Genomic DNA, 72,089 nt, shown 5'->3' on the forward strand with positions numbered 1-72,089 from the left:
TGACACTTAGGGCTTGATCCAATCTTTGCTTACTAGGATTTCTCTGCAGTTGATACAGTGACATAACACTAGGAAATTTCTTAAGGTCTGGTAAAGCACAAAGCAGTGGCTCTCCTGAAAACATGCACTCATCATTACACTGATTTACCCACACTGAAACTCTGGGTGTTGCTGGCTAGGGATGTTCCAGCAACAGAGATCCAGGAGAGATGTCCGTTGTCCTGTGATTTGTGTAATCACTTGCCCCAGTCAGTGCAGACATAAAACAAGAACAGATCCAAGTGGAACAGGGCTCTTCGTGTGCGCTTGGGCCCAGGTCAGAGAGGAGCAAATTGTGACTCACCTGTCAGCCAACACCACCAAGGTGAGCGTGCCTGCCCAAGCCCAGCAGGGACCTCCTGGGTTGTCACAGGAAAAGGAACTCCATGAGATCAGCAAGTGCTGGAAATTGCCACTCCTCCAGCACCATTCTGGCACAGATTCTGCAGACACAGACATGAAATGGTGAGCCCACATGGAATTCACTGACCTTCCAGAGCAGAGAGGAGTCTGGTTATGAGTTACTATTTATTAAGTAATTATTAGCTATTTTTAAGCCTTGACTATTCCAAAGCTGATCCATAGGTGCAAGTCCAGCTCTTACTAGGAGCACTCCAAGGTAAATCCCTGCCTGAATAAATGGAACCTTATTTTAGCCTGACACCAACCGTTTTCCAGTAGGGGAAAAGAATTCTTTTTCAGCAGATCCTTCCTTGGTTTCCTTGGTTTAAGAGAATATTTATTCACAATACTTCTTCCTTTAATTTTTTTTTTTAAGAGGTAATTTTCTCAGTATGAAAGTATGAAGCTTTTCTGTATTCTTTGTCCTTTGGGAGACAAAATAATTGCAAAGACTTGGCAGAATTAGTAATATTCTACAACTTGTAATTGTCTAACATCTTAGTGTTCGAGATGGAAAATCAATACATTATGATGTGCCCCAAGCCAAATTAATATAATGTTAACATGGTGGTTTGAAATGCCTGTTTGAAATGCCTGTTTGATATCCTGCATATCTACATCTAGTGATACAGAAGCTCATAGCAGAGGGTGGTTTGGTGCTCTGTCTTCCTGGATAAATCTGTCTCTTCCTGGCTCTTTGCTGTTTTCACTCTGTCAGGCAGGCAAAAACTTCTGCTGTGACTCATTTTCCCTCAGTGGCCCAGAGCTTTTCAAAGAATTCTGAAGGAGACAAGAAAACACCATGCATTGATTAACAGACCACATTCACAACACCTTTTAAAAATTATATTTAGCAGTTTCTCCTGTAATATAAACTTCTTTCAAAAATAGCACTCAGTACAGGATGGGGCATTGGGCCAGACAGTTCAGGCACAATTTTATTACCATAACAATTCCCTGCATCTGACATACTCTCCATGACACCATCCACGTTATCCACCATACATCAGTTTTGCACAACAGAATTTAAACCCTAGACCATAACTTTGAATTGGACTGTATTGAACTATAAATAAAACACTGTCACATTTTTTTAAAATTTAAAATATGAAGTGCAGCATAGCAGGGGACTTTCAAATGCAATTAGCACTAATGCAGGTCTCTTTGAAATCAAGAAATCTGTTTTCCAATGGTTCTCTTTCATCCCTGGTTGTGTTCTTAGATTCTCATAGAATGCAGCAAATGAAGCCCATGTCATGCTTTATATCATTTTCCTACTGCCATCAGGAAGTACACTTTTCGTATAGGCTTGTGGACCATCTGTTAGATATGAAATGCACTGAGGGCTAAAAAAATCACTGTTTTTCTTGGCTTCTGTGCTGCTTTCCTTGTAGATAGCAGGCACTGTTTTGTTTTGTGCACTATGCTATAGTATCTTGCAGTAAGAAGAATTAATTTCCTCAGAAATCATGGCCACGCACCCAAAGTGAAGACTTTTGACATTCCATAATAGGTGTTATGTATAGTGGGTGTCAAGAGTTGCCTAGATATGCTGATAATGAGCCACACTTTTGAGAAGTCATAATCAATCATTCTTCATTTAGAAAGTCAGATCCATCAGCCTGTCATCAAAATGTCATAACCCATTGATCTCACATTGCAATCAAGGAATCTTGATTCTTATTAATGGCAGTCAGTTATGCCAGGAACATCAGCAATCTTATCTTTTATGATAATTTTATCATTTTAATAGTATCATTTAAAACACTGAAGTTAGTGACTTAATCCATTCATCCTTTTCTTAATCCCCATTAATACCAACTCTAACAACTCTAACATAGCTGTTTTAAAACTTCAAATTATTTTAGATCTAATACGATCTGCGTATGGAAATAAATAAGAAAAAACACCTGTGAATCAGAAAGACCTGAGCAGATTGGATTCCCTTCTGGGGGTCATTCTACCTCTGCTCTCATAGTTGGTGATGTCAACACAATCTTTTAAAGAAGTTACTTCCTGTTATCTCAGTGCTGCCCATCTGTTATTCCCGTATCTCCCGATGACATGTCACCAGTGGTAGTGACAATTTCTTATCCACTGCTGTCAGAAAAAGAATAGCTTAGGAGCTTGGAAACAAATTTCAAACTAAAAGTTGCTTTGAAGTTTGATCTGCTATTCAGTGAAGCACAGTGTAGAAGAAATAGTAAACATGTCAAGATAAAGGAAGGAAAAAAGGGAGTGAGAACAGTGGAGCAGGATAGAGATGAGCTGCATTTGCATACATTTCCAATGTGCCTTTCAGGCACAGATACTTAAGAGATGCATAGCCCTGTTGCCATGTGGGATTTTAATCTGTGGTTTAGGAGCAGGGAACATACATTGTCTGGTTGAAGTAATTGTTGAAGACAGAGACTAATCTTTTTATTAGTGAGAAGTTTTCTGTGATACAGGATTTTACTCTTCCAGAGCAATACTCTTCCAATATGTGGGAATAGTCAGGACTCTTAATGCTAAAAGGATTTGTTTCCATTTTCACTTTAAATTTTAAATTTTACAAATCTATAATTACTATATGATTCAGAGGAAAAAATGGTAACAGCAGAACACTATACAGCATGTGATTATTTTCAAACACATTATTTTTAATAAAATCAAACAACTCCATGGAAAGTTTCATGCTTGATAAGCAGTTATTTCCTAGTAGGAAAGTATCCAAATGGGAATTTTTACCTGGTTTAATAATTGCAAATTAACTGGGATCAGGTTTGCAAAGTCCTAGGAGCCCACTCCTGGCAGCCAGCTCCCTGCAAGTCTCTCCCTCACAGCAACAAGTTTGTGGAATCAAGCCCTTTGTTTGGATCAGTGCTCATCCCTTCAGGCAGAGCTAATTGGCTAATTCAATCACACTGGCTATTTAATTAATAAGGAAGCCCAAAATTCCACACGAGATGAAAGGATGAAGAGCCCAGGAACGACCCTTGATAATAATAAAAGATAATTACAACCAAGAATTGCATTATTCAGACTTTGTTATTGACATGATAAGCACTGCCATATGCCACGCAAGCTGTGATATGCACCCTACTGCTCGGAGGTGCAGCAAAGCTCTGAGGTGCCACTGCTCGCTGCATTTCCATGAAAATGTGCCTTCAGGTGAGGAACTGAACACTGTGAAACCAGAAAAAACAAAACTTCCCAGAAGTAACGAGGGGAAAGCAGCCTGGCCACTTGGTTACCTGTGTTCAGATAGAGCAGTAGCACTTGTAAGATTCATTTTTCTATTAAGAAAAAACAGGGATCTGAAATAACAGATACATCTTGAGGGCATCAGGGTGCTGCATGGGGAAAAAAATCCAATCTGTTGTATTATTTGTGTTATTATGTTTATTAGGAAAACTAGGTTCCTTATAGAAAAATGACAGGTGTTTTTGCAGGACCTACTGGGAAAGGGATGGGGGAACTACACTGAAGATCAGATTCCCAAAATATACAACAGCACGTTTTCATTTCTGCCAGAATGAAAAATTTCCACAGAAATTAGGTCCTATTTTCTTTACACAATGCAAAGTGCCTGCTGATCCCAGTAAAGCAAAATGTATTGGGTGCCTGAAAGACACTGGGCAGAAAGGAAAATAACAAGACTACATAACCTGCAGCACCACTTTCCTCCCAAATCATTATTTTGTGTGCTAGTTCCTAAAGACAACCAAGTTCTTGGGAACTAGAATCAGAAAATGTAGATAAGACATGGGCTTGTTTTCTGGCTCCACCTTTCAATTCTTGTGGACCTGGGGCACACAGAATGTTGCAGTGGGTCCTGTTCTGTCTCCTGTGATTTATCTCTTCAGACTGTGCATTTCTAACATAGAGACCACGTCCTCATCTGGGTACAGCATAAAAAGTCCCCAGTATGACTAGGCTTTTTCAGTTAAAATTAAAAGTTTTATAAAATCTTCCTCTATTCTTAAAGAGTTCCGGAATTTTATTGCTCGTTAAAAGTCCATATCTGAGAAGCAAAACGTATTTGATTTGTAATGAATGTAACCCTTCAGTAAGATCACAGCTGTAATGTTACAGAATCAGTCATGTAAAGAACAGTCACTGGAAGAAAACCTGCCTTCTTTTTTTTTCTCTTTAACCTCAATAGAGCAGTTCTTTTGTTAATTACAGTTACTGCACACTGTGATATTGAAGTGCTCTGTTCTCAAACATATTCTTATTTATTTTAGTCCTTTTTTTCCCAGGTAATGAAATGTCAGAACCCTACTTTTTCTGGTTTTGTAGTATGTTGATCAAAGTGACCTTTGCTTTGCGGCAGACACAAATCAATATAGCGCTCTGCGGTATTTGACAGATAAAGGTGCAACATATAATAAATGGCAATCACTGACGAGGAGAGCAAGAAAATACCTGCCAACTTCAGTTCATACCGGCAATTTTCAGACAATGCCACATGTTATGTTCAAAGTAAAATTCATTCGTCCATCTAATAACAGAGGTGGGGGATATTAAAGGACTCAGTTTTGTTAAAGAAATGTTTCAACTCACAGTAATAATTCAGAGTCCAGTCTAGGTCTGTAGTGGTTGGTTGCAAGTAAAGTTATTACATTTTGAAGACAGGTTAGAAGAGCAATTTTCCTTGCCATAAAGGAAAAGACACACACAGACACAGAGCTTTTGCCCAAGAAATGAAATAGTAATTATATACACCCATACAAACACAGTCTCTTATTCTTTCTCACACAAACACACACACACACAGACACACACACACACATTGTCTTAATATCCTAAAGCAGCTCTCCAGTGCAGTTTCACAGCTATTTGATTTTTCTCGTATTCTTTGTAACCTGCTGATAATTTATACACAAATGGAAAATATTTCTATTTAAATGCTTAATTACAAGTAGTGTCAGCAAAGTATCTGCCAGAGATTTGAAGTTAAGAAATCCTCTGTATTTTCTTCTCCTCACAGGAAACTATTTTTATATTGTAAATGAAAGACCCTTTTATTTATCTGTTGTTCATAATATATATAACTTTACAACTTGCATTTAATATTTATTTTCACAAGTGCTTTGCCTGAAGCTGCTGATACACTTAAGGCAGAAAAAGGCCGATTCACAACATACTTGAGGCTGTTCAGAGCCATTCGATGGGGTTCAGTGAAGACACAGCTAATTTATGAAGCCCAAGTGTCGATCGTGTCCGTGCAAGTGCTGTGTGTGTGTCTGCCAGTGCATCACACCTGTGCAAAAACTACGATTGAGATGCTGTGCTAACTTTTGATTAATATTGTCAGGATTTGACCATTTATTAGTACTAATGGTCAAATTCAGTGTTGAAGCTTACAGCTGAGCCTGAACTGTAAAGCCAGCTGATGTTCCAAAAGCAGAGCAGCCCGCAGGAAGGGGATTGCAGACACAGGGGCACTTCAGGGGGTGACCAGAACACAGCATCTTGTACCCAGGCAACATGGAAAGGCCAGTTCCAGGGAATAAGTAAAGCAGACCAAAACATTGTAGGAATCTTTTTGATCTGCTCCAGATTCTTTTCAATTTAGCGAACCTTTCATCACTTATCCTGGTCTTTTTCAATAGAAATATTATATTAATTACTTATATTCTTCTGTGATAAAAATGAGAATTTCCCTCCTTCTGGTTACTACTGTGTCATTTTTTTTACTATTTTCTCACCCTTTCTTTATGAAAATTGAGTTTATCTTTGCTCTTTTTTTTTTTTTTGACAAGATACTGAACAGGAAGCAGATGTTTTTTGTCATTTGTCTGCAATAATGCCAGACCTTTTCCTAAGCTGCTGAATGCATGATTAACTTTAAACTGATCCTGCTTCTGTGTATAATTTTTCCTATATCCTGTTGTGTCAAACAGTACCCATCATTACCTGCATCTTGTACCCCAGTTCATGTTAACCCATTCTGAATTTCTCACACTCTCAAACTTGTGCAAAACAGATATTTCTATTATCATTATACATTTTGCCACACAATATATTTTCTGAAATCAGTCACTTAGTGCTGGTCTGTAAGGAACTATTAATAGCTGACCTTTCCAGCCTGGAAAATGTAGTTATATAGTGCAGCAAAACTTTTTCCTCATAGAATATCCTTGTTATTTCAAATGATGATTCCATACTAAATTATCACAGTCTGGCAAGTTGTCAGGTAATTTACAGCTATGAAAAGACCACATTCATTCCCCCCGAAGTTGCATGCAGTTGTTGTGCTGCTGTAAAGTGTGGGTTTAGTAAGGAGAGAGTCTCTAAACATCATAACTTTGCTGAGGGGGTTGTTACCCCAACTAGCAAATGCTCAACTGTGAGCAACAGATTTATTACCTGACATAATTAATGGCCTAGATAGTGACATTTCCCATATTATAGACAATCATGAATTATGAGCCCAGCTGCTAGCCTTCTCATTCACTGAAATCGGTTGATAAATATGTTTATTCGAGGTCAGCTTGGCCTCATCCATTAGAAATATTGTTTTTCTAAACATTACATTGATTTAATTTAACTCTAATCAATTTAAAATGGTTCTGACAATTAACAAAAGCTTCAAATATGACCTTAAAGTAATAGGATTCATTAGCTATGTTTAGGATTAAACTTATCCTAATAGGGCTATTTTTCTTCTGAGGGCATGTAGTAGGCCGACTGGTGGTCAGTCAAAATGAAATCAATTATTATAAATTATACAGTTTGGGTTGATTATGTCATGCCTGCTAATTTGTATAAATAAGGACCTCAAACAATAGAAGCCATTTATTAATAACTATCTGTGTCCCAACCTGTATCACGCTTTATGCTACAGCTGCAGGATCATCTGTTACCCATGAAGTATTATATTCTCTACTGCTAGGCATATATGCTAATTAAACCCATAATTAATTGTAACAGTTATAGTTAAAGTCAAAATGCTGACAGCCTTTTTGGCCTCTTATTCATGGTAATCAACTGATTCAAAAGGCAACGTAATCAACGATTCCTGCACTAGCCAGGGGATCATGACACAATGGCAGCACCAGCGACAGCTGGCACCCACGGGTCTTCAGCTACAATAGGAAATATAAACCTCTAGAGCTGAAATGCCTCGCATGAACAGTGTCCATTGTTTTTCTGAGGGAAAATAGGAGTGTAAGTCATATTCAAGCATTGCCTCCCCAGTGCAGTGGTGAACAGAAGGGCACCAGAGCCCCAGAGAGCTCACCCAGCCTTCCTGGGGCACCAGCAGCACTCGGAGCTTGGCACCATCCCTCAGGGTCCTCTGGTTGTACCCCCCACCAAACCCTTCCCCTGCAGCAGGGATGCTTAGATTAAGGATGGTAATTCTGGAGAATGTTTTGGAATATCAAGAAAAGATTTTACTGGCTCTGTTCTCATTGAACTTGTGCCTGCTGGACAGTGGGCAGTGCCCGAAAGGTGTGTGCTGTCCCTGGGTGTGTTACCTGCAGAGAGAACGTTCTCTCAGCCTGAGCAGAGAACATCTCCTTTCCCACTAACATCTGCCTGTGTAGCAGCCTTTGAACCTGTGGGAAATGCCTTTTCCTTTGTTCCCAGGCATAGTGGTGGATTCCAGCAGCCCTGAGAGGACAGGGTGGAGAGAGAAAGACAAGGGGACAGTCTGTCAGCAGAGATCCACAAACTCTTCTAAGACTTTCTCTGGAGCAAGTGTTCTGTGTGTGCACAACTTGGGGTGCCTCCAGAGTGACCTGAGCTCTTCAGGAGGCCACCAAGGAAAGAAGAGGGAGTAAAGGCCAAATTAGTGGCCACTTTCAGCAGTGACACTTTGCAGCCCAGACGAGGGGCAGTGCCAGATGGGCCACCTGAACCTGTTGCACCCACAAGGTACCTGTCTCTGTGTGGGTCTTGTCTCACTTTCCTCCTCAATTTAATTTTTAGTCTGGTATCTATCCCTCATGGGGCCTCAGATCATAATCTCTTCCTGAGCTGTTCCTTCCATGGTCAGGCCTGCTCATGGTCCATAGCACTGCCAGGCCAGCAAGTTTATACATACACATCTTGAGATGTGCTGCTGCTTAAACAAGGTTAGCCAGAGCCTCATTACTAAGATTTACACTCTCACTTACAGAGATGCCCATCCAATCCTATAACACATAAATTTATGGGCATCACAGCGAATTTTTTATTGTTAGAGCTCATATACAATGTGTGCCCTTAGTGACACATTTTTAAATAAAATATATTGTACTAGTGATTTCTAATGCTTAAAATAAAATAAAATAATAATCAACTTTTAGCTACAGTTTCCCCCTGGTTATTGAACTGAACTTAATGACTGGCTGAAAAGTATTTGTCAACACAACAGCTGGAGAGCAACACTTTCTTGTGGCTTTATGTCACAGCATATGCCAGCCACTCAGAACATGTGATAATTCAACTGGAGCTGGTACTACAATAGCAGATGGGTTGAAGCATTGTTATTCTCACTCTAGCTCCCAGCCCTTGAGGGATCACTAAATAAAATCAAAGCAGATGGACCATTACAAGCTCATTTGTGTTCACTACAAGCACCTCAACCTCCAGTTGTGATATACTGCACCTCTGTATAAAATGACATGTATGGTAACATGGCCTAATGAAAATAGCATCAGACTTGGCAAGTGAGGAATGAGAGTGGGAAATATTCACAGATCTATTTATCACTGAGTTCTTACCTTGCAGAAAGGGTTCATTCCTGTTCCTCTCTCCCTGGTGTCCCTCCCCCCCCCCCCCCCCCCCCACCCCCGTGCAATGTTTATCATAGTATTTTTCTCCATGTTTATAATTTAATTTCCTGGCACTTGTCACAAGAACTAAGAGGTGGCTGCTGGTTCTGGCTGTAGGAGCCAAGCAGGGCTCCCAGCCCGTGCAAAGACAGGATGAGTGCTACTAACCTGGACTGTAAAACTCATTCCTACACACCCTTGATGAATGTGCTAATCCAGGTGGCCCACAGCATCAAGGCTTTAGCACCTACTGGCACCAATCCCTGCAGGGACCAGGACACCGTGTCCGTTTCTCAGCCTGCTCTTGCCATGAGGTGTTCCACAACTCTGCACGTTTGAGCTTATGGGGACTTGGTGCACAGAATCAACTGCTCCACTAAATTCCAGCACTTTTGTCTGTGAGGTCCCACTCAGCATATCGGAGTCTTCCATGGTATGGAAGACTCCTGCTTCCCAAGGATGAAACACACTAAAATTGTCAGTTTCTAGAGGAGGATCCTTTGGGGTCTGCTGACAAAGTCAGAGTTTGAACTGAAAAATTCTTCTTGCTATCTTCAGCAGCCCAAAATAAAATCAAAGGCACATCCAGTGCCTGCTTTAAAAAGTATCTTCTGAGCACCTCGCACAGCAATGCACCAACAATGTCACCTGAAGGCTCTGTCCTACAGTTCCCACCCTGACCATCCTGCTCCAGGGAGCTCCAGCAAGACGAAATATGGCAGTAAAGGTCTTACTTCCCTTTATGACAACTGCTTCTCAACCACCCAGACACAAAAACACACACACAACATATGTGTGTGCAGTTAGTGACAATTCCCAAACTGAACTCCTCTCAAATGTGAGCTCTTTATATCTGTATGTATCCTTTTTTTTTTTTTCTGCTGGGTTTTATACAGCTTCTGCCCTACTGCAGACACAGCTGCATTCAGTGCTAAATAGAATACACTGTGAACTTATTCAAGGCTTTGAGGGTTCTGTTTTTTCTTGTATAAACAGGAAAAGTGGGAGTAGACAGTGTTTGGGGAGAGTTAAATGCATTCTGTCTGCATGAAAGACCAATATAAGACTATCAAATTTTAGCAAAAGCTCTGTAGGCCACCTGACTGCCATAGGTCCCCTCAACCAGCTGCTGCTGGGCTTTAAAGAGCCAGAGAGATGCAGCAGTGGAAAGCCAAAGAAATCACCTCATTTGGGTTGATAAATACAGTTGAACTTCAGTGACTGCAGTATGCAGTTGAAAGACTTGTCCAGCTTTTTCTGTGAAACAGCCTCTTCCTGAATGTCTGAATTGTATAAAATGATGAATGGAGTAGATAATATTTCTCACCTGACCCAGAAAGTTCAAAGCAGCTGGGCAGTGGCTCCAGGGAGCATACTGCATGCAGCTTGTGCCACATCCTGCTTTGTTTGTTCTTCCTGAGCACTTTCTGCTCAGTGCAGTGACTCATCCTGAACTGAATTGGTGAAACTCTGTTAGAGGTATGTGCAGGTCAGGTCAGGCATCAGCATTGCCCCTTATCTGCTGGCCAGCTTTCCTATCAGCCAAACTAATTTGCTAAGATAATTCTGCTTCCTGCCATCTATTACAATAAATCAACCACTGTAACTTCATTGAATTCTCTGCCAACTGCTGCCCTTGAAATTCTCAAACTGTGTGGGGGGCTGGGAGGGAAACCTGTACTCATCTAAATATAAGAAAGTTTTAGAAGAACAACTTGGAATTCTGGGCAATGCTGTATCTCCTCAGCCCCATATTAATGGTGTGCCAGAGCCAGCTCAGACTGAGGCAAACCCCAATGCATCAATCCTTCCTTTGAAAACAAGTTTTTGGAATGATGTGATCTCGGGTGGTAAAGCACATGTGGGTAAACACAAACAAGTGGCACAGAGAGACAGAGAACATGAGCACATGCTCAGGAAAGAGCCAGACAAAAATGACAAGGGATTCACTGTGGTGGCTGTTGAAGAAAGAAATAAAGGTGTTTCAATGAAATGGTAATTCTCTGACAATTAATTTTGAAGAGGAAAAGGATATTGAGGATGGATGTGAACTGAAGAAACATAAAGCATCCCCAAGCATGCATACTACAGGAACAAGACTTCAGGGGGGAAACTGTATTCTAGTTTTCCTTACAGCATATCAAATACTGAGAGTAGCATGATATTACAATTCACGGCCATATTTAAAATTGGAAGATCCACTAGTTTATACCCTACTTGTATAGTTTTGTTTAGATTAGATATTTAATAATGACAATTTGTTGGGGACTTTTTTTAAGGGATCTCTATCCCTCATGAAATATCAGCATTTTCTTTTGAACTATCCAGAAGACAAACACTGGTTTTGTAGCAGCTCTGCTGGGATAAAACTCAGCTTGTACCAGTTAGGCTGCTGAAGGGAACCAACTCCTTCCTGGGTTCATTCAGTCAGTCGCTCGGCAGAAGCATGTTTAAGCATAATTGCATATCCCCTCCCTGTCTTTAAATATTCAGAGGAAAAGTCACAGAAGAACTGATAATGTAACAATAATAATGGGGCTGAAGAACAGTATTATAGTGTGAACTCATCTATCCCTTGGTTTCATTTACATGTTTAACAGCTGCTTGTTTCTCCATTATAGAAAGATCATTACCTGACTTGTAAGAAGAGAGGGGGAGTCTGTTCACCTTTGGGCAACTAGCTCTGCATTTATTAATAATCTCATTATACATTTAATTGCTACATTATAATTTATTTATTCATTGATTTATTGTAATAGATGAGTAGAAACAAAATTACCTTTGCAAATTACTTTGATAGGTGGAAGTTTGCATGGTTAAAAATACCCCAACATGCAGTGTGGAATGTGAGATGTTACCCAGTGAATAAACATCTTCACACATAAGCACTAGCAGAGTCAAACTGGTCTCATTACAAAGTGAAGGTAAATGCAGCTAACTTACATACTGTTAAAAAAAATTATATCGCAACTTCTGTACAATTATCCTTAACTTCCCAGATGTCTCTGCTTTGTGGAACAGGAAATCAGCTGAAAATGAAGGACAAGGAGGATGGAAAGCAAAGACTCATCAAAAATTATAAAGCTGAAGGTGTAGGAAGGTTGCAGAGCACGTGGTGAAGCCAGGCCAGGCGTGCTGTCAGCGCGGGTGGGCAGCTCAGCCCCACAGCCCCTGCACAGCACCAGCAACCACATGGGGCCGTGGGAGTCAGGCACAGCCAGAGACAGAAAATACACACAATTATTTCCATTTTCAGTTATTAATACATATAGGGAAGAGTTAGACCCAGAAAAACTCCAATTTTTTGTCAATTAATTAAAAATAACGATTTCATATAAGTGATTGGTAAATAACAATATCCACAATCGAATTTCTGCATACACAGATCGACCAGCTGCAATACTGCCAGTTAGGGGCACAAAACGCAGGTTGGTTTTGGTGGGGGTGGTGGGGTTTTTTGCCTTTAACACCTGGAGGCTGCAGCAGCTGCAGGGGCGGTGGGACTCGCGCAGGGCCCGGTTCCTGAGCCGGCGGGGAGCAGGAGGAGCCTGGAGCCGAGGCAGGGCTGGGGCGGCCGAGCCGGGCTCGGCTCCGCGGCTGCACCGTCCCCGGGGGGCGCCTGGCTCTCCTCTGTGGCAGCTTTGGTGTGAAAAATTATTACTACTTTCGTGTTCTTGATACCGTTTTTCATCAGCTTTCATCACAGTGCTGCAATTACCCTACGATTTCCTTGGCATTTTTAATCTGCCAGCAGTGCCTGCTTCCCTCACTCACGGGCACTATCCGGATCCAGTTTTTCCTGCCGGGCCCACAAGCGGTGCAGTGAGGCTGGCCAGCCTGGCCGGGGGCTGTGGGGCACACTGCCCGCCAGGCCGGGCAGCTCCGGCTCCAGAACAAAGCCTGGGGACAGAGCGGGGACAGAGCGGGCACAGACGGGCACAGACGGGCACAGAGCGGGACACGGCAGCGCGGCCGCGGGCTCAGGCCGGGCGGGCGCAGGCGGGGCGGGCAGTGCCCCCGTGTGGCCGCAGAGGGGAGCGGCCCGAGCGCCGGCCCCGCCCAGGCACAGTCACACCGAGCATCACCTTCCTGCTCGTGGGAAGCTCAGCTCGAACAACAAACTCACCCTCCACAGCAGCTGGTCCCTAAAAATAGCCTTTGCACCTTTTTTTTTTTTTTTTTTTTTCAGGTGTTTAAGGATTTTCAGTAAGATAAATATTTTAAAATTACTTAAATTGACATAATTCCTTTTGCATGCTCAGGTAAGATGCTCAGGTAGAATTTCATTCACTATACTTATCAGTTTTTATTTACTTATTATTGCTAAAATACTCAGGAAAAATAAATAGAAAGGTAAACCTAACCCTACTGGATAGGAATTAGTGTTTTTCTAGACATAAAATGCATAGAAAGTGGCAGCTGTGGATTCAACAGCAAAGCTACAGCATTATTTCAGGAGTTGCTCACTAGGGTTAGTAAAGTGGTGTACTAAGAATTAAAAAATAAAATCCCCCCAGGAAATCTCAAGGAGCTATAGCTGCTTTTCAGTGGTTTTCCCTTACAGCATTAGGTGTTAATTGGTAAGACACAAGTAGTAATCTTAGACTTGATTTTATACTGTATAACAATTCCTAAATTTCCTGGAAATGTTGAAGGACTAAAAGAAATGTATAAACATAAAACTGCCTGTAAGTACACAAAACACCCTAGTTAATTCACCTTGTCTCCATGCTTTTTCATGACACTCCCACATTTCCAAGCCCCAAAGAAATGAATAGAGCCATAAGAATAATATTTTTAATTAATATTAATACAGAAAGAGCACATAGTACATTCCTTTCCAGCAGCAGCTCATTCAGCCCTACCATTGGAAAAAAAAATAAATTAAGGCTAGTTGAGGGCAACCTGATCCAATGGTTTGTTTCCCTTATGCCTTCTTGGAGACAGCCTTGTAAGCTTAAGAGACTATTTGTGCACAAAACATGGGATGTTTATTTAGCAAAACATCAAGAACAGATAAAAGCATGCTTTGTTACAGTGGTAAAAATACACAGAGCTTTCAAGCTGCTTTTTACACCAGCTCAGTTGGGAAACTACACCAGTCTGGTATGCAGCACGGTGGTGCCTTGGTATTGTATGGAACTGGCAATTGTCAGGGATCATGGTGACCACGCTCAGCTACTCAGTGGAGTATAAAGTGCACGAGAAAAATAAGTGCATTGAAATGAACCATTTATGATCAAGAGCAATTCTTGTTACACACAGTACTTGCTTAAAATGGGAATCTCACAGGCTGTTCAGTACAACACAGTACTACAATTTTCAAGAGCACAGAATCAGTATCACATATTAGAAAGATCTTTACTGAACACAGATATTTTTGTAATTTTTTCCTCCAATTATCTCCCCCACCCAACAACAAGCCTTCTGATGTAACTTACAGTGGGTTTGGTTGGGGCTTTCTTGAAGGATTTTGTTTGCTTGAGTAAATCTGTAAGGCATCACCTTTAGCTAATACCTCCTCTTTCCCCTCTATGTTCAAACTAAGCAAGGATCTAGTGGCACAGTGATTTGTTCCATTTTTAAACCCCTAGTTCTAAAAATGTTTAGCAGAGCAGGCAAGTTTTGTGGGATGAAGTCTTTTCCCCCAGTTACAAAAGTTTGTCCTATGAAACTTTACATTTTTACAGGCTGTCAGGAACCATGTTGTCAATGTATTTTCCTACTCACAGGTTAAGGCCATTGTTAGCAGTGCTTATGAGCCAAACCATAAGAATGATCAAAGTGCTATTAATTTGGGGGGACATTCACCATATTAAAAAAAAAAAAAAAAAAAAAAGAGGGAAAATAATTGATTGGGAGGTTTCCAAATGCATTAAACAACATAAATGTTGGGTGCTTAGTCACTGGACTCTTTGGGCATTACAGCAGTAGATGCTTAGAATGCAAGCTTCAAAATAGCTTATTCAAATCCCCTACAAATATACGCTGAAGGCTAAAAAACACTCAGAAAACCCCACCTTTTTTACCCTTGCATATAAGTTATTTTACAAGTTTCCTTTCACAGTGAAATCACTTTTCCTGTTTGTATACTCATTTCTGAGAAAGGAAATAAAATTGGGGTTATTTCTGTAACATTTCATTTACATTGCTAGATCACCTCCAATGCAGTGCAGTACAGAACACAGCAATACATTTTAGATTAAAAGAAGACTCCTTGATTGCCAAAACTAATTTTTTTTTGCATGCTGTAGAATATATCTCTGCCCTCTTAAGTGGGCAACAAACTAACCATGTAATCATACAGTGCTTGCAAAACTATTTATCATTTTGCAATAATCTATAGTACAAAAGGCAGGCTGCAAAGCACTGCCTGCCTTTCCAAACAGTATTTGTCACCAAGAAGTGTGCACAGTACAGAATATTCCCTGTGTGTCCCACAGCAAGAGGCCACACTTCTTTTCCTTTTCCATTGAAAGGCCAGGAGTTTGGAGGCAAGAAGTCAAGTTCATTTACCCATGTGCATTAGTTCACTTCTGCTAATCAAGTATATCTCCTGAAAAGCTGGAACCTTTCCAGCTGTATGAAAGAGTGGATATTTTGCTACAAGATTATTCACCTAGGAAACTTTAATAGGGCCAATTCCAATTCTCTCCTCTGGCCATAGCAGGTCCAAGGCTGTTCTCCAAGCTCAGGCAGGAAGAGGTAACTGTACATAATGAGTTGGGGGGGGGAGGTGTTGGAAAGATGACACCAGTGGAAGACATATGAAATTAATGCACTAGGAAAGTCAAAAATAAATCTAGGGCTAGGGAAGAGAAAGAACCCAGACATTCAGACTGGTCTCCTGGGTGCAGGTTTGTGCTTGGCCTGTGTTTGCTCCTTGTTCAAAGGGGTCACTGCTTGGACCTCCTTCCAGGTTGGGACACAAGGGGCCTGGTTATAGAATCCATCACCTAAAATCTCACCAAATTTTTTCAGGAGAGAAAGAGGTCAAGAGCTCTCTATTGAAACAAAAGAGTTTTGCCAAGGAGCACAGACTGGTTAAATAAGGCAAGGGAACATGAAAGCCAGGAGACTCTTCCAGGCCAAAGCACGGGTGACAACTTCTAATAACCTTGTTGCTCTTGAAAGGTTAGAGCACAGTCCATGCAAAGGCTAACAGAACAGACCAACCCCTTCAGCAGCCCCTGCTTCTCACAGATTAGTCCTTTAAGCAGTTTTCAAACCTCTCTCTACTACCCTCTATGGTTAAGGGTGTCCCAAAGAAAGATGCTAGGTTTTACAAGAAAAACAAAGTAACCACACTTTCTACAATAAGGGATCAGCCTCCATTGACGTTAAAACAGTGGCTTCTTCAATGTAGCTTTTCCACTGTTACATTTTGTTATCTCTTCCCTTCTATAGACTTGATCCCAAAAAGGAAGTTTCCATATAAAACAGGTTAAGAGTTGAAAATGTACAGTTCATATAGATGCAATTTGTACGACCAGATGTTACTGTATATTTATAGCTGCATGTTTGCTAGTAGTGTAGACAGAAGTAGCTAAAAGGCAACTAAAACAACAGTATGTCATTGCAAACAGGAACCTACAGACTTTGAAGTATAGTACTTTACATAAACATAGGTTTTGCAGCTTTTCAAGTTAGTTTTCGTCAGATACTTGGTATACAGTAAAACTCTGATCTACCTTTATGTATAGCTTCATCTTTCCAGGCAGAGATTTTTAATATTCTCTTTTTAATCTTACTAATCCTGAAATGAAGAGTCAGATGTGTAACATTCCCAGGCAGTAGCTTAATGTACTGTAGAAAATTCAGTTTTATTTACCAAGGTCGAGAATTCACTTCAGTAACATTCCCTGAGGCAATCCATGATTTTATTGTTTTGTCCTGGAATCATTTGTGTACAGTTACTGTTCTGTTCCAGACTGCTTTGTTTCTTTAAAAATAGACACTTAGAAAAAGACATCTGTTAACTTTCATTGCTAATTTTATATTTTAGCAATTATGCTTCCCCTTAATATCCTCTTCTTTTCCTCTCTTTCCCCTCCAAAAGTTGCAAGTTAACAACACAGCAAGCCTGTGTGCTTGATTTTTGCAAGACAGGGATTCAGATCTTTAAATGAATGTTAATTTGTGGAACTGAACAGAATGTAGTAGATGAGAGAACACAATACGCAATGAGCAGTCCAAAATTTATCTTACTCAAAATGAAGTTATTCTCTCTTTGAGAGAGAATCTATGGTGCTAAAAAGATCAAGGATGAGGAGACAGGGTGGGGGTAGAGAAACACGTAAGAATCATCATCCCTGTCCACAGAAATGCACTGAGCTAGAATACTGTATCCTTACATTCCCAATGGACTAAGGAGATTTCTCCTGATATAATTCCACCTTTAACATTTTAAAAAAGCCTGTGTATCATCAATTCACTTAAAGCTTTTAAGTTTTAGTAACTTAACTTTGTTTATAAAACAAACACACACAAGCACACTTCCTAGAGTGCAAAATGCTTAAATACTTCAGTGACAGAACTCCATATGTAGTTTTTGGAACAGTAAATCCTCTTGATGTCATAATCAACTTCTTCCATTGCCAGCAACGGTTGCATTGAACTACCCAAAACTGCAGCAAACCCAAGAGTGGGTGCCTCTGTACTGTCTCCTCAGTTCTGCAGAGGTTCATTTGTATAAACTCATTGTTGGACTCTGATACATGCACATGTAAGCATCACAAAGCAGTCTTCGTGCACAGCCTTGGATTTTCCTGGAATCCAGTGAGTGCAATTCTTCTAGAGACATCTTCAGGTATTCACCAACTTCTGGACACGGGGTAACTTGTGGAATGTTAAAGCCATTCTGACCTCCTTTTAAACCATTAGGAAAGAAGGAGAAACAGATTAGGAGAACATCTACATATATTTGCTCTTCATAATGTACTTTTATTATGACAGCATCACCAGTTCTTGAAAACACCTTCTAAAAAACTTAAATGTGCCACACTGGACTTCTGCAGGGTAAACACCTATGAGAAGTGTATTGTTCAAGAAATCACTGTTAGAATCAGAATATCCTGTAGTGTTTACCCACAAACCACACCCACACAAACACCACACAAAACCAGGGAGAACTCCAGGTTTTCATTAACACTAAAAATTCTGCATGACTTTAGGAAGGTGACCTGAATACATAAACCACCTCAATCTACTGAATTTGTTAATAACATGACAACTGGTAACAGCTGATGAATTTACAAACCATGTCTGTACCTGACTTGCAAGACTAAGGCACAGTTTGCTCCTGGCCATTTTCATAAAACTGAGCAATTTCAAACAACACAAGTATGGACATCCTGCTGTTCTCAGCAGAGATTTTTAGCTTATGAAGAAAAGGTGGAGAAAAATATTTGCAATACTTAAACCCCCCCTCTAAGATCAGCAGGAGATATTTCCAGAATCTCATGTATCTAAATTCCTGAAATAAAGTGGTTCTTTACAAACATCAGTCACACATATTTCAAGCACTCTGAAACGAAGCTTGATTGTCTTCTGGATGTTGTAAGAAAGTGACTTCACTTCTGCAGCAGTATCATTTTCAACAGGAGGCAAGACTCTTCTCTCCCTGCCAACTCACACTGTAAGAGGGGTTCAAGAATACTTCATGCAAAAACTGTTACTATGTGTCTGACACTTCATCTATTACTGTTTTCCTTAGGCACCAGAATTACAGAGTCCATATTTAAATGGGATTTGTTTAAAAAGCAGCATCTAAGAAAACAGTTGTTTTACTGACATTTGTATTATTACAGGGTAACAATTTTCCACTGATAACTCTAAAGGGATTCAAAGGAATAGCATAGATGTTGTAATGTGTGACTACTTCCTTTATTCTAAAGACAGCTACCATAAGTCATTTAAGAAAAAGTAATAAAAATATTTGTAAGCTAACTGATAATCACGTACATCAACTTAAATATAAATGGAAAGTACATTCCTGTAGTTGATTATTTAAAGTGAATTGTCTCTGCCTAATTTGCAAAGCACAGAAAAATGTATAGGGAGTCCTACTCGGAAACTTCTGCAGTTACTTCTGTACCATCTTATTACTGAGGTATCCAACTGAGGAGGAACTCAGAATACACAAATCAGCAACTGCCATGAAATTAACGTGCTAAGGTAAGGCTGAGCCAAGATCAGTATCCCAGCATCAAGTACATCAAGTTAAACTACACTAATATCCCCAACACTTTAGAAAATAGCCACTGAAATCTAAACTACAGATACAAAACTGTAAGAGAAAGCGAAGAGAGTAAAGGAGAGGTTACCATCCCGATCTGCCATGCTGTCGAAGAAGAGCCAGGCGGAGTCGTCCCTGCCGTACTTGACAAAGGCCACGTAGTGGCTGGTCTCGATGCACAGCACTGCAAACAGCTCCATCTTCTGCGACGGGATGCAGCCGTGCCGCCAGTCCCAGTCGGGCAGATCCTTCGGAAGTGACAATGGATTGAATTTATGACTCTGTCTCTTGGGATGAAGATGAACCTACAATTGAAGTGATATTTCAGGAAAGAAAAGTAAGATTATTTGTTTTGGTGGCAGACAAAGCTAAAAAGGACATTACTGATGAACAGAAGATTAATGGTGTTAGAGAAGGAACTGCAATAACAGCAGCTGACTAAACGTTTCTTCTATTTTTTCTCCACCAATGTAGTTCAATATTGCCCAGAAAATTCATATCTAAGGTTAGAAGGGAGATCAGATTTAATATAAGTTTTCTACTATGCTCAGATTTGAAAACAAGCCATGACTGACATCTTCATGCAACTGCCAAACAACAAAACATAGCATTTCTGTAATGAATTTATCAACCCTAAAAAGGTAGCATGAATATAAAATTAGATTTAAAACACATGGTTACTACTTCTCCAGTGTCCAGTCTGGGATTTGGCAGTTGCCATGCTGATAAACACATTGCAGGAGCTCCTGATCTGTCACCAAAAGAGACACTTTACTTGGTGGGTGGCAGCTACACTGGTGCTGGTGAAGAAGTCTCACTATCTCTTCTGCCTCTCTTTCGATTACCACAGCATTAACCATTTGGGTAAAACCCACGTAAATACCAAAGACAAGCACTGACCTGTGTATTGCATGTTTTGCAGAACTGCTTGATTTTGCCAGCAGAAATATCAGTGTCTTCATAACACTCCCTGCACTCGTACATAGCGAGCCCTCTGCAGATGCGGCACTGCCTGGGAGCTGCAGTGGCAACAAAGGTATTAGTCTCCAGGCTGGGGAGGCTTTGTTTTTTAACAAAAGGAATATGAAAATGAAGAACTATTACTTTAAATGCAGAATGACACTACATTAAAAAAAAAGTTAAAATGAGATTGCTAATCAAAGAGAAATGAACCACTCTATTTAACTTCTCTTTGGTGCAATGTGGATTAAGAGAAAAACATTTACACTGGTAAGTGGCAAAACAAGATGATAAAAATCAAGTGCATGAACAAGCAAAAACAAGCTTTTAAATCATGTTAGCTCTCTCTCATCATAGTGGTCTTAGCTCCTACAGCTGTCAACACCACAAAAAAAAAAAAGCATAAACTGATGGCCAATACAGTGAGAGAAAAGGCCATGGCAACTTCAGAGGTTATTATTCTAAGGAATTTTGGCAGTTTTATTAATTCTTAACTCAAATTTAAAACCAGGTGTCCTTCCTTAGGATAACGCAATTAAAAATTCAGTGGATGACCAATGTCAGAAACTTAAGTCACAAAAAGAAGTGACATAATTATGGCTAAAAAATGCACAGCCACATATACCACAGGTGCATATCTTCATCTCAGGCTCCCTTCTCGTCTAATGAACTAATGAACAGCCATATTAATGAACTGCTTTGCTGCTAATAACTCAATTTTAAAAACAGTCCTGAAGTAAGTTCAGTTGTACAGCTACTCAAGACTTAAATAAACAAAAAAAGAAGTTGTATTCTACACATTCTTCTGAATTAGAGCTTCTAATTTACATGAATGGAAAAAGCCTTCTATCCAGTAAAATTTCATTTCTCCTCAGCCTGAGCATCTGACACTATCTTGGTAAATATCTAACAGAAAAAAAAAAAAACCCAACAAACCACCAGAAGTATCAGGAATACTTTAACTGTCTTAGTCACCCTCAGCAACTCTCTTTCATTATACAATGCAATGTTATATACTTACTGTCTTCAAGTAAATCTGTTATATTTAGTTCCAAGGATGGAAAAATTTTATTGAACATTTTGAAGTCTTTTCCAAACCGGGGCATCTGGATTATCAGGCAAGAGGGTGCCTAGGTAAAATGCCAGAAAATAATGTAATGAAGTTGAGATAAATAATTATCTTACTTTGTAGACATTCTTTTAATGCTATAAACACATTCATGTTTTTTAAACTCACAGCACACTGACAGAGGTATCTCAAAGTATTAGTCCTTAAAACAACTCAATGGCAGCAGCTAAGAAGTTTTCTTTTAGTAACTCTTTACCTAAATCACTTTGATCTGTTCAACCAAAGAATATATCTCATTAAGTTAACCTTAAAATGCTTTTGCTATGTAGGCATCCTGGATCACTGACACAATATTCCCATTTCCAATATATCTGCATGTTTTTGCACCAAATCCTACTTTTCTCCCATTGCTGAATAGACAGATATTTAGGTATGACTACTTCTAACAAGAGAACTGCTGTCACCAACCTCTGCAAACTTCAAGTTGCTGTTGATGAATGACCACTCCAGTAACTGCTGAATTGTTGGGACTCCAACTTTCTCATTTTTGTCCATAAAAATTTGATAGAAGTAACAGTCTTGTACTTTCTGACCTGCTGATCTAAAAACAGTTTTAAAGAAAAAAAAAAAAAAAAAACAAACAAAACAAAACAAAAAACAGATTCTGAAGCTCTACTGCAATAAAATGTATATTCTAGGAAAATAACATCTACATGAAAATAGTTGACAAGACATTCTCTCTGCATTGAAATATATTGTGCTTTAAAAAAACCCAAACAAACAACAAAGCCTGGCAAAGCCCAGCCCCCTGCCCCCAAAAACAAAGTGCCAGGCAGTCAAGTATTAACTTTGAATTGATTATGGAAAAATTTAAAGAAACAAAATCAATGTGAGTTTCAGAGCATGTTTTAAGAACATATGCCTGTGAATGGCTGAACTACCAACTAAGCATCTGCATCAAAAACTCCAAGACAATAAAGCAGCTTTCATTGGAGAGACAATTAGGAGTTTCAGTAATAAAATATCCAATGAAATAACACTAATTATCTTCAGTATGATGGGTTTAATGAAACATTTCCTCTAAATCAGGGCGATATTTACACTGCTTCCTGCAGTGGAAGTCTCACACAGATGGCTAGTGTTGCTAGACTTGCTCTAGTTAGCAGAGAACTCTCCAAAAGGATAATCCAAATTCAAGGCTGTCCAGCTGTAACTGTTAAGACTCCTTCCACACCTAGGCCAAATCTGAGGCAGATTACCACACAAACTTCCAATGCAAGCTATAGGAAGTAGTCTGGAGAAACTTCTTTAACCTTACCAAAATAAAAAGGGAAAAAACCCTTTCCATTAAATACACAGAATCCTACCACAAACCAATTATCCTCCTCAAAAAACAAAAACCACAAAACCACAACACATCTTGTATAGCTAGGGAGAGGGACACAGGATTAAGCTACCAATTTAAGTGTGTTTTGAGGTCAGATGTTCAAAACATATTGAAGTATCAAGTATCAATGTTTTTATATCGTGTTTCTGTCAAATAAACATAACTCAGATATATCTGGGAGGAGATCTTCAGATAAACAATTCAAATCTTCTGGAAGTACAAAAGAAAGGATATAAAAGATGATGTTCAGGTTGAAGAAATGATTTCTGCTACTACAGAGAAAAAACATGCAGGACTGACTAGCCTCTAACAGCAAAATAAAACCATTAGGGTGGAGCTGTTTCATCTCAGTATCGAAAGTTCCGGAGAACTTTCACCAAATTTGCTATAAACTGTAACCTCCTCCAATCCCAGGCAGCATTTAAGCCAATGCTGCTTTTAGAATCCTCTTGACACCTGAATACTCTAAAAAGCATGATGCTCAGTGTTACCACTACTAAGAAGAAAGGAGACTTCTGCACTGCCCTTGAGGAGTTCAGGTATGTGCACAATACACACAAACTCTGCTGCTAAAGCTGAAAGGTGGAACAGAAGTTTTGTTCTGTGTATGGCAGAGACACAACAAATCCCTTGAAGGCCAAAGAAATAAGATTCACCTTATTTTCAACAGTGGCTCAACTCTCAGAATATGGTGAAATAAAATGTTCAAAAATTCTTCCGGATCTGGAGGCAGGAGAGAAAGAGTTTTGTCAGCATGCAAAACCAGATACATTACTCAAGACTCATTGAAAGTAAAGGTTTTCAAAATTTTCATAGAAAAAAAGTAACAGTTAATTTTTACAGCTTTATTACCCCAATAAGACTAGGACAAACTAGGAATATTTTCATGACAAACCTCTATTAATTCTTTTAGTGTTAGATGACCCTAATAAAAGGCTCAACAGGGTAACAAATCTTTTCAGTAGTTAAAAAAGATGCTCTGTATTACAGAGGAATCATTTAGCACCACAGAACTTTTCCAGGAGAAAGAAAAGCTTTCAAAAGGAAACAGTGAATCTGCAGAGAGCCACTGAGGAGCAGTGACAGTAACACAAAACCTACACCATAGTCCCAAAATTCATCTAAACTAGGGACCAAGTTCTCTAATCAAGAATGCAGCAAACAGCACTTCCCAGAGGGCTGTTCTCCCTCACCACAATTTGCTGGTGTATTTCTCTCCCTGCCACTAACTGCAGGAAATACTGGTTCAGCATTCAGTATTTACAAAGAAAGTAGTATTCTCTTGAATAAAAGAGAAACAGTTACATAATAGAATGCTAATTAATCAATACATGCAGCAGAAGATCAAAAAGTTGGGAACTGATTTTTCTGAAATGATTTGAACATTTTAGTTCTTAAAATACTACATAACCATTGTAACAATAAAATGTTGTAGTGCAAAAGTTTATTCCTCAGGGATCAAATGAAAATTTGAAACAGGACAAACACCCCAGCCTTATCAGTCTTCTCCACTAACTTTAAGGGACACAGGAAGGCACTAAAGAAATCTAGGCAGTGGAAAACTCCAGAGTTGTTCAGCTACAATTCCTTACATAGCTGAGGAAGGAGAAAGCCCTTTCTAGCAGCCAATGGACATGCAGATCTCTGCTCAAGACACTACTGTCATAGAAAAATATCTGGGTATTTTGTTCTGGTTTAATTATGTAGCAAGGTTCCTCAGTTCCTTCATATCAGATTCCTGTAAGTCACAAAGAAAAGCAAACCTCCCCCATTACCTTTTTCCTCTGAAGTGAATCCTGATGCAGCCTCAACTTTTTCAAGTATCTTCCTCAGTTTCATTATTTTTGTAGCACATACATATCCATATCTAAGACAAATGAGTTTAATAAGCTATTAGCTAATTTGTGATCAAGTCAGAGAAGTAAAAAAAAAGCCAAAACCTTAGAAACTGAAATACAGGTTCTCAAATCCTTCTTTAACTGCACACGGTATTTTTTCACAACTACATACTCATTACTCATATTTAATCTGTCTCCTAGTTTTCTTAATGTAGTATAAACTTCATGCAGTGCTCAATGCTCTTTTACAACCTTTAAGAGCATTTTTAATCATCAACTTACCATGATAACTATTTTTGGATTTGTCAGTTAATTACTTTTGATTTGTTTTCACGCTAATTTGCACAGCTTAATACATCATTTCAGAATGTCACAAAATAACAACACTGTCGGAGTTGCTAACAAAAAACAATTTCAATATTTGAGAAAGACACAGAACTGTACTGCTGACCTAAGAAGCTGAGGCTTTGAGCATTCAGTCTTTTCCCCTGAAGTTTTTAAGCATGATAAAAGGACAGTAAGGCATTCAGGCACCTGAGATTTCTGCTACTCCATGTGCATCCTGCTATCCTGCCTGTTTACAGACCCTGGAACACACCAGGCCAAGCACACACTTCCTGTGTGTGTTGGCTTCAGGGGCCAACATTTTTATTTATCAAAATAAAAACTTTGTCAGAAATTATTCAGTGACAGCCCACAAAATTCTGGAACTACAACTGTATTATTCACATGTTTGAAAAAAATTAAGCTTAAGAACAACAACTTTTCATGGAGATTTTTGTTGCACCTCCTTTGCTCATTGTGCCTGAGAAATTACAAAGGTCATTATGCTTTTTAATAAAAGCATTTTGGCCACTTGCAGACCACATGTAAAAAGTAATGAAACTTGTAAAGCCCTACTAAATCTATCAAATTGTGAACCTCCATATAAGTAACACATATAATTTTCTTGTCAAGTACAATAGTATTAAAAACATGTAAAGATGAATGTATGTGAACAAACATAACTTGTATTTATCAATACTTTTGTATTCACACTTGTACAGATTTTACAATAGCTTTGTGCTGATCCACTTGCAAGTAAGAAACTAGTGAGAAAATATTTCTCACCAAACAATGAATAACTTTTTCTAGTTATCACTGATTAAATTTGCTATGAAGAAAAAGTAAAAATACTTTAAAAAGTACACTGAGTAACAGCAGATAGCAAAACTTCTCAGATTTGCAGTAGGAATGCAAACACTGCAGGATCTCTCTAATTCAGGTCAGACTAGAGACCAGTTTTCACTTACATTCTCAGAGGATTCACAATCTCTGTCCTCAGCAGCTCCTGAGTCTCACTGTAATACTCTACATCATTCATTTCTTTAGGTCTGAGTAGCACAGTGTCCAAAACAGAGCTAAAAGAAAACAGGCTACAAAGAAAAAAGGAAAATGAAGGTTGTTTTGACCATTCAGATGCCCGAGCAACGTAAGACAAACCAAGCAAAGCCACAGAAGAATTAAAGAACTAAACAACTCGAAAAGAGGCAGTTATGGACAGGGGACACAGCTGCACTAAATAGCAAAGTCCACCCCAACCCAATATCCTTGCTGCAGCAAAGTACAGCCCAGGCAGGATTCTGCAAAGAAGCTGTAAGAGGCATTTCCCTCCCTCCCTCCATCCCCTGGCCTGTGTTCTCCTTATCGTTCCACCATTTACAGGCCAGGACTCCCTGTGTCTAAACATGCAGATCCATAAGGGCCAGTACAGTCTGGACATGAGCAGCACTTCACTGCTGGCACTGGGAGAGCACAGGGACTGCAGCACAGGCCACTGGGAGCTGCACAGGAACACACACAGACAGTCACTCAAGCAAAGATCACATGTTCTGCATTTCTAGCAAGGGACACAAATTATGAACTTCTGCTATACAAATGATGAACTTACCAGAATAAGGTGGAGTCTAAGTAACAGGAGTTGTAATGACCCTGGATACCTTTCTTCTTTCCAATCATTGTCTCTAAACCTTCTTTTTCCATTTTTGGAGGAGTGTTTTCTTCTACCACTTCACTTAAGTAACCTCCAAAGGCTGAAATTTTTTTTTTCAAAAGACACTTTAAAGCCTCAAATTTTATCCAGGTTGAGATCTTCCTAGTAATATTCTATAGCTAAGTTGCTGCCTTAGTGTAAGCATTCCTTCTCTGGACTAGAATAGCATTTATAATAGATGAGACTCACTGTCTTCCAGAAAGTGAACAAGGCCTTACATTCCAGACTGGAGTGCCTCAGAAAGCCTGCAGCACTGAATTAATTTTAGCCAGTAGGAATGAAGCTCTCTTTTCATTACAAATGCCCTGTTCACACTACCTTACAAGTATCAGACACTTTTCTTTGCTGTTGTCTCAGACAATACAACGTGACCCAAGAACTCTAAAATACTTTAAGTTAGGGAAAAAAAAAAGTTTTTCACCACTAACTTCCATAATAAAAATACATGCTTTTCTTTGTTAATACTTAAGAGACTAAAATAATTTGATGTTATAGATTATAGAAAAATAACTGCCTTTATTTCTTGTAACGGAATTATTATGTATTATTACTACGTAATCATACAGTGCTAGAGTTACAAATACCATTTTCAGTAAGAATGTTTTACAACTTCTAATGTAAAAAGTGTACAGCATAAAAAATTCCCATAATTTTATTAGACTTCTTTAAATATATGAACATTTTCTTGTTTTAAATCATAAAAGAATAATTCAACAATCACTATATTCTGTACAGGATGATCTGTTATTCATTAATCTCAATTAAGTAATACCTGTACAGATTTCCAAGTGCTCAATCAAAGCACTTATTTCAGGAATGAATGAAACCAAAGCCCTGGCCAGTTCCCAGCTGATAAACAAGAAATAAGCACAAGGTCAGTACCTAGAGAGTTGCAGCGCTCGATCTGGTTGGAAACAGGCTGGAGTGAGGCAAACCTGGAGTCTGGCCTGCAGCTTTTGAGTTTAACAAAAAGAGCTTTCTTTGGAGCACACGTGAAGTAGCGAGTTCCTTTAAATGTCCCATCCGTGCAGCCAGCACATTCATCTTCCTGAAAATCCAAGGGAGAATTCAGCATTTTTCTTATTTCCACAATTCTGCAGTAAGACATTTGATAAAGTATCTACCCATAAGTCACCCTTCTGCTACTCTGAAGCATGATATACACTTGTTTCTGCAATTTAGTATCCAAAGCCTCAACTGAGGTGTTGGTAGACTGGATTTATTGAGAAAATTAAGACTTGCATGCACCTTTCTTTCTTCAGACTTAAACTTGCACTACATCCAAAATAAAACAAAAATTCCATCAGAAGCAACATGGAGAAGGTAGCAGGAGAGACTGTGAATTCAACCTGGTCCAGATTCCTTCTGTAGTTAGAGCACTTTTCACCACTTAATTAAAATCACCGCGCTTGGGGTAGTGTGAAAATTTTTTGCGTGATTTGGCTGCACAAGAAAAATGCCTGCTTCAAAACACATACAAAATGTACATCAAAGAGAGAACACAAACTAGGAGTGAACAAAAACAAGCTGTTATCTTTGAGAACAGGATTTAAGGTACATTGCCTCCTTACTAACAACAGCTAGGCTTTAACACAGAAATGCACGAGTGGCACCCAGGTTAAGGCAGGACACCCTAAGGAGCAGGCTCAGAATGCCTGTGGCAAGCTATGGCTTCAACTTCACCCAGAACACCCACAAGGATCAGGACTTGTTTGTAACAGCTGGAATTCCAGTCACATTCTCACATACTTTGCTTATGTTTTACATAATTTTACACTGTTTTATGTAATATTTTATTGAATGTTGTCCCAAAATAAAGACCCCCATCTCCCTAACTGTGTATACATTAATTTAACCAATACCCCATCACAGCCTTGGCAGCAGCTGCCACAGAGGGAATGTCAGTACACAACAGCAATTCATGTTTGAGGCAAATGTGGGGGTTTTTTTACAGAGGGCCCACAGAAACACATAAAGCACATGGCTGTCAAATCAACAATATCGCTACTGTCACTTATCAAAACCAGCCTTACGGCTCTGACAGTCGTCACTCTGACTGCCTGTTTGCTGATATGCAAACAACAAACAAAAATTACATTCAGCAAAGCCTACTACAGCTAGAGAATTCTATATAAATGTCCACTTAAAGGACCTTTAAATTTCATTTTTCAATTACAATCTCCATAATGTAAACAAAGGACACTCCTCTAAAGCAAGGAATTGACCAGTCCTACAAAATCCTTTGCTCACTGTGATACAAACACATTTCAGAGCCTACTGACAGGGTAAGGTGTGGGGCAGCCAAAAGTCAGAGCTTATGAAAGAACTCAGCACCAAGCAAATCACTTGGCAACCTGTTCGGGCAAAGCCTCCAGACTGGCTGCTTTTGCAGCGTATAAAGGCACCAGCTCTGAGAAACAAAACTAGTAATTAGCATTAATGTGAACCAGAATTTATATTTACCAGTTCCAGTCCTGCTAATACTTCATTTACTCCAGGGGGCTGGCCAATCCAGCGGATTACTCCATAGAAAGGAGGATTTTCTTTTACTTCAGCCAAAGAACCTGCTTCAAGACCATGTGAGTTTCCAATTGGACTTGCTGATGATGGACTCTCCTGGGTAGCTGTAGTATTCACATCACCCATGACAGACTGAACAGATAAAGAGAGAGGACTGTGTGCCATAGTACCATTAGTACTTGTTGTTTTTGTCAAGCTAAAGGGGAGGGAGTGAAATCTGTTTTCTGTAGACACAGAGTTTGTTAAAGGTGGCTGCAGTGGTGGTGAAGAATGCCCAAATCCAGAAGATGAATCAGTAAGTGACTTTGAAGGGTCTTCAGCAGCTGTTAAAATTAAAACCAAGATGTTAGTAAGTGTTGGGTTTTTTTATCTTGTATTAAAAAAGGAAAGACTTGGCTCTCAAAGCAGCAACATCTGACATAACAGGTGGGAAGCATTAACAGCTGGGGACATTTAGGAAGACTTTTGTCACTTGGCAATACTGGAGACACAGAACTGACTGAGCAGACACTGCTGCAGTCCCACAACTTTTACGACAAGCAACAGAAATGAACAGCACAGAGAAAGGAGATGTTAGAAACTACAGGAAAGTTTGGATTTAATTATTTTTTTTCATCATCACATGAGGCTTTTCCTTTGAACATGAGTTAACAGCCCCAGGAATTATGACTGTAGGGGGCGAATCTAGAAAGAGCTCACTGGGCATTGTGACTGAGGAAATTATTTGGTTCACAGCTTATAAATACATAAATAATTGCTTGGAGATACTTGCAAATGGAAAAGTGCTTATTCCACTGACTTTATCACAACATACTTTAGTTCTAAAACAGGGAATCTATCAGTGTCTATAAAGAATAAAGGACTTAAATATGTCATGAGCAATGCAGTGCTTGATAAAAGAGATCACTTGGAACAGCACAAGCACTCTGTCTTCTCTCATCTCTCTACATCGTCATAGAATACCCTGAGTTGGAAGGGTTTCTAATACACAATTGGTATTCACAGAACAAAAGCCTCTTCATCTTCACCCATTCTCCCCATGTTTTTTCATTAAATGAAGCTAATGTCTTAAAAACATTTAAAAAAAAGACATCTGTTACAGAACCAAGAAAAATTTTAACCCATTTTCTTTTGTGGTTCAAAGAATTCAGGGGCTACTGCTGCTATAGGTTTTTGGTGTAACTTAAGTTTAGTATTTACCCCTTCAGCCATTAAGCCATTAGCCATACTTTTCTAAAGTTTACCAGGAAAAAGAAAAATAGGTCTGGAAGCAAAGCAAGATATATTGATCCTTGAAGTACATGCACTCAAGATCCTTCATACTTTTAAAAACAAAAAGAGAGATTTTGCAGAAATAATTTTTTAAAAATACAGAAAAAACCCATGTATACTTCGATAATTTCCCTGCTCCCACTTCCAGACTGATTAGCTGGCATGGCACAGTATTACTGTTCCCATGGATCTGTAACACAGCTACAAAGACAGGCAAAATACAATTATTGTGTGCACTCAGCTACAAGGAATACTTCTTGTCTTCCATCCCAGCCTCAGCTTTTATTTTGCCTGTGAGACATGTGCATTGTCACAGAGCTGCACATGAACTGCCAAGAACATAATCTCCTACATGCAGAACAAAACCAAGACAGAGTACATTTTCACAGGAGTTTCAAGATACTTTTTGTGATGTAGTATGTGTTCCACTATGACAACACAGTCCAACTGTTTTACATTTAATCACATCCTTGTTTTATGTAAAGAACATAACACACTCTAGTTTTGTTTTGTGGGTTTTTAAAATACATATAAAAAAATTATCCTCTCTGTTTACCTTCATCAATGTACCATGGGGATTTTGTTTTTGTTTGAGGCTGAGAGTCAACTGATGAGCCATTTAATGTGTAGAAGACTTCAGATCTGCTTCTATTTCCAGGTTCAGAGGTAGATCCTGGAAAACAACATAATTTTATTGAAGAGATTAAACTCCATTTACAAAAGGCCACCTACACTCTTATTTCCCAGTATAAATTTGTTACTACACTTTGAAGAAGACAACTGCCTTTCCACAAAGGAGCAAACACAGGCTAACAAAGCTCTAAGCTTACAACAAGGTAGAAGTCTACACCAAACCAACACACACTGAGCTGAAATCTCAAGGCAGCAAACTGAAAAGAAGGCAAAAAATTCCTCTCAAGAGCAAATTTTTTGTGACTGTAAATTAGGGATATAAGAGGGTATTTGCAATAGAGTTACAGCAGGGGGGTTTTGGTTTTAAAGCACTAGAATTTCACAGTATGCAAATAAATTACTGATCCAATTCCAAATTTATAACTTGTGCCAACGTATAACCACAGTTACTACAGTGAAGATCATCTCTGCTAGCATCCATTGCCAGGTAAAATGACAACTTACAGAATATACTGTCATAGTATCCTACTACCCAATGTAGCCACTAGTAAAATCAAAAGACACTGAATTTTGATTTCTGCCTTAAAGAAAAAAAAACAAAAATATAAATCGCTTCTCTTTCAGTTTGGCTTTTTTTTTCCTCCCGAGAGGGTTTTCAGACTTGAACAAAAACAAAGTTAAGGAAGTTTCTATTTTGGGAATTCAATTCTGGTTTTGAATCACAGTAAAACTAATACCGTCACTATTAAGCAGATCTGCTCCTGAGCTAAACATTTTGAAGTTACTAGTTCTGCAAGAAGACAACAGCAAACTGTATTTATTAAAAACCAAAACAAAACAATAAACACACACCACACTTCCAGAAAAACTGAATGCAGCCCTGACCTGGTAATACTAGACAACTAGGTAATATGGTCAAGCATTTTGGCTAAACCTCAAACTCTTTTTCATGAAAATTAAGGCAGTTTGAGCAATCTTAACTTAAACTATCATCTCCATAATGATTAAATTCATATTAATACTCCAGAGAAATTTAACTTTTAAGTACAGTTGGACTTGATCTCAAAGGTCTCTGCCAACCTTGATGATTCTGTGAACTTGACGCATAACTGAAATAATGCACCAATTGATAGAAAAGACAATACTTTTTTTGCAAGCAACAAAATTTTGTAATCTTACAAAAGTAAAGAAAATCCCTTCCCATACATACCTATAGCCTTTGGCTTACTATGATTGAACAAGCCTTTGTCACCACTTCTTGAGGTATAGGCAAGCTTGGGAGGTCTCCTGTCCTGTGACACAGTCTCTAAGACATGGTACATGAAGAGTATTAGCTTCCCTTTGCCATGTTTTTACTATGTTACAAAAAGCTCACCTCAAAACATAACTGAACAAAGCTCTGCTATCAAAGCTTTAACACTGAGCAGAACAAAGCCTTGTTTGGCACATGAACAACATTTTGTGTGTATACAATCTGCTTTTATCACATCAGCAATTGCTTGCCGCAAAGTCTACCACTACTTCTTGAACACGTCAAATAGGTTGACTTCACATCCTTTAACGTAGGTATGTATTTCCATTATGGGAAACAGATAAAGAAATCTTAAGTTTTTTTCTACAAACACATCTACAATAAATGCTCTTTTCAAAAAAGGGAGAAGTCCCTGTGAATTCGCCACAGAAGAGCAGAAAATTTGTGCAAAATCATGCATATCAACTAAACCAGCAAGTAGGAGGCAGACATAAGAAAAGTCAGTCAAACTGAAGTGTGAGAGCAACAATTAGAGACTACAGACTCATTAGAATCTGCCTAGAGATAGTACCCAACAAAAGTCTCATACAAACTTTTCTTTTTTCAGAAAAGGAATCAGGGAACTGTAGTTGTTACAAGTTAATACTATTCAGTGAATCACTGCAGTGAATTTCTTCCACAGCCTTGACAGGCATTTCCAAGTATTTATTCCCAGAATGCATACATAATCCTGTCAACACCTTTCAAGCACAGAAAGAACAACTTTCTGATCAAGATATTTGAACCCCTGGCGTAAATTGAACAACAGTCCATAGAAAAGATTCCCACTACAGACACTCACATATTCATGAAGATTACACACTGCACAGTATTGTAAATACTATACAATTTGACAGGAATTTTGTTCAGTATTAAAGCTTTTCTGCTAATGAGACTGTAACCCAAAGGAGGGCAATACTGAAGAGAAATAGAGAAGTTAATTCAAGTAAACTTAGGAAATTAATTCTGCAGTATTTTTTTAATCATATAACTGTGCCTAGGTGGAGGATGTCCTAGATGTTATCAAAGTCTGCCTTCTGGTTAAGAAAGCAGGGCATACCTGGAATAACATCATTGATATGCAAAAGAAGTGTACTTTCAACACTTGCAAAACTGCACAGCTGTACTCCATTATATCTTCCATCCCAGTTTCCAATCGGATTATCCTAAAAATAGAAAAACACATTACATGTATCCCAAAAGAAGATTTACATCATACTGAGTACACACATATGTCTTTAGGAATATAAAAAGTAGGAGAATGAAACATTTGACAGCATCTACTTTCTCCTGTAACTAATTTTGTATTTAGAATAGCCAAGCATTCCAGTCTTGAAGGCAAGCTTAAAACATTATCTCTTGAAGAAACAGCTCCTACTTTAACAAGCATTTTAATTTTAAAAAACATTACTGATAAACAAGCTAGAGCAATTCCAGTGCATTTTTAGGAAACAGGTAATGCAACCACAAAAATGGAAGCATCTAACCAACAAAACCAGTAAAATCTTGAACTACCAAAAATTTTAAAGCTGTTCATTTTAAAAAATTCATGTTGCTAGAAATAATTTTTCATTACAAGCTTCACATTTTCTTGAAAGATCAACTTTTGTCCTTGAAACTCACACTTTTAAGGTAGAACAAAGTCAAACAAAACAGTTACATGAAAAAAAGCTTTTAAAAATGGCTAACAAAAGAAAAAGACATCCAGCCTACTTTTTTTAACAGGCAGAACAAAGCCAGTCTCACAAGACAAACACTTGACTCCATGACTGACACCTAACATGGCAAGTAGCTCAGTGGAGGCTCCTCAGAGTATGCAGAGTATTTTGCTGAACTGTTCAGCATCATATACAACACCATTTACCTGATGCCAAGAAAATTACCACCAAATGCATCTTTGAACACAGTGTTTATTTCCCATTTTAGGTCAGCCTCCGCTGAAGTAGCTTGTGGATAATGTTTCTTCTTCTACGTGCATGTCATTCACTAGCTAACACACATGCAGAAGTTATTAAAGTCAGATTATTTTCTTACCATGTCCACTCCAACAACGTATCCTAAACTTTCGTTTCCTGGTAAGACATCACAGAATATAACTGTGCCATACTCTATACTCTCTCCTATCTTCAGAGAAACCCTGGAGTTGATCTCCAGAGGAGGAAGTTCTACCTGCATTGCGTCAACTGGAGCAGCATAGTCACTTTCCAGTTCATTGTCATCATCTTCCACCAGCTCCAGTTTGTCCAAAGCAACAAAAACCCCACAATCCTCATCACATCTGAAAAGCTGCTTGCCTTGGTACTGTCCATCAGTAAAGCCCTGACCACGACCTTCTTCCTAAGTGGTGGAGGAGGAAGAAGAGGAAGGAAAAAAAAAAAAAAAAGAGATAAAAAACCAAATAATGCATTTTGTGAAAAACAGTCTACTAAAAAAAGCAGTAACATAATCCAGTGTTTTGGATAAACTGCACTAAGAATTTGCCTGATGCTCTACTCTTATTGAGAGAATTCTGCTGTCAGAATCTGTGGCAAATATACAAACTGTCTATCTTCAGGGAATAAAGAGCAAGATGTACCTAGATAAAAGAGTAGCTGCAGGCAGAAGCATTTAAACTCAGAGAAGCATGTTTTCTTCAGGTGCAAATTTTGCTCCAACCATCAAATTCTTGCCATATCAAGACAAGACTACTTCATACTAGACATAATACTAAGCATTCAAAAATTCCACTTAAATGCCATATAAAGTGGGATGATTTTCAGAACCACTTGGGCCTGAGGTTCTCAGTGGGAATTACAAAAGAGTTCAGGAGAAGTTTAAAGAGGACTTTGAAAAATATGCTTCTACAGCAAGAGAACTCTCCTGAACCTAATCCCTCAATAGCTTATGGCTGGCATCAGTTTTACAGAAATATCTCACACGAAGCACAGAACAGATACATTCTGTATTTTAACTAGTTGCCATTGGACTTTCAGAGATCTACAAAATCAGCAGCCCTGAAATCCAACCCTGCATTTACAGACTGTATCCTGACACAGGCAAACAAAGTACTCAACAGAAATCTGAGAGTCAGATATTCACCATGGTAGAGCTGTAAATATTTTTGCCCAGAGGAGCTGTGGATGTCCCATCTATGGCAGTGTTCAAGGCCAGGATGGATGCAGCTCTGGGGAACCTAGTCTAGTGGAAGGTGTCCCTGACATAACAAGGGGTTTGGGACTATATAATATTTAAGGTCTATTCCAAGCCAAACCATTCCATGATTCTATGATTTAAATTTTTCTGGGCTAAAGGACTCAGAGTACGTTCAAGTCTTTCTGCCAGCCTGTGCAGCACATCAAGCTTTAGTTAACATGGAATTACAACACTGATGTGATATGGCACATTCACATAAAAGTATTTATGATGAGACTGAAAATAATGGATTTTAGAGGTAATATGCTTCCAGAAAAAAAAAAAATTATTAGGACTTCCTCTTTATACTGAAGACATATTTAGCTCACCTCATAAACTATATCTGATACCACCCCTTAGCAAGTAACTTACCAGCAACTCTACTCCAAAGTATATCCCTGTCAGGGACCTTTCTTGCATTAAGGGTCCCCTGAAGCGAACAACTCCAGGATATTTCTCATCCCCTGATCTCAGCTGTACTCTAACAGGTGAGCCAATATCTATCTGGAATCCTTTAGCTAACCTGCTTTTGCTCTTAAACAAACTGTATCTTTCCTCAGAGTTAGTAATAGCCAGAAGCAACTCAGCTAGTTTTTCATTTATTTCTATAACATCCTTCTCATCCACAAACAAGATTGCATGAGGTTGTTCCAGAATCTTTAATCCAATCTGCAGTTTCTTGCCTTTACATGGAATATTTCTGGAGTGTGCCACAGAAGAACGGTCTTGAAAAAACTGCCCAATGCTACCTTTGGGCACTTTCAAGAGCTTTTGAGTCTGCTTGTCTATGACACTGCATTCTTGGAGAAGCAAGTAAAAGATCCGCTCTTCCCAATAGGATGAACTTGCTTTTTCTTGACTCCATAAGCCTGAATTCATTGTGATTAAAACTTTAAAAGCTGGACAGAAGTCTTCAAGAAAAATAAGCTCTTGATTTATGTGCAGTGATCTTTCCAAATTCTACTGGAGGGTCCAATCTTTTTGAAACAAAGCAATATTCATTTTGCAAAGAAACACATTCAGAGCAGGAAGCCTAGAATAAAAAAGAAAAGGAAAAAAAAGACAAAATTTAATTGGGTAAGCACAGCTAGCCTTAAGTAGAACACAAAACAATTTAAATCTGTGACCAGATTCATTCCTCATATAGATCAGAGTTCAGCAAAATGCAAGGCAGTGACCACAGACCCAGAACAGCCACTGTACTGCTGATCATGGACACACCCATTTACCCATTTCTCCTCCTTACTGTAGTGTATTTAATTTCCTTCTTTAGTTCCTTGAAAGAAAAGGGTTGTGGAAAACATGTAATGAAATGCAGAAAGTAAAGAAAACACACATAAGTGAAAGCAAAAAGAAAACTTAAGTGCAAATAAACATAAATAAACAACCTGCTCTACTTACAAACAGTATTTTAATGAAACTTTCCACTATAAAGCTCTTTTCCCATGCTTAGTGACTACTTATTTCTGACAAAGTGTACTGCATCTGTCATCCTGCATAACATTTTGATTTAGTGAAGCAGAAAATTGTGTTGACAAAATAGAGCAGCACAAAATGGGAACTTTAGTAACTTATAACAGCCATTTCTTTAATAGAAATGGACAGTTCCAGTAATATACAATACATGAAAACCAAACTGTGTCAGCATTGCAACATGCAGTTCTCAGACAAAAAATTGGAGGCTCTTATTTTTATCATTCTAGAAAGATAATTCACTTCAACAAAGTAAGAAATACCTCACTTTCAGTTATTAAAATACCATGGAGCAAACATCTTAGTTAAACGTCGTCTTTAGAACTACAGTTCACAACTAATAAAATGGAAAAGAACAAACAAAAAATACTTCTTTGAGCACGTTTGTCTATAGTTTTGATCACAGTGGATACATGAAGAAAGATCTGCAGTACCTTAGGAGGATTTGTTCTTCTAAAGATGACAGCAAAGGGCAGCGTACAAATTCAGAATGTATTGTCACGTAAATGCTCCTGTTCACAATCTGTGATGCCACAATTTAATTCAGTTAAAGGACAATCTCAATGACTATTTATACCTAAAGGCAAATAATCTTTGTCCTTGTACCTAGGTACCCTATTTCTCCAAAACTTTTCTCTGATGGCATTCAAACAGCACAAAATCTATCGCTATTTCTCCTACCCTGTTTGAACCCAGTTTCAGAAGCTATTGGAAAGCAATGAAATCCAGTAGTCCTGTATTTCCCTCATCTTTTTAAACAGACAGAGTATTTAACAAAACTCAAAGAAAAGCAGTAGCTAGAGATAACCTGAAACTTGGGCAAAGCCTCATCTTTCAGTCCTAGGAAGTCAGATTCCTTGCTGCCTCGGTGAGGCCCTTGTACCATGCACAGATGTGACACGAGGGTGTCAGTGTCAGCACCACACCTCCACCCTGCTGCTGCAGCAGCTCACAGCAGTTCCCATCTGCCACCTAAGTAACATCTGAGGGGCAGGATCCAGGCAGCTCCAGACCTCGCTGAAGGAAAGGCTGATGGTCCATGCACGTGTTTCCAAGTTAAAAAATATTTTTCCTCATTTTCCTTTGATACACACAAATGTTTGTTAATTAATGAGTAACAAAAAAGTGGTGAGCATAGGACTGAAATAGTTTATGTGGAAACTGATGAAGAACATGGCAAGATTCCACCCCTCCTGCCCCCCATGGAAACATGATTAAATAGTTTTTGTAAGTCTACTCAGATGGTAAAATAAGAGTTTCATACAAGTTCTCAGTAGTTTTCTCCCTTTACTTTTTCCACACAATACGAAAAAACCCCTCTGTCTTGTTTTTCATAGCTCCATTTTATGTTCTCAAGAACATTTATGTTCTTTCAAGAGCTGACACACATCACTTTCCTTTTTTTTTTTTTGAGCCATTCCACAAAGTTTCTCAATCCCCAGGAGACCTCAAACAAATATCTCCAACATTACAGGGATCCTGATTTTTCCTACTTCATTTACACAAATAATTAATTTTAGTAAGTATGCATGGAATAATATACTAAAAGAGAAAGTCAGTTCAACAGCTTAAAAAAGATTTTTTGTAAAATAAGCTTTATCATATCTATTTTTAATAAGTATATCTTGTTTGCAAGTGCATTGCTACAACAGTACAATCTTCACATGTTTAGTAGTGAAGAATTCAGGCTGAAAACTTGTCAACAGCTGCATTTAGATTATGTAATAACTTTATGTGGTCTGTGGTCTTTCAGTCTTTCAAAGCCCTAGTCACCCACAGAAATGTTACTAAACCCACTGGCTATAGTACCAAAAGGCTTTTCTTTATTAAAGAGTTCATTATCACTATTTAAAATGCCTTCCTTTAAAAACTTATCTACAACCACTGTCCCATACAGCTTTAAAAGCCAAATACCCTTCTTTTAGAATAAATTTGTATTTTAAGAGTACAGAAAAGCTTGTTAAAAGGGCATTAAGTTTTGGCAATATATCAAAAATACATTTACATACACCACTCATTTTAGGATTATTCTTACAGCCATTTTCCACAGAATTCTGAGAGTATAGAAAAATCTTTGCAGAACAAACAGCACAGTCGAGCAGACTATGACCAGAACAAACATTAGACCACTGTTTGATTAACTTGGGAACCAAGCAACTTAATCCTTACCACAAAGGCATCACTGCACTGCACAACACACCTGCAGCTACAAGACTTGTGCAAACTCAAGAGACCTTGACCACCAACAGGGACAATTTAAGTGTCAGAGCCTGTTCAGCTGCATCCTTCTATTCCACCCACTACCTGAATTTTTTCATGCTTAAAAGACTTTGGGGAGAAACAGGAAAAACACAATTATGACTGCAACACTACATACTTCAGAAGAAAAAACATTTTATAAATTGTGAGGAGTAGGCCATAAGCTATCTGACTTCAAAGCTTCCCTAATTTCCTTTATTCCCCAGTTGTGAGTCACTGTTGTCGCTACAGAGACGTCTCATCAGAATAACAGTTTGCTCTGAAATTCAAGACCTCTGTTCCTACCCTGCAGGAGCCTTAGATGAACTATATTAAGATATTTAAACCAGCTATCAAATTTCAGAATGAACAATCGTCTGTGGCTCTGATTCAGAGTATAAAATGAAAAGGCTAAAATAAACTGTACAGTTTCTTTAAAAAACTAACACCTTAATACCAGATATAATTAAACCAGCTGAGATGCAAAGTTCTGTTCTTCAACAGCCCAAAACCAATTTTCATGGGAAGGTTAAAACTAGGAGCAAGGAAATTTAGGTGCAGGTCAATGCACAGAATTACATGTCGGCAATACAAGCCATGAGTGGAAGAAATAGAAACTGCTTCTCAAAACAGCGGTGCAACCAATGTAATACAAAGATGTCCATACCGGTAGCATGATTCCTAAAAGAAAATGCACCTGTAGTTGTGTTCGGCGTTATAAATCTGATACAAACAATGCCCGTGAGAGGAAGAACAGGGATCATTCTCAAAGGCCAGAATGCTGTGGCGTTATGAGATTTACCAATACGGCCGCTCTGCGGACAGCCCGGGCCAGCCCTCCCCAGAAACTGAAATACGTGCGCTCACATTCCGAAATTACATCGAATATCGTATTTCACCGCTTCTCCCACGGACTGTTCCATGGCAAGGCACGTCCGTGCGACCCACTAGGCTCCGTGCAAGGCTCAGCTCTGGAGAATAATGATCCTCCCCCTGGCCCAAAGCTGAGCATCTCCTCTGCTCCCCGGGCGGCTCCGCGCAGGACGGGCAAGGAAAGTCCCGAAACTCTCCCGGAGCGGCCAACGCGCTGCTCGGGGAGTGAGGCTCAAGCGGCGGAAAGGCCCAGCAGGGCCCGCCAAGAGCGGAGCCACCGCCACCCCCGGCCTACCCGGCCCCGCCGCGGGGCCCGGCTCCCCCAACTCCGCAGGGACGGCGGCGGGCCGCGGTGACCGCCCGGAGAACCGGCCGGAGTGCGGCCTGAGCAGGCGGCCGCGCCAGCCGCGCCCCTGCCCGACGGCGCCGAGCGACGTCCCGCGGCCGCGCCGGGCCCCGCTCGCTCCTCACCTCCTCCTGCCCGGCCCGGGCTGGGCCTCCCGCCCGCCCGCGTCTCCGTCCCGAGGCCTCACGCGCCCGACGCGCCGGCCCGGCCCTCTCCGCGCTGCCCCATCGCCGCGGCCGCGCAGCGAGCGCCCGCACACCCGCTCCTGCTGCCCCGGCGGGCCCGCCCTCCGCCGCGCCTGCAGCCAATCACAGCGCTCCGGCGCCACCGCTGCGCAGCGCTGTTGGAGACAAGCGCCGCCAGTCACCAGCGGATTCGGGGGTTTCCAGCGCATCGCGCTTGTATGAGCCGCAGGGCAGGGGGCGGATGGCGGAACACTCCCCCTGGAGGGCGCTGATTGGTCACGCAGGGCGGGAGGGCGGGACTTCTGGCACACCGGAGGCGCTGATTGGGTGCCGTGCGCGTGCCCCCAGCGGCGGCGCCGGTGCTGCGCGCCGGTGTTGGTGCGCGTGCCACGCTCCGCTCCCGGCCCCGCGCGGGGGCCGAGCTGCCTGAGGGCTCTGGGCGCTCTGAGGGCTGGGAGCTCCGCGGCCTTGGGTTCCACTGCTGGAGGCCGCTGCGCCCCGACCGAGCCCGCCCTGGGAAGAGACACGCCCACCTCCAGCGCCGAGTCCTGAGCCGGAGTCTCTGGTCGTTGTGCCCGCAGCACGTGCGGCGGCACAGACGCTCCTCGGGAGGCGGCAGAGACATCGCGGTGCGGTCAGGAACCTGCCCGGGCCGGGAGCACAGCTACCGGCGGGATCACGACAGGCCCTCCGTGTGCCTGGGGGCAGCCAGGAGCGGTTTCAGCCGAGGGCCGCTCCCCTGCCCGGCCCTGACCCTCCCGGGAGCTCGGCGGGGTTCCGCTCCGGCCCCGGAGCCGGCTCGCAGATGTCAGGCTTCGGTCTGGCTTCAATACCCGCTTCTGAAATATTTTTACTCCCAAGAAGTTGAAGTAATGCTACTGAATATTTCATGTAATAAAAGCCAAATGTGGTTCCTCTTTACCCGACCTACTTTTGATTGTGCCTGTCATCTGAATGCTGCGCTATTCTCTCCACTTAGCAACTTCCACTGTTCCACTTACTCTGTCTGCTGCTGTTTATAGATAGTGAGTTCTGCTTAAATTATGAATGAGAGAATGAGCTCTGGTATAGAAGGGAGTTTCTCAACAGGACAGTTAGGTTTAAAGACTCCATTCACACATTCAGCATTTTAAAAAACCCAGTTATTTTAGAGAAGATACATTTTTATTCATGTAGGATTCTAAACTAGTGCTTTAAATTTAATTTAAAAATATTTTTAAAGTTTTGCACTTTTAGAAGTGGATTTCCTACAAAGAAGCATCTTTTAAGGATACAGCATTTGATCATGTACCTGAGGAGGTTACAGTAATATTGGCATATAAATAAACACTTCCCTGGTTTCTTAGCATCTGTAGCATTCCCTTAATATATGTTTTCATGTAATTTAGTAACGTGCAGTTCAACATTAGCTAAAGGCTGTTCCCGTTATCCTGTTTCCCATAGCTCTCCAGAATCCAGAGACAGTCAGTAAGCAGATCCAGTGCAGCCCCAGATCAGGCTGGAGTGCCCATGTCTAAGCTCTGAAGCACTCTGACTCACTCACTGCCTAGGTTTTTTCTAGGAAGATGGGAAGTTTTATTTGGGGGTTTTATTTGTGTGGTATGTGTAAGATGGAAAGGACACAGACACCAGCAGGAGTTTTTTGGGAACTCCTGAGGAAACAATGAGATGTCACACTAATCATTCCCCCTAGTTCCTTAAAAGAAAAATTGCATTTCAAAGTCTCATTTCATTTTAGTTCAATAAATAACATTGAAAATATATTATACTAAGCAATATACTAAGATTTATGCCTTCCTCATTTTGCAGAAGAGCACAAAGTAACCCCGAGTCATGCTCTGCTGATCCTCAAGGTGGCTATCTACACACAGCTGCTGCAGCCTCTGCTTGTGGAGCTGCCTTTTGTGCTACTGCAAACTGCATTCACATGTCTGCTCTAAGTCCTGTTATCCCAAATTTCATTATGTTTACACATTGGGTATAAATAAATCACATGTGGAACAGGACTGTAAGTATTAGCCAAAGTACACCATAATTATATGTGAGGAGAAAAAGGGATAGACACATTATGAGTATAAATTATCAAACTGCTTGATAAGAATGACTACATTTAGTGTTCCTAATAACTCAGAACCAAATATTTAAAAATACTCTGTATTCCATGTAATTATGCACTTAACCCTCTGTGAATCCAGCAGGAAAAATGACCAACATGGCCCATTCAGAAAGCCTGTCATTCTGCAGACAGAACAGTGCTTGTGACATTAACCCAAGTTAATATCCTATTGACCCACTGGGCTTGCACACAGCTCCGTGTCACTGACAGACCACAGATGAAAGGCAGGCCAGGACTGCTGTTTACTCTAAAGCTCCCTCATACTCCTTCAGAAGTATGAAGGAGTTGTAAAGTGATAACAGGATTTTGGCAGTGTACAATGGGCCTGCTATGTCTCTTTTATGTTGAAAACCCTGTCAGTAACACCAGCACGAGACATTTGCCATTAAACAGCAAATGATTTCTTTAAACTACACTCTTGTTAAGAGAGATATGTTTTGTAATAATGAAGTATGGTAAACAAATTCCACTTCCAAATGACACAACACTGTGCAATTACATAGCATGGAAGTGAATTTTGTGCTGTGCCAGGATAGGAGTATGGTATTCATTTATCACAGCATTGCCCCAAAAGTACAGAATATTCATCAAAACAGATGATTTTTTTTCTGCTAATTCAAACATGGAAATGGTTGGTATTTATCCAGCTGCATTTAAAAAAAACAGAGAGGAAAGATTCTTGTAGAAGCATCAAAGACAATATGACTGCATTTTCTAAATATTAGTTATATGATAAAAAGGGACTTGGATAAATATGTCAGGTATTTCTGCCTGCCCTTGTTTGTTTAGGGCTTTTTGTCATTATCTACTGTTCTGATGAATGATTTAGTAAAATAAACCATGTTTAGCTAAATAGTTTGGGACTTGAGATGGCAAAACAGCACAGACTGTGAAGTTGCCTGAAGCTGCACTTCTTAGGACAGAAGGTGAAGAGTGTTTTGTAAGAGGGATATTACAGCCACATTCTTTAACAAGAATAAGACCTTGCTCTGCCTGTGATAAAATGACAATAAAATCTGCCAGAAAACTGCAGTTCATATATGACATTGATTTAGCTCCCAAATTTTCCAGCTGATACCAGCTTTGTAGTCTATGGTTACATATTGTATCTGTCAGGGTTTCTGTAATCTGTCTGATTGGGAAAATGGGAACTGCCCAGATCAGGGTATAAATCAAGGCAGAATAAAGGACACTGGGGCAGCAGTCCCTGCTGGTTCTTTAACTATCAAAAGCACACAGCCTTTCAAGAGTGGCAGGCATCCTTTACATGGCATCACAGTGCTGGCTCATCTCTTGGCTGCTCACCAAGTTTTGGCCATAAACTTTCCATCTTCCTTCTTAAAATGAGTCATTTCATCTTAAATGGATATGGAGGGCATAACTCACACGACAGCCACCTTTTATGCACTGCACTGTTATGATTTTAACCTTGCCTCACTCCTGCACTATTGCAGAGCACACATTTCCCATATCCCCTGGTAGGTGCATTGTAACACCGTGGTCTTTATGTCTGACAAAGTGCTTTCACAGAATACAAACTCTGAGTGAACCACTGCATCAGGATGCCTTTTCCATCCCTGACAATGACAGAAAATGTTTTTCCATAAAAATTTACCACAGTTTTATGAGTATTAAGGTAAATTGATGGTGTAAGTGCACTTGCCTGTCTCTCAGAATGCTTTGCTACCGTTGTGAAAATTTTCTTTTCAACTTCTTAACCTTTACATAATATTTGGAAGCATAGCTGAGAATATAGAAAGAAATATTAGTTGTGCATTCTGCTAGCAAACAACACTGTGTACTGCAGTGTGTTTTGCACGTGCTAATCAAGTAGACACTTAGGAAAGTAAAATGCTGCCAGACTTACAGCACTGGGTCCCAGTGAAGGACAAGGTGCTGTTTGGACCAAATGTGAGCTCCTCATCTGGGAGCAAGATGAGGAGTTGCAGCCTGCCAAACCTGCTGTGGATGTCACAGCTCCTGGGCGTGTGGAACACCCTCAGGAGCCAGCTGTGACCATAATAGCTGCCTCTATTGAGGCAGGCAGAAGTCTTGTGGAACACCCCGGATTGGTAAATATATTAACACATTTAATTTATTTTAATCATCCAGGTTAATTTTACTAGAACTTACTTATTCTAAAATAATTGAAAGTAGAGGTCACATTTAATAAACTGAAAAATGTACTTTTTTCTTTTCTTTTCGCTTTACCAAGAGCAGGACAATAGCACTAAACATCACAACATAATACACTGCTTTTTGGCAACACATAAATTAACTGTTTCCAAATTCAAAGCTTAGATACATCTGTAAGCTGTCAGCATGAGTGAAATACACTGAAATCCCCCTCAGTTTTTGCTCACAATTGTAACCAAACCCATAAATCTAGCTTTAAAGGAATGAGAGTAGTGCCAGGAACCCATGCCTTGTCTGCACTTAAAAGAGTTGGCTGGTATAGCTACACCTTGGAGCTGAATTGGCAAGCACAGATTTCTTTTCGGGTGTAACTTAAATCACTTTTCTCATGGAATGTGCTAAAGTGGCCGAAGGACTCTGCCAATATAACAGCATCTACTCCAGGGCTTTTGCCAGTGTGACTGTAGCTGCATGCAAGGGATTTTTCATCATTCTGACAGCTATTTGGGCAAAACTCCTACATTTAGACTAAGTCCAAGTTGAAGTTGGCATTGTTTTATGTTGCAAATAAAGCAGAAGAGAAGTATTAGCAGTTTATGGCCCTGATTTTACATTATTTTAAATTGTTCTAAAGGAATGTGTGGGGCAGCATCCATGTGGTCCTTTGGATGCTTGCCTCCTACATTTGTGCTGCATTAAAATTGCTTGGTTTTTTAGTGATTGAACTTTGGCAGAGGGGAAACTTACCTTACTAAAAAAAGATAGCCCATATTATTTACCCCAGGAATAGCTATCCTGATGGTTTAAAGCAAATTTCCAAACTGAACTCCAAAAGGAAGCATCTTGGCCAAAGGACATGTGGATTAATACATTATTCTTCTTTATCTTGTCCTCAGTTCAACAATGAATTTAAGCACATATAGGATTAATTTTAGGCACACTCCTAAGCCCATCTCAAGTTTAGTAATCACGTCAGATATGATAATGCTCCTATTTGAAATTTAATTGAGCAGATATTTGAAATTAATCTTGTGTTCTGCACAATGCAGAATCAGGATTTCTGTCAGAAGTGCAAGTTTACGCAGAGCAAGGCTGTTTGTTGTGATGCCATGTGCATTTTTTTTCCTGAACTGGATGTTAAGCCTATATTTTAAAGACATCCCAAGGGGCATTATTTTTCCGCTTAAGTACATTTTACGTATTTAGCTCTTTTCTCGCCCTAATCTCCCTTTTGCTAAGAGTGTTTTTTTGGTTTCTCTGCCCATGCAGGGTAGTTTGCATGGGCTGTGTTGGCCGTGTCGCTTGCTGTTGAGGTCTCCGGGGTGCCCGGGGGCGCAGGCTCGGAGCCCCGCAGCCCCGGAGCGGGGCGGCCCCGGCGGGGGAGGCACCAGAGGCTTCGTGCGCAATCGGGCCAATGGCACGGGGAAGTGTCATTTCATCGAGCCTTCTTCCTTCCTTTTTGTAAGACACGGAATGTGCCCGCTCGAAGAAGGCACAGACATCTTTTTGCGCGCTCTGCAAAGGCCAGGCGTGCCTCGCTCACTGTGTGCCACCGGCGAAGGAACTCCGCGGTTTCCAGGTGGGTGCTCCGGGCGCTCCGGGGTTCGTGCTGCTTAAAACACTGCGGGAGCTGCAGCAGCACTTACCCCGACGCGGAACAGGGTGAGTGTCTGCTCTAGATAACATCCTGTAATGTATTGCAGGAGGCTTTTGTTTTTGTTTTTTCTTTTTTTTTTTTTTTTTTTTTTTTTTTTTTTTTTTTTTTTTTTTTTTTTTTGGTTTAAATACGGAAAAATAAGTAGTAGCTTAGCTAAAAGAGCTTGCCGTGAGTTTTAGCTGTGAAAATGAAACTGTTTGCATGAAGTGCAGTTAGTATTTAAGGTACATATATTCAAGGTAGAAAACTTGTGTGTCATAACACCCACTTCTGCATTCTTCTGTTTACAGGTGTGTTATGTATCCTGGTAAACAATGTTTTCAACCAGTACATAGAATTAAATAAATATATATATATGTATGTATGTGTACATGTATATATACACATATATACTCATATATATATTTATGAATATAAAACTATGCACTTACAAAGGTTTTTTTCAATGTAAACACAATTTTTCTTATAAAGTTATCGCAACTCATATCCAAGAAAAAAGTTGTCATTTAAAGCTGTTTGGCCTTTGTCAGATTCCTCATTTAATCTACTATATATGTTCTTGTAATATATACTCTTTTGTGATTTTCAAAAGACTGAGCAGTTAAACAATAAGAAAGTGGCTATTCTTCATGTTCAAAAAGCAAATCATAAGGAGGACTGAAGAGCAGTAAGAACTTTCACTCCAAGAATAAGAGCTTCCATGATGCTTTCATTAAGGAGGATGACAACATCTGTACACTTACTTGTGCAAGCCAGCCAAAGGATAGGTTTCTGTTAGAGGAAAGTGGTTTGCACTTCCATTATTTCCAGTGAGGAAAGTAATTTCTTTTCTTTTTATAGCCTTGCAACTTGCCAGAAATCAATAGGTCTGCTGAAGGAGTTTCCTCACCTCCATATCCAGCATTGCATAACTGTGTGGTAGACGAGTAGAGGCAAAATGATGTGTGGCAGCAACCCTCCTAAAACCTCCCATTGCTTAATAACTACTGCTTGGGCATTATTTCAGCAGAGCTTCTTGGTTTTCACTTGTTGGCTGAACTGCGAGCAACACTTTGCTCATGCTGAGGGAACACGGCACCTTGGCAAAGTTGTTAGGATGTTCTTAGAACTTTTTCAACTTCTCGTGTAACACAGTGGTGCAACAGGCAGGTTTTGTTTGTTCGTTTAAAAAAACCCCAACAAATCAAAGAACATCCTTAAATGTGGAGATATTTAAGCAGCAGAATGGCCAGCATGGTCTGTGGAGTAGGAGTATATTGTGTAAAGCATTTTGTCAGTACATGGCAAAACAGTGGTCCTACCAGAACAGATCTAAAGTAGCACAGTATATCTAGGGTAAAAGAACAAGTAAAAGGAGAATACTTCCTGTCTAATAATAAGAAAATTCAGATCTCCTTCCATCAAGCCATTGTCAAAGTCAGTTGTTTTGTTTTCACCATACAGAGACAAGTCTCTGGAGGGAACCTAAAACTGTGAAATATGATAAAAACTTTCTATTATTTTAGACATTTTCACCCTATTTTGTCCTACAGGTTGTGATTAAGAACAGACAATAAGTTTTTGAGTCCTGAGAACAATAAATTTTAGCAGTGTAAGAGAACCAGGCTGCTGGTTATACTAATTATCTCAAAGATTTTTGGTTCATCTGAGTTCATACTTGCAAGCCTGAGGGCAAAATACAAGGAGGAAGAAATCTGCCCACACTGAAGTTCATGATAAAATTCTCATAGGTAAGAACTGAGTTCTCCATCTAATCTTATTCAACATAACTTCTTATGGTTTTCTTATTTGATTTTAAGCTGACAGAAAAATATCCAAACACTTTCACTGGTAAGAGTAATAGGCATGGTTCTTGCTATGTAGATATTTCTATTTATTACTTTAGTTTTTATGAAGTTGCACTGATACAAGTTCACAGAGAACATAGAATGAAAGATGAATGAATAGAATGAAAACAACAGAATGAATAATACAAGAAAATTGCCAAAGTGGATCCCCTAAAGGTGTGGTACTAAGAAATGTCATGGGGTTTGTAATCTTTCAGTGGTAGCAAGCAATGGACCAAGATTCACACTGCACAGCAGAAAGGGAACTGTTGGAAGCTGTAAGCAGAATTACTACATCTTCTACCACAAGTCCGTCTGATAAAGAAGAAAATCAACCCAAAGCTGAAATTTCATGTGAAGTGAGAAAAGAAGACCCAGAAAAGGATGAGACACAAGGTTGATGCTATCCTTTAATTTTATTTTTCATCTAGCTGTTTATGGAGTTAATATTTTGTATCGAAAACTTTGCTTATTTATCGCAGCAGTGGTTCAAAGCTGTACTGCCATACTCCACTGAAAAAAGCCTTGAGTGCACTTGTAGTAATAATGTAGCAGTGGTGGAACCGATGCTCACCCTGGTGTGTGTATACACACACAGATGTTTCCTTTCAAATGCCTCCTGCCTGAAATGTATTTAATTTACACACCAGCACCAGAGAGCTGGTCTTGGGAGGGCACTTTCTGTGCATCGCCAGTCTGAGCTCCTTGGCAATATCAGCAAGGACACCAAACTGAGGCTAATCTCAAGCAGGCAGCTCTCACATGCCTTTAAAGAGGCAGCACTGAACGTTCACCGTGCCTAAGATTACTCTTATCTGTTATTAAATAAAATGTTATGTATAACCTTAAATGTATATAATCTCATCAAGATTTTAAATCTGGAAGGATGTCATGAAAACCACCTCTCCTAGGAAATAGATGCTTTGAGCCAAACCCCCAAGGCCTTGATAATTGAAATTGTATGGTCAAATGATTAAGAACATGTAAAAGGGAGGCCACTGAAAGAGTACTGTGGTGCCTTTACAAGTCTGTTTCTTCATCAGGCTGTTCTCCTACCCTTCAGTTGTGCTCCTTCACCTCCATTGGCTCCATACACTGTAGACTGACTTCAGCTGACTGCCTTGACAAAGACATCCTTGATTAGAAACTGGGACCAGTGTGCACACTGAGATACAAATATTCCATTTATTTTATCCACTTATCTAGCCTATATGGCACCTGATGAAACCTATTGTCAGTAGATTTCAAAGACAGAGAAATTTTTTAAATTTTACATCAAATTCTCCTTTAAGCAAACTCTCCAACCAGCTGTCCCATATTTTTTGTATGTGCACAAATATATATATATGTGTGTGTGTGTGTATGTGACTGTGGGAAGAGAGAGACGGGAAAGGAGGGAGGTATATAAAAATATATATATTATATATGTAAAAAATTTATAGATTATATATGTATATGTATATATGTGTATATATAGGTGTATGTGTATATATATATAAAACATATATATATAGCTGAACTCTGCCATCAGTTCAGCTACAGAAAAAAAAAAAAAAAGAGAATGTGGGAAATCCTCCTTCAGCTGAGCTGGTTATCCAACTTTGAGCTTAGGAGATTCATGTTTTCTCAGCTTTCTCCTATTACTGCACAAACCCCATATTTGAGTAGGGTCAGTTTGTTGAAAATATGTTTGAATTTGCAGCTGCATTGTATTATCTCATCCATTTAGCAACAAAGAACCCTGGAGAAACATCTGTCTCAAAAGACTCGGTCAGTGTTTCTTAGGGCTCCTTCTGGGACGATGAAGAAAATCTCCTGCTCAGATTGTGCCCTAGGTTACAACCTTGACATACAATATTTCATGGCAGCAGGTTCTCTACAATTTTGTATTCTGCAGGTGATAGTTTTCTTTCAAAATGTCAGACCCTAATAGCTTTCCTCAAAGCATCTGTTCCTGTCAGCAGTGAAATCACTTATTTTATCAGTCTTTAGGTCATGCTGTTACAGCAACAGAATATCTAGACTGTCCTTTCACAATAAATACATAAGAATTTTCTTTCCAAATGCAAAGAATATAATCTGAAATACTAAATATATTGATTTTAGATTCCAGTGCAACCCTAAGTCCCAACTCTTCGATGACCACTAAGGAGCTTCAGGAATACTGGAGGAATGAGAAACGCCAGTGCAAACAAATCAAACTCCTTTTTGAAATCCCATCGACCAGAACTGTAGAGCACCACTTATCTAAATACGTGGTAAGCTAAGAAATGAATATGTAAGAAGATCATTAATTTTTATTCACTCTGCAGGGGTCTGCACAGCACACAGCAGGCCTCACTACATGAAAGCCTCAGCAAGGGCCAAGTTTTGCAAGCCAGGATCACACTGAATAGAACCTGTTCTCACTGATTGCATGGGCCTGCCTGGTGGAATCTGCATCTTAAAAAACCCTCTGACAGTCAGTTCACAAAATCTGCTGCAGTGGAAAAGTGTTATCAAATAAATTAGTATCTTGAGTATCCTTAAAACACAGAGTTTTGTCAACATTAAGGAAATTCACACAAATATAAAAATATCTGTATATTTACACTTCCACTGAGGTAGCCAGCTGTAGCAGCTGCAGTGAATTTGTGTAACTTCCACATCAGAGGTTTCTCTTAACACAAGTGCAGAATTCTTTGATGTTGACAAAGTCTAAGACATCCTCCAGCTAGATCACTTGGGATTGTTCCCCTTCCCTACTTGGAGCTCCCTTAGGTGGCATGTTTCTGTCATATTTTTAAGATGAAACATGAGTATGAGGAGTGGGAACAACCAAGTAGGTTGGATTTTTGTATCTTTCCCCCAGTACTGACTGTACAAAGCTTTTATTTCTGATTCTGCCCCTGGCCTTCAGAAGGACTGATCTAGACTGAGTGCCTTTTAGTACTCCTGTGAAATTCAGATAGAGATGATTTCCTTGTTTGCTACAGTCTGTGAGATCTGTAGATGAAAAATGCCAAGAATCAGCATTGCTGATACTGGGTGATCCGGTTTGGTAGAATTTGAAACACATAAATGTTTTGGAGACTGTCCTTACATCTTGTTGCATACTGGACACACCTACTTAGTTGCTGCTTTTCTTGCATACACCCCTGAATATTCAGCTTCTGAATAGCTAGAAATTGATTTTGTGCAACTGCATGAGAGCAAGAGTATCATTCAGCATGTGTGCAAATAAACTTAGTCATAAGTCACAAGCCTAGGCAAAAAGATTTACATTACAACAAAACTGAGCCAATTTGAATGACAGTCTAATTAAGTGCTACTTCTTACCTTTTTCATGCACGCTCCACAAATAAAAAAGCAAGTACTTGTAAATTATTCACTTAGCTGCCCTTGATAAAATGATAGCTTTAAAAAAAATGCTCTTATGATTGTTTTAGAATGCATCAGGCATATATACACTTTTCAGCAGGGAGCAGGACAAAGTATAGGAAAATGTCACAGTGCTTACAAATGAAAAGAGATCAGAGAAGTCAGCTCAAATTTAGAAGCCTTTCAAGAAGTGCCTGTAAAGATCATTTACAAAGATTAAAAGAGAGAATTTCTCTTTAAGGAAAAACAAGGAAGAGAATCAGACAGGCATAGAGCGAGTGCTGGTTTGCAGCCTTCAACAGCAGCAGAGAAAATAACTGGCATGAGCAAAACCCCTCCAGCTCCTGTGTAAATTAATGGGCACAGGGTGAAGTTGGAAGTGAACATGGTCATCATCCAGGAGGTCAGCAGTCTGTGTCCTTAGCTGGTGTCTGGTGACACAGTTAAACTGAGCCCTGTGGAGCTACCATGGTTTACACACGTTAGGGATTGGCCCTTCCTCAGCATCACTGTGCTTGGATCAGAACCAGAAGAGATTATTTGGACAACACAGCACAGAATTTTGCAGCTATTTGCCCAATACCACATTTATTATGGTCTTTTTGGGGCTAGTGAAGAGCTGAGGAAGATGTGCTCTTGAGTACTGTTAAGTGGGGCAGCACAGCTGTTAGCTGCTAGTGAAGGGCTTTGGATAGCAGATTGCTGTAGAAATGTTACTTTTTTGGTATTATTTAAATGTGAATTTAGTTTGAATACAGGATAATGATTTAGAAGAGAGAAAAGTATTTGGAGTTGCTCCATCTTATTATTGCACACACCAGATATATTGCCAAATACTCCCTCTTCCTTCACAGCATTACTAACACCCCAAATCCCTAGGAATGTCTTATACAAAGGGCATTTCTGAATATTATGACTGATGTAAAATAGATTACATTCAATATTAAGTCTGGGAAATCCATTTAGTTCACTGTAGATGATTGATTACAGCAGCCATGGCTGTTATAAACAAAGTACAGAAATGCTTTGTGAGTGTTTTCATGTGCTTCAGTCTGCTGCTAGTTTGCTTTCCCAGCACCTTGCAGGATGGGATCTATTAGCGCTCTCTTTATGTACAACTTACTTACGTGCTAAGCCTAAGCCTGGTGACAGAAGTACAGAACAGCAGGAGGTGGGAATTTTTAGTTTGATGGCTGCAGATCTTTCAGGTCTACACTGAGCATGCACTGTAATCCCAGGCAGTAACTGATTTAGCAGCACTGCCATAGGAGTACATGAGATTACACACAGAAAATTGGTGCAGGAGTGTTTCAGCCAGAGGACTGAACAAGCACAAAGTCTGCTTTGCAGACAAAATCTGACTGCACTGGGGCTAGAATGGTCCCTTCTCATGCTTATTTTTTCTCTTTGATTGTGTTTAGATGTATAAAATCATCATTTTGCAAACAGGGAGTTTTGACAGCAACAAGTCTGTAATTGAGCGGCGTTATTCAGATTTTGAAAAACTGCACAGAAAACTGCTGGAAGAATTTAGCGAAGAACTGGAAGATGTAACCTTTCCCAAAAAAGCTCTAACAGGAAACTTCACAGAAGAAATAATCAATGAAAGAAAATTAGCCTTCAAGGACTACCTGAGACTCCTATATTCTATGAAATACATCAGAAGATCAAAAAAATTTATTGATTTTTTAACAAGGCCGGAGCTTCAGGAAGCATATGGTTGCCTGCGGGGTGGCCAGTACACCAAAGCTTTGGAAATCCTTTTAGAAGTCATTGGGCTGCAGGAAAGGCTGACGAGAGGGAACCCTGTTGCAATTGTCCCTACTCTCTGTGCCATCGTGGTGTGCCACAAGGACCTGGAAAACCCAGCAAGTGCCTTTGAATTTGCAGAAAAAGCTCTGTCACGCCTTTGTGTGCATACCAGCCACAGGTATTATGTGCCACTGTTAGAAACAATGATCACTCTGGCATATGAGCTTGGCAAGGATTTTCTGTCTTTGCAAGAAAAACTGGAAGAATGGAAGACAAAGAAAGATCCCATACGGGTTTTTACCCTGAAAGAACTCGCAGTTCGGGAGTATGTACGGTGAACATAAGAAAAATTTAATGAAAGAGCAAACTCTTGAAAGAATGGGAACTGGAAATTACCTGATTGTGTTGCATAACATTGTTTTAATAGGAAAAAAATTAAATATCCTCTATGTTCAAAGGGACATTAACATCTATGTTGGAATATATTACATCTACTGTACAGATATGAGGAGTTCCCGAGGAGCACTTTAAGGTTTCTTGAAGGAAAAGTGCAAGAAAAGAATAATTTATGATTTGGTTATTTTGAACATAGCTTGTTTCGTGTGAAAAGTCAGAATAAGAAAATACAATTAATAAAGTACTTGAAAATCTACAGAATCAGAGTCATTACTTGTTCATGCGGAAACTACTTACTTCCTTTCAGGAAGAAAAATATCTTCTCAGTAGATGCAATCTGAAGGCTACATCCTCAGACACTGAATGTAGTTTTTTGTTCCTCCAGCTGGGACCTGGTCAAATGGCGCTTTGCCATTTCTGAGGATGATGGGGTTGGTCCTGTTCCCACTGAATTCAGCTGCTGTGGGCAGGAAGATGGGGAAGGTTTACAATCAACTTGGGTGGGAGCAAAAAATACAAGTGATGGTCACTCCATCACAGATGAGGGAATACACTTCATCTCTTTTTGGAACTAACGCAGTTTTTTGACTTTTCTGCATTGAAGGCACATTCTTGTTTGCTTGTCTGCCTTGGTAATTTCCCTCCACTTTAAGGTCCCTCCCATACACTTATTTTAACAATCTGGTAAATTAATTCTCATAAATATTGTAATAAGCTTGTCATTATCTAGCATGGGTCATTATTCTCTGCTGAACTTAGTCCACTGAGTACTTTCAGCCCTGTACTTCTGTTACAGATACTACCTGCACCACAATGACATTGTCTATAACTTAGGAATAACTGTATTAATTTTTCTCCCCGAGACATGAAAGATTCAGCTAATTGGAAGTGCACTGAAGCTGAAAAACTTTGTTGTGTATTGTTGCAAGAAGGATGCCTTGAAAAAAATACAGAATAATAGGACTGTCTGGGGTGGAAAGTTAATATTTTAAGTAGCTATTAACAGCTAGGCATTAAACACAAAATACATGGATTATTTGTTATTTGACAATTATTATTTTTGCTAGTTATACAGAAGTAATAGAATTAAGAGTAATTAATTAAGAGACTTAAGGGCTAATCTTCCCACAACATAGCATATTGCAGGACAGTTAAAACGGATCAAAGGTAACACCTTCTTAGAGGATGTGTGAATCAGTAACAAAGCAGTGAAGAAAAAAGCTTGTCTGGGGTCTGCATCACACTCGGGCAGTTTCAAGTTCAGGCAGAAAGGAAGCATAGCCTTCACACTGCTGTAACACCACAACAGATTGTGGAAAAAAATTATTTCCTCCCTTTTGCCCCCTCCCATCCTTGTGTGCAGCATCCTAGGCACAGTTTTCTTGGATCCTCCTCAGTTTCTGTGGGATGGTCCATGAATACCTACCTGCCTCTTTAAAGGCATGTGAGAGCTGCCTGCTTGAGATTAGCCTCAGTTTGGTGTCCTTGCTGATATTGCCAAGGAGCTCAGACTGGTGATGCACAGAAAGTGCCCTCCCAACAGCAGCCATCTGGTGATCACTGCTTTCATTGCTGGTGTGTAAATTAAATCTGTGATACATTTCAGGCAGGAGGCATTTGAAAGGTATACACACACCAGGGTGAGCATTGGCAGGTTAGGGTTAGGGTTGGGTTAGGGTTATGGTTAGGCTTACAGTGAGGGTTAGAGTTAGGATTAGGGTTAGGCCATTAGGGTTAGATTTAGGATTAAGGTTAGGCCATTAGGATTAGGGGTTTAGGGTAATGGTTAGGGTTAGGGTTAGGCAATTAGGGCTCATCCTTTAGGGTTAGGGTTAGGATTAGGATTTGGCCATTAGGGTGAAGGTTAGAGTTCAGTTTAGGGTTAGGCCATTAGGGTTAGGGTTATATTTTGGCAGTTCTGTGTTCCCCCTGACATGCCTTTTGCAACAGCAGTGTGCTTGGAGCTCTGGGCTTTGTGGTTTTTGGATCCCTAACCCTAGGTTTAACCCTAACCCTAGGCAGAGCAGTAAAATACCCTTGGACAAGGGCTGGCTCAAAGGAAGAAGCTGTGCCAGGAGCCATGTTGTGGCAGTTCTGTGTTCCCCTTGGCATGCCTGTTGTAGCTGCAGTGTGCCTAGAGCTGTAGGCTGTGTGGTTTTTGGAACCCTAACCCTAGGCAGAGCTTTAAAAGCAATCCTGGGTGACGTCTTTTTCTAAACAGAAAGGTGTGGAGGGAACCTTGTTTTGGCAGTTCTGTGTTCCCCCTGGCATGCCTTTTGTAGCTGCACTGTGCCTGGATTTCACCTGGCGCTCTGCCACAGACTTCGTCTGAACTCAGCACAAGGAACTGAATCTCTGTGCCCGTACTTCCCCCCACAGTACTGCCCCATAAAGTTTCCTGATTCAGGTTCTCAGTACTCATGGAACAGGACAGTTGTGAAACTTGACTGAATGAGTCCAGCATTTAACTTGGAAATGTGCATTAGGATAGAGGCAACTTTGATTTATACAAGCCTATTCCAATTCTCAAGGATATCTTGAGGCAGAAGAGAATTTTAGAGGGATTGAGTTGCCAAACCTGTGTGCTTATTGTGGATTGCAGTTTCTCTACCACTGCAGTCTTATTTTAGAATCGGGTGTTATTTCTTAATAAACTAGAGAAGTTACAAAATTATCTCTATATTACATTTTACTGTAATACTGTAATGAGACCAAGCTGGCTGATCAGCCCCACAGAAAATCAGCCAATTCTGATTTCTTAGCTGTAGAACCGCAGAGTGGTTGGACCTGCCAAAAAAATTCTGCTTCCTTTTACACGCATTTCAAGAGTCAACCTCTGCATATCCTTTTATAGCTGATTTTTACAACAAAGTGAGTTACATGTTATTACATGTAACAGAAGTTACATGTTGTTAAACTAAATTGTAATGGCACTCCTGCTCCCATACTGTCTTCCACTGGTAAGAAGCCTGCAAGGACCAGGTTCTCTCTGGCTTTGTCTTCCACAGTCAAAAATATGCAGGCAGGTAGGACAGATTTCCTGCAGGCAGTCAGACAAGATTAGCATCTCTCCCATTAACTTTGCAGCAATAAGCAGTGTTGCTGTATTTCCATAAGATGTATGTATAACAATGGAATGGGTGCTCTACACCAGCCACCTCATCTTAGTTTTCCTCTGAATAATGTTTTGAGAACGGCTCAGAAGAGAAATAGCTGCCATTTTCATGCACATCTTCCTGTCTTGCTTACCTGTGTCCCTCCCTTACCTCCTGTTGAGAAGCCACTGGAGAAGCAATGGCTGAAATGTTTGTGAAGTCTCTAAAGGCTTCATGTGCTGTCCCCAGAGCACACATCTCACCCCTCCAGGTGCCAGGTCAAAGAAAGGGAAAAGGACTGCATCAGTGAGACTATTTTGGAAGAAGGAAACTTTGTCACTGCCACATATGCAAGAGCATAACATAAATTAACTAAACAGGTGGTTCCTGCTTTCCCACAGCCATTTTACTTCCACTCTTCACTGCTGTACAGTATTTGAGTGATAAAAGCATGTTTTATAAATAAATCCATTTCATCCTTCTCCTGTCTCCCCAAACAATGTGTCCTTTTTACAAAATATTTCTTCAGTTTAATGAAATAGATAGAAACAAACATTTGCTGGCATTTGTCCTGTTTGCATCACTAACCTTCATCAGCCATTTTCCATACCTGGAAGGTGGCTGGAGTCACTCTGCAGCTGAAGGTCTTGAGACCCAAGCTCTGCTCTTGGCGGTGTCCCAAGCCCACTGAGTGACTTTGATCAACTAACCAAATCTCAGATTTCTTTTGAATACCAATATTACTTTGTCTTCTTCTATAAAACTATATTTTATATATATCTTAGCAGTACATTCCAATGCATAATTTTCCCCATAATTTTTACAGCTAGGGGAATTGTGGTACAAGTAAGAGAAGTGATTTTTCCCCAAGTCTAATGCAGTGGTCTGGAGACCACACTGACTGCCTGAAGAAATACTGAAGCACAACTGGCATCCCAGCTTTGCAAAAAGAGACATGCCACAGTTGTGTGTTCTTAAGTACTTGCATGAGCAGCCACAGCATGGCTTCACCTGTGCCTGCTGTCATAACCCTGAGAAAACTGCCAGAGGTGTCGATGCAAGAGAAAACATTTCTGACTAATTAACATATTTGAAGAACTGATAAGCGGTTGAATAGCACACATAGTTTAACCACTACTTTATAAAAAAGCAAAAGTCTTGCCTAAGAGATTTTTAGAATATATAAAAAACCTACAGACTTCAGTATCATTTCCTGCAAGAAGGAACAGAAAAATATTTTCAAACACATTTTTTCCAGTTTTAAGTATTTCTTAGAACTTTGGAATTTCTTTCCAGTGCTCTTGTAGCCTAAACAAGAAGAATCCCACAACCACTACAGAGTGCCATATACATCAGCAATCTATTACTGTCCACTTTTCTCAACAACAGCACACAGTACATCAGAGCTTTGCAGTATGGTCTTACATTTCCAATTGCTATTGACAACTCTGAAGTATACCTACAACAGATACCAATCCAAGTATAAATTCACATTTAACTTGTTCACAGGAAAAAAGGTAAAAAAAAATGCTGTCCAACCAACATCTGCCTAGCATGTCTAACAAACTACAGGCTGCATACAAGTGAGAAAAAAATTTAAATAAAATCTGGGCAGATCATCTCGAAGAGTCCATGGAGAGTTGCATTACAATCTATTGAGCTTTGCCCCATTTCCATATCAATTATTATATCATTTGGGGCATTAAGCAGATAATACTGTTTACACAACTTTCTAAAATAACTAAAGAAGCCCATGAGGATGCCTAGTTACTTATGAAACATATGCAGACAAGATGCTCTCTGTGCAATGCAGCATCTTGTTTACAGGGAATCCTGTGATCTTTATCACATACTTGTTATTAACTCCTGTTATCTGCTGCATCACTGGAGGATAATATTTGCTTTCCTGAATCTTAATAAGGCTAAATACATTTATTGAATTCAACAGATTTGTACAATCAGCATGGGAGTGGAGTTCAGGACACAAGATGAAATCTAGGTTTTGTGGCTGAGACAGCAGCTGAGCAAAGCAAATCAAGAATGTTTATTTTTTTATTAGATCAAAGGCAGGAGCAAGATGTGTTGAAAAACAAAACACAGTTGTAATGGTGTAAAATACTGAATGTCAATTCCCATCTGGGTGAGGTGAGAACCCCAAAGAACCAACCTATTTACATTCAGATCACATTACAACATATGTTCATCACGCTTTGTGAATATGTATATGCTCTGTAGATGCACAAGACACAAATTTTCATGTCAGACCAGTAAGAGCTGAGAGTAGCTACACTGAAATAAATTAAGTTATAATGTAGTGGAGAACAGAATAAGTCCTACTGTCTGTATAAACAATCCCTATACTCAGTGGATGTTTGGATGGACAGATGGTTGATGAGGGGAAAGAGCAAGCAAATTTGAATGTTTTGATGCTTAATAAATGCTTTCCAAATGTTTAAGAATTTTGAATCAAAGTTACTTTTACAAGCACCTCATGGTTTTATATGCATACATATATATGTAGCGAGAGAGAAAGTGTGCCAGTTTTAAACATACAACCTCCTTTTATTAGAAATAGGAATACATATGTAACTGCGATTATTCAGAAAAATGCTGCAGAGAAATAACTGGATGAACTTCCATATACTAATCTCTCTAAACTAGTGTAATTTAAATATTTTTCATTCAAGACAGTGCAAGACCCTGTGATAACCGACAGGAATTATTAAAGAATTTTACTGAAAATGCGGGACTTAAATCCCACTATTTCTCCCGGGTGGCAGTGATTGCCCAGGCTTTGCTGCCCCGGCAGGGGCTGCAGTGCCACTAGATGGAGCCGCAGCATTTTCAGGAGCTCAGGACCCTGCCAGCTCAAGGGAATGGAGCGAAGAACTTTTTTTAATGACTTGAATTTTATTAAAAAAAAAATATACTCTAAAGTTTAACATTTAAATTTTAATATGATTAAACTAAATATATATCTCTCAGCTCCATTGTGGGCTCAGACTGTAGTGCCTTGCTTTCCAGCTGTCCTTCAGGACAATTTACCACAGCCCTTTATCAGGCAGAGCTCTAGGAGCTGGCTGGAAAGCTGAAAGAGAAAATGTTCTTGCAGGCTTTTAGACCTGGTGAGTTCAAAGCCAGAATCACTGCAGCGTCTCAGTTCCTACAGTACCTTTTCCTTCTGATCAAAAGGAACCAAGTAAAACTCACAACTCTTAAAAGAACTATCAAATAATGGGGGGAGGGAAGTAAAAATAAATGGGCCCATGATGCCTTCTGAATAGTGCTGGGGAAAGTTCAATGACTCCATTTTAAAAAGCTGCACTCCCAAGTAGGAAAATGAGATCTGATCCTGTTTTGAGTCCGACTACTATAAAATACATCTGTTAATTTATGTACAGAAATACACTGCAGACAGTATCCATAGGCATGTTTTGATATTGAGCATTGTCCTCTGGTTGATAACATGGAAGAGGAAGAAATGATGACTAAACCTGGACCATAGTTCCCAGTCACCTCCTTTATCTGTGCTTTAAGCTGCAAAACACAGAAATTTGGTTTTGGAAGCAGCCCCTGAGAAACACAACAGATCCAGCATCGGCCTGCAGTTCCTTGAGTTGTTACAATGATTTTTATCAAGTTGCTGGGATGGCCTGGATTTGGAGACTGGCTTCTCCCCCCCACTGACTGCCAGCTGCAGACCAGAGTTTGAAAGCAGCCTCCCCCTGCATCAAGATAGTTTTTTTCCAGAAGGTTTCTGCAGAATCTGCTAGCTTTTAGAAACAGCATGAGGGAACTGGGCAGTCCAGAGGCAGTAAAAAGCAGGAAGACTTTGCCAAAGTCTTTGAAAGAATAGTCTCAGGAGGTGAAATCTTTGAAAGGGGTGTCTGCCTTCTTCTTATTCAGGTTCTTCCAGAAATCATGGAAGGAAAAGAAAAAAGAAAGAAAGAAAAAAGATACAGTGCTTTTATAGTGCTTCATGTGTTCAGAACATTTTATAAATACTGGGCAAGATTAATCCGGGCTTTAAATCTGCATAAACCTTGGCAGAGGGCTCTGGTGCCCATGAGATTATAAAGTCTGCCATGAAACTAAATTGTGATGATCAAAAAAGGAGACTCAAAAATATGTAGCCAAGAAAAAAAGTTTGTTATTTGTGAAACAAGAAGACAGAGAGAAAAATCTTAAGAAGAGAAACAAATGGTTGGTCACTTGGGTGTAAGTTTTCATTCATTTCATCTCCTTTGGAGAGCAAAGAGTCATGCAGATCTTTATGGTAAAAACAGTGCCCCAGAGAGACTGACAGGGAAAACTGGTTTTGGTTTATGCATTTATACATTTCTTATCTAAGAAGATATTAGTGAGGATACTTGGTTATAAGTAAACATAAACAACAGTATTAATTATAGTCTTCACAAGCAGCAGTAAGCCCAAGTAACTTATTCCTTGATTATTATGCTTCATGTTCATCTGAGTGGTCCACATAGCAACTGTAAGAGGCTTGATTTGTACTGCATCAGAATGTATTTTACACGTACTTAGATTTGAAATGTATTTAAAATTATGATTTGTCCTGCTGTGCAGCAGCTTAATGATAACTGACCTAATTTGCCACATAAATCTTCTGTATAGGAAAGGAATTCATTTTCCTATTGGAAGGCAGAGCACTCTGAAACAACCTTTGTTTGCTGCTGCCACCCCAAGCCCCTTCCAAACCTAAGGTAAGAGGCAGAGGATGAGGGCAGAAGGATATTCTTTATCTCATCTCAGCATGTTTTCCCTGTGTTGGCCACTGATGCTCACAACAGAGAGGATGAGGGAGCAGAAAACATGGCAAAAGCATCAAGTGGAAAGTTGAGACAAAGCACAATTCCACAGCTAACCACTGTCAGAGGAGCCATGTTCTAGAGCTGGGCAGATTATGTGTCACTCCAGAGATTCAGTCATTCCCCTGGATGTATTTGTAGCTGCTATTTTGCATGTTTCACAAAATCACTGTGTGGCTCCAGAGACCTCTCTGCTCCCTCCTCCATCCCATTCTCTTTGCCTCAGACACTGCAATTATATTTGGAGCAAAATAGATTTACTAGCTATGGGAAGGTCTCTAGATCTAGAGCATTGACCATCTCCCCCCCACCACTGCCTAATTTGACAATTCACTACAGCACACAGACAGGACTGGCTGCAGCAGGACAAGCCCAAGAGGTGCCCTTAACTTCCCAGCTGACCTGGTCTGTCCTCAGGCCCAGATGGGATTTATTCACTGAACAATATAGTCTGAATGCATTCCCTCTCCACAATTTTTCTTCTTGTTTTGCTAAACTTCTTAATTTCACAACAGTACACACAGCCTTAGAAACCTAAAAAGCTCAACCTCTGGGCTTTTTTTCACACATACACGCTCCCTGCCCGTCCTGCAGGATGAGTACAGCTCAGCTGCACCCTGTAGTAAATGTTCAGCTACAGTCTGGGCCATAAAGTATTGAAAGCATATCTCTACAGAATCTCTACATCTCTGTGTAGAGATCATCTCTACAGAAAATGCAACTTGCTTGATCTATTGGCTATGCTTACAAGAGCTTATGTCTCCTTGTACTGATGCATTTAAAAATCTGACTACATGTTTTTTCATTCTTCCTTGTAACAAATGCCAGACTTCAAATACTGTCTTTCCTAACAGCGCAGCTTTAAGATGTCTCTTCTTCACTGCCTTCAGGTTTTCCTGCCTGTTGAAGATGACCCTGAAGCATCTGCACTGGTCATGCAGTTGCCATGGTTTGAGGTTGCCACTGATAACCTCTGTCTCACTGCTCAGAAAGCACCAGGGACAAGCCATGGTGGAATTCTACCAGCCTGACCTTCAGGACAGGCAGAGCTGTTACCAAGTATTACCAGAGCAGTGACTCTGATTAGTTTCCCTTGGTGTTATTCCAGACCACCAGCACCTATTTCAGGCACCATCTCTCTTCAATTTTTATATATCTTCACAACCTACAGTTCTCTTCCATCTAGACACAATAGTGATGATTGAATGACTGCCTTAAAGAGACATCCTACTTATTGAAAAGGATCAAAGGAATTCTTGCAACAATAAAAGAGGTCAGATGCTAGTCTGATTTTCATTAAGATCTCCAGGTCTAGCAAAAAAAAAAAGTAACTATTTTCCTCCTTCCTCAGCATGTCACCCTGTCCCTCCTGACAGCTTCTGGCAACAATCTTCTTTTTTCAATCCTGAGAAACCAATTGAAGTTTCCTTTATCTCCAAACCCCTTGCTCTGCAAAAACATTTGTATCATTTTGGATCCATGAGTCATGTCCCTCAAAGCTGTTTGTTTATTTCTCCCACTGTCTTCCTTATGGAGGACTGAGGTCATGCATCACAAAGAGTTGTGTGGCTTTCCCTTTCCTTATCAGAGGCAGCAAACATTGGAACAATGTGTACATAAAGGGAGATCTGATAACCCACCCATGTATTGCTTCACCTGCCACCTCCAGGTCATTCCCAGTGCAGTTCATTCAGGCCAGCAGAGTCAGTGCAGTGCGCTGCTCTGCTCAGAGAATCACACCCCAAGCTTGCTAGAAAGCAGTACCTTCAATTACCTCATCCTCTTTCTCTGGACTAAGAGAGAATTTGCCCCTCTGCCTGTTTTAACTTTGAACTGCATAAACTTCTACATTCTCTTTACCATTTGGTGGGGTTTTTTTAGTTGTTGTTTTGGTTGTTGTTTTTTAAAATGTATCTTTCTGGAATTTGTATGTAGTTCAGAGCTAATTTTAGCTTGATCAGAAAGTGCTCTGGGATGCTTGCACAAAAGGTGCTATAGAAATGTATTGCATTACACTGCATCCAAAATCAAAATCAACACAGTTAAAAATTAGCTATGGTAGTAAAAAATGCTGCAAGGACAAGGCTGACCCAGAGTCCATGCTGAAAAAAAATGCCTAAAGAGTTGTGATCTCTGTATTTTCACAGGTTGAGAAATCGACTTTCAAGGGCAATTTGAACCTGATGCTTTGAGATATGAGCTGACCACCCTATAGAAATTGAGAAGGGATTTTTAATCAGTGGAAAACTGAACTGCAGCCATACAGAAACACACCAGTGGATCTGGAGTACATAATGCTCATTAGCTCTGAGTAGGACGGTAGATTCACTTGTCTTTGTTGTCAATGCCCTGTTGGTAATGATGTAAGGCACAAGACAAGGACATCATGGTGGGTGAATCAATACTCAGAACCACTGAAAAAGTCTTATTTTCTCCATAGAATGAAGAAGCAGCAGCACTCTGAGGTCAGAGCTAGGCAGTCAGGTATACATGGATAATTGCAAGCATTGCAGTTCCTACATGCAGTCTTCACAAACATGCATTGATTCACCACAGAAAGCTTCCTAAAGAAAAGGAATTCTTAAGATTTCTTAACATTCTCCCATGAGAGCGAGTTTCTTTTCCAATCCATTGTGCTACCGTTACAGCCTTATTTTTATTTTCAAGAATTTTCATTGAATCACAGAACTCCTCTCTGACACAGCTCACCTTTTAGAGATATTTTTCAATTGATCTAATCCATCCATTCTACCTAAGAACTCCTTTGCCTGTTTAAAAAAACAACAAATGAAAACAAAAAAACAAAGACCTAAGGATGCATGTAAAATGTAGCATCATTAACAATTCTTTAATATATACAAGCAAATCTGGCAACTTTAAATCTTGTTACTACTTTGAAACATGCCACAGACTGTCTTTTCCACTTTCTACTTAGTGAATCTTCATAGGGTTTTTAATACTCTTTCTACTTTTGCCATGATCAAAGGAATTGCTCTCCGTTTGCTTGTTCCTCTGATAAGTGATAAAAGATGTCAGTGAGACTAATGAGAACTGCCTCCAGCTTCCTTCATAAAGCCCTGTAGAAAAGAAATCACAATGCATCGTCAAACCTGCTAGTCTTTTAGGAAATAAAGTGTGGAAAAATACTAGGCACAAAGACAACAGGGGGATGGGAGCAGGGCAGGAGGGGGGAAGCTTTTACAAAGGAAACAAGGATATTGGTGTGTAAGCAGAAATGTTATTCCCATCAATAGTCTGTATTGGGGTAAATCCTGAAACAGCTGCATGTGCAAATGTGGAACTTCTGTTCTTTGCACAACACTGTTTGCCTTTTCACACACACACATTGCACATGTTGGAAAAGTCACATAACAGCTTCCCCCCAGCCCACGATACAGCAGTGTTGAAAATCAGAACTAAATCCAGATTGAGCCTTTACTCTGCAGTGCTCAATGACAGTTCACTTTACTTTTTTCAGGACCTGCCAGGATCTTTTCAGTTCCAAAATGAATTTTACCTGCTGGTGCAAAGGCTGTCAGTGAGGCCTGAAGGCAGACTGAGCACATCTTCAGGTCCTACAACCACAGATGTGTTTCCATTTACTGACACTGAAAACAACTCAAATAAACTCAATGGATCAAATAAAGTGTTCAAAGTGTTCATGCATCAGGACCTGCCCCAAATAGGTGAGATTTTAATTTGGGCTGTGAAGAGCTGCTCAGCCTTCTGAGCAAATTCTTCCTCGCATTTGCTGACCAATATCTCATCTGCAGGGGCTGCTGTGTGTTTTCCCCAGCCCAAATAAAGGTCAAATGCACACAGGTATCTTGCTAAGGGAATTTCGCTTCTTGGAATGAAAGAGAAGTCAAGGACACGTGCAAATCAAACAGCAGGCTCTGCCCAGATACCATCCCTCCCTGGCAGATGTCTAGGGCTCTTGTCTTTCACGAGTGTCAAAGACATGCCAAAAGGTGGTGGCAGTGTCAATTTTCCAGCCAATAACCTGTCCTGTAACACATTATTGTTGATTGCACATTAAACCCTGATGAGCTGACCCTGTGGCTGTTTTAGCAAGTAATGTAAAGGCTGAGAACTGTGTGACAGAGAATCACAACACTTAGGCCAGCAAGCAGAAAACTGATTTGGTTTTGTCTTGATTTGCACTACTATTCCTGTCATTTTCCTAAAGTGAGGCTCAGGTTATCTCAGGCTGGTCATTTTTAAAGCATGCTGATTTATGACAAAGTATAGCCATTTCATTTTGTCTGCAGACAGGGTTTTCTAACTATGCATATCTATTAAAGCAACTATAGAAGGTAACAGTGTACAAAAATGTGGATTATAATTCAATATTTATAAATTAAAATTAATCTAAGGGAAAAATATACATTTATCCAATTACATCTTCCTTTTCAAATTAGTTGTTTTGATCAACAAAGGCTGGCTTGGCTTGCAGTGGTTGTTTCCAACCATTATGCTTATAGTAAACAAGCATCCTACTTATTCAGAGACCCAGTGACAGACACAGCAAAATGGATATATTTAATTTTGAGATGACATTGTAATATCATTTCCTTTTTTAGGAAGATAACTGAAGAGTACACAATGAAAACATCTCTTAATGTTCTACATATTGACTTTAATCAATGAATGAAATGGAGTAAATGGAACATAGGAGAACTGTGTTCTTTTCAATGGTAACAAGTAGTGATTCACTGACCTGATGTGAGCACCTTGCCAGCAACACATTTTGGGTTTTTTTTTTTTAACTTTGAATTATTTAACGCATCAGAATAAATTGGATTCAGTGTGGGTTTAAAACTTAATTTTAAAGTTTCACTCAAGAAAGACTTTTTAAAACTGAAATTAAAGGCCCAATTTATTTTTAAGTCATTGAATTTTTATCCATCCTGCTGTTTCTCTTCATTAAGGGAAGAATAGCTCTGATGCCTCAACAGAACAGAAACTCTGATCTTTCTCCTGGGGCTCTGTTTCCTCTTTATACTAATACTAAATATGAAGGGCCTACAGAATCTTAAATGAGGAAAAGAAATGCATTTCTAAGCTGGATAGGGGAGGGATTAAGTCAGGGAAGTAGCCTAGGGGAGCGTGGAGCTACATAGACAGACAGACACCCTGAGGCAGCTCCTGTCACCATTAGCCCCACTGGGCTGAACACCAATTAACAGCAGCCCGGGCCTGGGCCATTCCTCCAAACCACAGTCACTCCCACTCTTAGGGCTGCATTCTTCTAAAAGAGTACAATTACAGTGTGAGCCACCAAAACCCAGCAGAAGTTGCTTTTGATTCTCTTTGGATTACTGTTATCTCGTGAGAGAGCCCTAATTAACTTGGGAATGAGCTGGTGCTTGAACTCAATTTCCTTCGTGATCACGTTCGCTGTAAGAACCATTGGTGGGGGAAGAGACACAGTTCTGTACTTATTATTTAAGCTGACAAATGCTACCCTTGCAGCTTTGCCTCATGCGAACACCTGCAGAGAAACACTGCCTCTTGTATTCAAAACAAAAGCTCTTTTATGGCTCTTGTCACAGGAACTGTCCATTTCGTGCATTTTACTAAAAAAAAAAATAAAAAAAATAAAATAAAAAAAAAGGACACATTTTTGGCCTATTTTTACAAATTTCAAAGTTAAGTATTGAAAAGGGTATTTAGCAGCAACTTGCTGGTAGAGATTGAGACTCACAAAGAATTTCAGGAACAGAAGGTGATTGTAACATCCAGTCCTGCAACAAAACAGAGCCTCAGAGATTCCACAGGTGTCTGCCTGTGCAGGAGGCAGTGATGACTTTAAGGTTTGTAGCCTCCAAAGACTGATCTGGACTGACAGCAGCAGTCTCTTCACTATTTCTCTTCCACTGGGAAAGAAAAGCATACAGAGTGCAGAATTTTTGAAAAAGGAACTTATGAAAAAAAGTTATGGAAGAAGAAATGAAAGAAAGGAAGAGGATAAAGACAAGGGGGGAAAATGAAGGAAAGCAATGAAATAAATCTAGCAAGGTTTAAAATTACGAAGGAAGAAGGAAGGGATTTAAAAGAATAATGAAATACTGGCATAGAGATAAAATTTAACAAATAAAATGCATGGGGAGAAAAAAAATAAGGTGGCAGTTATTGAAATAAAAAAACTGAAAAATAAAATAAAGAAGACAAACATAAGATACACATGTCCCAGTTACTGTCACATTATAGGCAGAAATCCAGAATGGCTTTCTTAATGCTGCACTCTGAATCAAAAACTAGGTCTCAATCTCTATTAATTTTCAGCATGAAAATCATTAATCTTTTCATGTTACTCTTCTTCCAAAAAGATCTGACTGGAAACTTCCAAGTAGCCTACCGAATGCAAGAATTTTTTACTTGAAAATGAAATTGCACAAATGAAAATTGTACTGCAGCTCCACATCAAAATATTTTAGACATCCTAAGAACACTATCAACCTTCATTTGGCAAAGGAGAACAAAAAGTCTCAAAATATTTGTTTGGAAAATGCTTAAAATTTATAGGGAAAGCTGGTAGTTTTCCAAAGATGTTTTTGTTATCCTCACACAGAAAACATAAAGGCAGCTGAATGATCACATTGCAAGTCTAGTAGAAATTAGACCCTAGATGTCTGCACCATCTGCTCAGCATATTTTGCTTATCATTCATTCAGGTAACATCTCCTTCCTTTAGTGGTTTCTGTGAAAACTATTCCAAAAAGCCATTCCTGAAATGGTATTCAACCTAGAGAAACATGCTGAAAAATTGCTGCAGAGGTGTGTATTGGTTTTTCCAGGGAAATCAATTTATTTAAATTTTGTTGTATCACTTCTGGGAAACATCTTAGCCAAAGCAACTTTTATACTTGATCATTTATTATGGTATTCTTTTCACTTAGTAGTTTTTTCAATATGTGTAAAGGACTGGGGATTTACCTGCGTTATTTTCAAGACATAGAGAATGGGAATTCAAGGGAAAATATTGGTGGTGAGGGCTTGTAGCAGGAATGTCATAGAAATGCTTATTCTTGTGATCAGTTCCATTTCAGGGCTGTTAGCCAGACCTCTTGTAACAAATTTAGGCTTTCCTAAACAGGAAACCTCAGAAAAATTCATTTGAATGAACTGTAGCTGTGAATTAATGTTCCCAAGTGCCTTTACACAGACATGCACTTAAGGGTTTAACAGACCACAGCGCAGTAGAGTTTGGGGATGTCTGATATAGCTGGGAGATACCACAACCTCAGCAGTAATTATTTTTTAACAACGTTATTCAAATTGGAAGACTCATACTGCTTTTAGTATCTTCAGTGCTTCAATTTCACTTAAGTTGTACTTGTTTTTATCCTTGAGAGACCCGAGGTAATGAAGTGGAGAAATGGTTTTTCCTAATACTGCTTGGAAACGAGGAAAAAGACTCCATTACCATAAAAACCACCAATGCAAAACCTGGCAGATGGAATCCTTGTCCCTTAAGGCTCTGCCCAGAATGAGGAGCAGTGAGCATTTCTGTGTTTTGGGGCTGCCTGGACACAGGAGGTCCCAGGGGCAAAGGCTCAGTGAGGACTCAGGGTCAGGTACAGCTCCTGTGGCCAGAGCTCACCGAGCCCATGCTTGGCTGTCCTGGCTGCTCAGTGCCTACATGCCACCAGTTTTTAGGATCATTTGACAAATCTGATGCTAGAACTGCACGCTGCAGTCCCTGTGCCCCCAGAAGTGCTGGGCACAGGGGTGAATGCCCTCTCCAGTGCCATTCCTGCTCACGTTGTGCCTCCGTGACTTCCCCAGCACAGCACCCACAGGGTTTCACAGGATCTGCTCTCACAGCACCACTCTTAATCACCAGGCCCAGATCATAACCCCTGCCACTTCATTTGTTATTTGGCTTCTGCTTAAAGAACAAGAGGCTTTATTTTTCTGGTCCCAACCCTACTTTGCCACCCAGGTCACCGGGAAGGACAGGTGCCTGGGCTTGGAATCCTGCCATCAGCAGTGATGCTGCAGTGACAAATTCTGCCTGATGACAGTCTTCACACTGGTGCATGCCATTCCTGCCAACTGCTACTTGATGAATTTTTCTTTTGACAACTATTGCAAGATAAATCTGTAAGTTTTTAATTATTTAATGTTTTCTATAGATTAGAATATTCTTTATATACTTAGATTTCAGTTTGAAACATCCTCAAAATGATAGTTGCTACAGAATGAAAACATTTGAGACTGCTGTAGAAACCAACATTACAGAGCACAGAGGCCAGAGAGTTATTTAGGTCAGCATTTAGTGTAACATTCTGGGGCACACAGTCTGGAAGTATCACCTCCCAGCCCCAGAATGAGCATGAACCCAGCATTCCCTAAAATGGGGAATTATCAGCATGAATCTGGAGGTTGTGCTCTGTCACTTTTTGTGTACACAGGCATTTAGATCCAGTATCTTTTTCTTCTCCATATAATTTATAATCTCATATGTGAAAATGAGACTCCTAAAATATTTTAAAAGCTGATCTTGGCTGAAGTCTGGTTTAGGTGTGTTTAGTGCTGTCCAGCTCAACAGCAAAATTCATACTGATGGTGAGGATAATTCTGAACAAGCTTTTCAAAGGAAAAGGTTCTTTTAGGTTTTTTTATGGCTGATAAAGCGCTGATCTCAGCTGTGAGAACCATGGTTTACTTCTCACTCTCCATCATCCTCAGAGCAAAGAAAAAAAAAAATTAGGCCTTTCAAAACATTCACTGCACAGAAGCTCTGGAGAATAGAAACACACACAGAGCAGCAAGGCAAAAGCCTGGTGTGCTAAAACTGTGTCTTGTCCATCTGTACCTTATACACAAATTCCTCCAGAAAAATTAATACCCTCCATCTGGCAAAGGAGGGTGCTTTGAGCACTTTGGAGCAAAAAGCCCATTATAGCTTTAAGCTCATTATATAAAATAAAACATATTTTTTGAATTTATAAATAAACTTAATATGCTCAGAGAAGAGAGCAAATTATTAAATATTAGGAACAGATGGGGAAATGTCAGACCACGGCTACTTGTATTTCCTGCATTTCACAGCTGGTTTGCAAGTATGAAGTGTGCAAAGCCTTAAGCCACTCAGATCAAATGATCACAGTGGACCAAATTCTGTGTCCTTTACTCAGGCTATTTATTCTGCATTTGATTCAAGTGTTGTTTTGCCTGAGAGCTATACCTTCTTCTGCAAAGTGCTTTCACTTAGGACTGATTTTAAACCTCTTTAAGATGGTTCAGTAACTAAACCAAGTTTCTAAAGCCCTTCAGACCCTTTGCCTTCAACTGTACATCAAGGAGAAAGGACTGTCGGGGGCATTCCTAGTCCCACCTAAAAATCCCATAAGTTTCCCTAAAGAAAATGGTAGTTACAGCGGGTCTCTTCTTTCCTTCAATTTATCATGTATCTTAGCCTCTTCAACACTGTCAGTCTCAGAAAATATGAAAGGCATCTTTATTTCTTTGGAGAAGAAAAACAAGAGCTGTTAGTACTAAGAATATTTTCTCCTTGTTTAGGTTGTTGTAAACAAAGTTCCTATAAAATAAAAATAAAACAACAAAAGGCAACAAAAAAGGAAACCGTATAACAAACAAACAAAAAAAATCCAACAACAAAACACAAGTCAAAATCTTCCCCAAGAACAAATCGCTGGTGTCATTATATTTAAAACAAAAAGACCTAGATGATAGATGCAGCCAGACACTGTGTTCCTTTTAACCTGAATCTCTGCCTGTGGGCCATATCATCCTAAAAACTCTTTGATACAAGTTAGGAACTAATGCTAGGGGCGTATCCAGAACTGCACACAGGTACCTGCTGATTTGCCAACTCGCAGGTTTCAAAAGTCTCGTAGCCTGCTCCTGGCACCTCTTGTCAGTCACTGACAGGAAGATCTTCCTCTGTGAAGGCGATTTGCACAGCAGGGGACCTGCAAAGCAGCTGCCGCAGGTATTGAAGAGAAAATATAAGAAGCAAATTATATAAAAATGATTTTTTTTTTTTCCAAGGATCAGGAGAGAGAGGGGAGGAATTTGCTCTCATGAAAAATGGGGCACGGAGCAAAGAAGGCGGAGGAGAAGGCAGACATGAAAATGTCATTAAAACCTCAGCGTGCAGTTGATGCAGGCAGTGAAAGCCATTACCTGTCCCCTGGGGAGGGACTGGGTGGCACGCAGAGGCCACGCGTGTCTGTG

At 39.8% G+C, this 72,089-nt stretch overlaps 2 protein-coding genes across 4 annotated transcripts; one reads left to right on the forward strand and one right to left on the reverse strand.

Moving 5' to 3' along the window:
- Positions 1–13,974: 13,974 nt before the first annotated feature.
- Positions 13,975–36,480, reverse strand: CYLD (CYLD lysine 63 deubiquitinase). 2 transcript variants are annotated; one of them, XM_041458676.1, is made up of 16 exons: positions 35,974–36,480; positions 34,600–34,767; positions 33,491–33,596; positions 32,350–32,445; positions 31,063–31,179; positions 29,178–29,557; positions 27,597–27,762; positions 26,613–26,754; positions 25,975–26,097; positions 24,620–24,711; positions 23,501–23,567; positions 21,926–22,058; positions 21,410–21,518; positions 20,329–20,447; positions 19,517–19,733; positions 13,975–18,059 (listed from the first exon to the last, which is right to left on the reverse strand). In XM_041458676.1, the coding sequence occupies exons 1-16, from the start codon at positions 36,478–36,480 to the stop codon at positions 17,875–17,877; spliced, it is 2,727 nt and encodes a 908-aa protein (XP_041314610.1). In that variant the 3' UTR covers positions 13,975–17,874. The 2 variants fall into 2 exon arrangements, with proteins under 2 accessions (XP_041314610.1, XP_041314609.1); XM_041458675.1 differs by having other exon boundaries at positions 34,465–34,767.
- Positions 36,481–46,493: 10,013 nt separating this feature from the next.
- Positions 46,494–54,181, forward strand: SNX20 (sorting nexin 20). Of its 2 annotated transcripts, XM_041458805.1 has the most exons (5): positions 46,559–46,630; positions 48,158–48,355; positions 48,670–48,847; positions 50,558–50,709; positions 53,233–54,181. In XM_041458805.1, the coding sequence occupies exons 3-5, from the start codon at positions 48,682–48,684 to the stop codon at positions 53,899–53,901; spliced, it is 987 nt and encodes a 328-aa protein (XP_041314739.1). In that variant the 5' UTR covers positions 46,559–46,630; positions 48,158–48,355; positions 48,670–48,681; the 3' UTR covers positions 53,902–54,181. The 2 variants fall into 2 exon arrangements, with proteins under 2 accessions (XP_041314740.1, XP_041314739.1); XM_041458806.1 differs by lacking the exons at positions 46,559–46,630; positions 48,158–48,355 and adding an exon at positions 46,494–46,547.
- Positions 54,182–72,089: the final 17,908 nt, after the last annotated feature.

This window comes from Pyrgilauda ruficollis, unplaced genomic scaffold (genome assembly GCF_017590135.1).
Source record: "Pyrgilauda ruficollis isolate IOZ18807 unplaced genomic scaffold, ASM1759013v1 scaffold13, whole genome shotgun sequence".
NCBI lineage: Eukaryota > Metazoa > Chordata > Aves > Passeriformes > Passeridae > Pyrgilauda > Pyrgilauda ruficollis.

Excerpts from the sequence above, each read along its gene's own strand:
- SNX20 (XM_041458806.1), top strand. The coding sequence starts at position 48,682 with ATGGACCAAGATTCACACTGCACAGCAGAAAGGGAACTGTTGGAAGCT. Across the intron at positions 48,848-50,557 it reads AGAAAAGGATGAGACACAAG|ATTCCAGTGCAACCCTAAGT; the intron begins GTTGATGCTATC and ends TATTGATTTTAG. Across the intron at positions 50,710-53,232 it reads ACCACTTATCTAAATACGTG|ATGTATAAAATCATCATTTT; the intron begins GTAAGCTAAGAA and ends GATTGTGTTTAG.
- CYLD (XM_041458675.1), bottom strand. The coding sequence starts at position 36,480 with ATGAATTCAGGCTTATGGAGTCAAGAAAAAGCAAGTTCATCCTATTGG. Across the intron at positions 34,768-35,973 it reads ACTTTGGAGTAGAGTTGCTG|GAAGAAGGTCGTGGTCAGGG; the intron begins GTAAGTTACTTG and ends TCCACCACTTAG. Across the intron at positions 31,180-32,349 it reads TAGTAAGCCAAAGGCTATAG|GATCTACCTCTGAACCTGGA; the intron begins GTATGTATGGGA and ends GTTGTTTTCCAG.